Consider the following 68,464-nt stretch of genomic DNA (forward strand, 5'->3'; position numbering starts at 1 on the left):
CAGGTCAGTGGTTCTTATCACTTTATACAGACCATGTCTGTTGCCTGCCCATGCCTGGCAGTGGGGGCTGGCTGCAAACTACAGCCCATGGGTTTCAGCTCAGCCCCTGGGACCCCACAACAGCACAAGAGAATGGCATGAGCACCCCAGAGTCATGTCAAGCACCTGAGTGATGGAAGAATCCCCTCCCTGTCTGCAAGAGATGAATTAAGGTACCGTGGTTTGAACACCACATCTCATTCTCTGCTGCATAAATGAGCCTACAAGGCACATGGCATCCCCTGGGTCCCCATGGCGCAGAGCTGCACACAGCAGGCAGGGGCAGGTGTCACAGCTGCCACCAGTGCAGAGAGGAGGCAATTAGCAAGTAGTGAGAAAGCTCCTGCTCTCCCTGTTCAGCCCCATTGTGCTAATCCCACCCCAATTAAAGCCCCCTTTTCACTTTCAGATATTGTTATGAAAGATTAATCCACCCTAAAACAAGGTATTTCCAGCAGGTCAACAAGACAAAGCCAACTCTCAGTTTGCAAAAGGCTCTGGCACCTGCCTGGGAGCATTTAATTACCCTGACAATGGCATAAAGAGAAGAAGGGCCATGAGACCCCTTCAATCACAAATCCACAGAGGAGGCATCACTTTGCCTGCTGCTCCCACATGCCTGGGGCCAGCACCTGCAGGCTGCAGCCTCTCCCCAAGAGCAGAACCATCATCCAGCCCTCTTAGGGACACCTTTTCTCCCTCAGAGCCTGCAATGCTGCACACGGTACTGGCTTTTTTATGCCGTGCTTTCCCTTTGTCCTTTGCACAGCTCTTACACCAATAAATGCGCATTATAAAAAAACAAAGCAGTGGACAGTTCTAATCTCTAAGTCAACATGTGCCCTTATCACAGAGGGTGGTTCCCACTCAGCAGGCTCAGGCTGTCTTTTATCCAAAAGCAGCAACGTGTGCACACACTGCAGAGCAAATCAGAGGCAAAACTTTCCTGGGCTTTTTGGGAGCAGAGGAGTGAGCAGCCAGGGACTCTTGCAGGACCAGATCCTGCTAGAGAGGTACAGCAGGTACTGCAGGACTCTGCTGGGCAGGCACAAGTCCACTATACCAAGCAGATCACTCCAACCACATCTTCACATCCTTTCACAGCTCTGTCCAAGGCATTGCACAGAGTTGTTTCCAAGCCTGTTAAGTAACAGTACATTTTCTGCTGGCCTTCTTGAGCAAAACTCCAAATTGTGGATGTACATCTGGTTTTCTAGGATTCTAACACAAAGTCTGGAAGGGAAAAAACCTCCATCAGCCAGCCCTCAGCTGTGACAAATGTTGATTTAAGAGAAGTGCTTACAAAATTGCACATGAAGCACTTTGCAAAAGTGACCTGCCTGTAGGCGCACTGAAAAAGCAGAAAGAGGAGCTGTGCCCTACGCTCCAGATACAGATCAGCAAGAGCCAGAACAAAGCAGAGCAAGGGAACTCATGACAGGCCCATGTTTTCAAGGAAGAGATTCACATGACTGTGAATCCCAGCTCCTGTGTTCTCTCCCTGCTGATTTCTTTTCCCTTTCCACTTCCCCTCACTCAAACCCTGCCGGGGCCAGTCCATGGGTAGCCATCGAAGGCACGGCAGTGCAGAGTGACCCGGACCTTTGATGCGCCCCAGGGCGGCCACGCTGAGTCCCCCTGCTTTTCAAAGGCCGGTCCTTGGCTATTGTGTTCACATCCTGAGCTTGTTTGTACACTTGCTGGAGGGCCCGATCCCCGCAGCCCCCCTGCCACGGCCCAGCCGCCCTGACCCAGATAAAAGCGGGGCAGGGCTGCTATCGGGGCACGGACACGCGGCACGGGCCGAGCTGCAGCCGCCGCGATAGCGGGGCTGGGCCGGGCCCGCAGGGACGAGCTGCGGGTCAGCGGCGGCCCCGCAGAGCTGCGCCGGGCCTGGCTGCGGCCGGGCTGCTGCCAGCGGCGCTATCAGCGCCCTGCACGCCGAGGGGGGCCCTGGCACCGCTGCCCTCCCGCTCTGCTGCCCCTGCGGAGGGCCAGCAGCTTGCCAACAGAGCTAACTGCCAGGCGGCAAGCAACACCCAAGCTGCTAAAGCTCTTGGATCATCGCCTCAGCCCTCCTGCCCTCTGGGCAGGCACGGAGCTGGAGAACAGTCCACCCTCCTTCCTATAAGTAAGGTAGGGTTTCCCATGCCTTGGTGGTTAAAATCCCAGTGAAACCCATCTTTGTAAGCAAGGAAGCCCAATTAAAAGAGCCAGTCTGTTTTAGTCCCACTGGGGCAGTGTCCAAGCACGAGCCTCTCAGCTGGGCCTCCATGCCAGCCCCTGGCAAGAAGAGCAGCAGTAAGGAGCGTCACTGCATCCACATCCCTCCTTGTGTGATAGGAGAGATGGGGAGATGAGCCTCCACATTGCAGGAAGGCAAAAAAAAACAAAATCCCAGAGGATTTTGAGGGCATGTTCCATGGGATACCGGAAGAGCACATCTTTATAGGAGCAAGAGCCCACAGTGTCCTCAGCCCCACACCTCTCCTCCAGGTGCTTGGTGCTCTTGTCTCCTCTCAGCTAGCTGGTGGGAGCACCAAACCAGCTCCAGGTGCTTCCCCAGAAAGGATGCAAAGACAAGTGTTCTTTTGAAGGGACAACAATGCAGTGGCCAGTTGTCAGCTCTATCCACGACGTTTTCATTCACCTCCTCCACAGCCTCTTTGCTACAGGACAAGAAGAGGCAGCAGCTCCTCTCCAAGATGCCAACGCCTGTCACAATCCCTCCCCCTCCTCAGCCTGCATGGCAGCACATGTCAGGGTAGTGGCCAAGGAACAACAGCTCCCAAGCATGGCTGTGGGTGCCTGAATTGCTGGGAGAGCAGGATGGAATTACATTCTCCAAGGCAGTATGATGGCTTTCCCTGAGAGGATCATACCCAACTACTTAACCCACTTTTTGCCAGCGCAATTGAGAAATGCCGCAGCAAAAGCCAAAACACGTGGTACTCTGGAGGATGGGAATACTCATGGTGTTGTGAAATTCTTGGCTATTGCACTCTTGGCTTGGTGGGACAGGAGGAGAGAGGACAGGCTCTCCTGGGAGCCCTGCCTGATAGACCTGACCTGGAAGGTTAGGGTACTAGAGGGGTCGCAGTATGATTCTGACATTGAAAAAAAACTAGATTTCTCAGCTTCCTGGGACCTATAATAGCTGACTGCACCCATGAGGTGCAGCCCATGAGGTGACATGAGAGCACAGACAGCGTATCCCTCAAACCCAGGAAGGCTGGAGCTGGCACTGCCACTGTAAATGGCTGGGATCTAGAGGAAGCAGTTGCCATTCAGGAAGATCAAAATCTTTGTTTTGTCCCCAGATGCCTGTTGCCTCTCTGGCCCTGCACCCTGGGGTGCCTGGAGTGACATATAACCCCTGTTCCATGGAGTGCAAAGCCAATGGGAGTCCTATAACCACCTGCCACCCCACAGACCACTGCATGTCCCACAACCCTTGACCTCAGCCCAACAGCAGATCCAATCTAGCACCACACTCCAGCACTAGGTTCTCAGCTTTTCCATCCTTTCCAGACTGAAGAGCCATGTTATTCGCAGTATTTCTTGCCATAGAACTGTTCAAGTCACCTCACAAGATAAGTTGCTGGAAAACCATCTTTTCACAGAATATTCTGAATTGGAAGGGACCAACAAGGATCACCAAATCCTGCTGCAAAACTGAAGTGAAACCATGTTTTGATCTCATGTTCTCAGCATCCCAGTGGAAGGACACTGGCACATCATGAGATATTGTACAAAAGCATGTGGAGTCATTTGAGTCAAGTCAGAGGACACACGGACACCTCCTGAAAATAGCCAAATAGTTTGGCTTGCCAAACCACAATGATGAGGAACACCCTGATGCTGGGAAGACACATCAGAAAGTCAGCAGTAACCAATCCTACATCCTCTTTCCTCTTCATCTATTTCCCAGTTTTTGCTCTCTGTTCCTCGCAAAGATTTTTGGTTGTGCTGGGCAGCCTGAGCATCTGGGCTTGGCACTGCCAGCAGTACAGGCACCGCTGTGTGAACTGCAGCTGTCCCTGAGACAGGTCACCAAGCACCAGAGCCAGCCAAATCCCAGTCACTTCAAGGTGAAGGGTGCTCCACTGCTCACGGGTACACAACACTGCCTTTGAAGAACCCTCATTTTCAGGTATTCTACCGCCAAAACCAGCTGAGGTGCAAAAACCTCTGAGTTTCTAGAATATCAGCTTTCTTCTCTTTTTCCAGGCACGTGTAGAAACGGGAACTGAGTGCCGAGCACGGCGTGCAGCGATTGAGAGCGGAAAACACCTGCAGCGAGTCCCTGCCAGGGCGGGCCGGGGCTGGCACCTCCCCTGCCATAGCCGGAAGGGAGGCACAGCCAGCCGAGGCCACGGGGAGGGATAAATCCGATTGCCGCCTCCCTTGCCTTGCGACATCGCTCCCGGGAACGTCCAGAGCCCGAGCTCTCCTGCAGGTGTCCCTCCTTTGGCGGCACCTCGGTGTGGAAGCGCTGCCGCGCCTGGCACGCTGTGCACAGGTAAAGGAAGCTGAGGGCTTGGTGGGGGGAGCCCAGGAGGAACATAAAAACAGGGCAGAGCTGTGACTGCTTTCCCCGGGTTGTACTTTCCTGAGCAGCAGGCTGCGTCCAGGCTGTTGTGGTGAGAAACGATCAGAGCGTCCAGCCTGCAGGACTGAGCTAAACTCTTTCTGAACCCTCTTACACCTTGGGCTTCCACCAAGGCACCGGCCAGCACCACGTCCCACGGGTCAGTCACATGCCAAATAACAATAGTTTTCCCTCCCATGACTGGCATCACGACAACTGGTGAGGGATGAATCTAGAGAAGAGAGAGCCTGGCTCAGACCTCCTCTGGCAAACAGAGCTGGCAGCACGTCTTGCCTGAGAGACACTTTACAGACTTGTCTCCAGACATCCGCGCCGAATTTCAGGTCTACTTAATCCCCCTTTTATCAGCGCAGGAATGTATTGCTTTTTACCAAACGTAATCCTCTTTGCAATCATGTGTTCTGCCAAACTACACTTTCTGCTCCCATCCTTCTTTCCTGGGAGAGGATTTGAGGCAATAATCCCGGCCTACTGATTTCTTTTTCTAATGAGCAAGGGACAAATGAACACAGTAGTGCAGAACATGCACACACACGAACCTTGAAGCGTTCTGTAGCTGTGATATGTTTTTGAGGGATGCCCTGAGCTAAAGAATGAGGCTGGAAGCAGTGACTTTCTCTCACAGTGGGCCACAGAGAGCCTGTGTCCTGATGTGGGCTGTCCACACTTCTTGTGTTTAGGGGCTGGAAGACATAATACCTGCCACGCTTCCTGTTCTACAAATAAAATAACAATCTGTGCAGCCCAACACAAAGGAAAGGCACCTCGCGTGTCTCTGCTCATTCAGCTCTAAAAAGGCAGCCCTGAGCATGTGAGACTTGCTGGGACCTGAGGATGCTGAGAGCTTCCCAAGCCAGAGTCTTGTTTGCATCACCCAGGAAGGAAAATATTTTTCCTGTCCTCATCCCTCAAAATGCTGAGAGGACGGGAATGCTGAAGCTGTGACCCGCTCTTTCTTCTGCTGTGGTACAAGCATGCCTTCCCACAAAGATTTGTTAACTTCATCTCCCTGCCCCACTTCCAGCCCTCCCTGTGGGGAAGCTGGGATTTGGTATGCAGCCAGTGAAATACATGCCACTTGGAAGTGGCTCTTTCACCAGACCAAGGGCACCTAAAGGCAATTTAAGCAAGTAGCTTCATTCTTTATAAAAGAAGTAGGTCGTAGTGAGGAGGGGACCTGTAGTGGGAGGTGACTAGTCTCTTCTACCATGCCTGTAGTGAGAGGATTAGAGGAAATGGCCTTTAGCTGAGAGATTCAGATTAGGAATTACAAAATTGTTTCTCACTGTTTCAGGCACTGGAATAGGTTTCTAGAGAGGTGATGGAGTTGTGGCCCCTGGAGTGAGTGCTTATTGTTTTTCACAATTACAGGTACTGGGAATAGGTTTTTAGAGAGGTGATGGAGTCGTGACCCCTGGAGTGCTCAAAAGGTGCTGGGTCACGCGGTTTAGTGGTTGCAGAGGTGATGCTGGGTTGATGGTTGGATTGGATGATCTTGGATTCTGTGCTCCCGTGCATTCCCTGTGCGCAGCGAGGCCGCGTGGGGCACGGAGCAGGCACACGCCCGCTGCTTTGGGCGGGCCGTGCGGGACACGCACCGCAGCGGGAGCGGCCGCAGGGGCAGGAGGCGGAGCTCCGCCCGCTGCCGATAGGCGCTCGGAGCGGCGGGGCGGGCCCGGGCGGCTCCGAGCGGCACTAACGCTACGGGCGCCGCAGCGGAGCCCGGCGCGGCGGTGGAGCTGCTGCTGGTGAGCGGGCGCGGGGCCGCGCAGGCCGGGGAGCGGGAGGGAGGCGCGGGCAGCAGCGGGCGCGGGCGGAGGGAGGCGGCGGAGGGCGGGGAGCGGGAGCGGCGGCGCTGGGCCCTGGCGGCGCTGGGCCCTGGCCCGCATGCGGCGGTGCCCGCGACCTTGGTGGGCTCGGCAGGGCGGCTCGGGCGGACGTGCCCGCGGCCCGCCGCCTATCGCCCACCGCTTATCTGCGTCCGCAGCCGGGCCCTGCTGGCGATACCGGAGCCACCCAGCCCCGCGGCGCGGCTGCTGAAGCGGGCTCGCTTTTCTCTCTCTTTTGCTTCTCTTTCTGAAAGATCGCGGCCTGGCGGGAGGGGCGCGGGGAGGCATGGCGCGGCCGGCCAGCATCCCTGCCAGGTGCGATGCCCGCAGGCCCTTTGTGCCTCCCCGCGGTTTCCCGGGTGTCCTTGCAGCAGCCGCCACATGCTCGGTCCGCCCGTGCCCTGGCGGGAGCCTGCGGCCTCAGGAAAGGCTTCTCAGCTCGGGAAAGGCTTCTCAAATCTGTCGTGGTTTCACCTCCATGTGTTCTTGCCCTGAATAAAAGGTGAAATAAACAATGGCCACTGCTAACCTTTGATCTCCAAATAAAACCTCGCAGAGCTCCCCGGTGTAGAGCTAATCCACGTGCACCTGAAGACCAGAGCCATCTATTAGCAGCAGTGCCTGAGGGCATACTCAGGTTGCTTGCTCCCAACCTCAGCACCTGCCTGGTGCTGTGGCGAGTGATCATTGGTCGCTCACTGAATTGCAAATCTTTTTCAGGAAGAAATGGAGAAGCAAATCAGTTTCAATATACCTTTCAGACATGTTTGCTGCTTACAGAGAACTTACACTTTTAAAAGTTGCTGAAATAATTTTGGAAAGATACTTTTAGTGATTTTCAGAGATTTTTCAAGATATTGCCTTCACAAAGTTGCAGAGAACATAGCTCTGTAGGAAGGATGTTCGTATTAAAAGTGTTTTGTTGGGGTTGGAGTTTGTGCTGCTTTGCCTTATGGCCTTGTGTGACTTCTCTCTTCCAGCTGGACTCCTCCTGTCATTGAGACAGAGCCCAGGATCCTTAGATATCTATAGAGTCCGTGGTGGTAGTTGAGTAAATGCCTCTTGCCAGCACTCCCTAAATGGAGATGTCCCCAACATTAATAAGACCCTTGGCTGAACTTAGCCATTGGAGACTGTGTTCCTCGTTCATATGTCTGTCAGTATGCCCAAAGTTCAGCAAAAAGAGTTGATTGGAGCTTATAATTGCCATGGGAACTTCTAGGTTGCATTCAAGGTTCATGTAGGTTCACTAATGTAGTGACTTACATGAAAGTATGCACAGAAAATCCACGGGCAAGCGCAGTTCACTAGTGGCAGTAACTGACCTCAGGTGTAATGTAGTGGCAGGGGAACAGCCTAACCTTATTGTATTCTGAACTTTCAGGGCTTTGGTGAACTTGGTTTGCATTTGTCCAGAAGGCAATGGATCATGCCAGAGCAGCAATCTCGAACTTGGTAAGACATGGTACCCCAATGCTGTTTGTCTCTTGGTGGACTGACAATACTGGCAGAAGAAAGGTTCAACAACATCTGTGTATGAGATTGTATAAATTTTTTTTTTTATTTTTCCATGTAGTTCGTTATCTGTTTGAACATACATAAGCTGCAGAACTGAGTATAGCTATCTTGTGCAACAGGAGGCAGTTGATGGAACTGTATGAAAGATATTTGATGAGTAGTGAACTATATTATTCAAAAAAATATCACTACTTATGAGTATTGGAGAAGTTGTTTTTGGAGAATCCAAAACAGTGTTAGGTGCTGCTGTGTGGGTGGTTAGCCAAATGTCACTGCAAGTAGCTGTCAAGGAAGTGGCTCAAGCAGTTCAGTGCTGGTGGGTTTGTTGTTAGCTGCTATCGTGGTTTGGGTCTCTGAGGGCTGTTAAGAAAGTGGGGGTGGGCCTTGAATAAAGTTGCAGAAGGAAGTGCTGCTGAGGAAGCCATTCAAATGCCTGCTGGGACAATCAACATGTGTTCTATTGTTACTTGGGAGGTGGGAATTCAAGGGTCCAGCTTTTGAAAGCAACTTGTGCTTGAAATAAATGTGCAGGAACTTGTCTGGCCAAGCAGGCTGGTCCTGGAGAGCTTGGATTGTGAAATGACCCAAGGCTAGGACTTAGAGTGTGGTGGTTTGGTCTCAGAACAAGAATGGAGGGTTGGGGCATGTCCTCTGTGTAAGGACATGCCTCAGGTGTGAGGGAAGCCAAGCTGTGGAGCAGCTGAGCAGGGAGAGTGTTAAGACAGACTGCAGTTGCCCTTTCTGAATATCAGCAGGCAGCCATTTCATTTTGGGTCAGAGTGGAACTGCAGGTCCTGAAATGACATTGGTTTCTTTTGCCCAAGCAAGCAGATATGTGGTGTCTTCACTTCCAACTCTGACATATAGTTTGAGGATGAGCTGCTGATGTTGTAACAGGGCTTGGGTGCTTGTTACCAGCTGCTTCTCCTGTACAGAGGAGAGTGCTGCTCCCAAATCTATTCCTTTGGCCTTTTTGCCAGTCTCACTCCACTCCCCAGCACAACCATGGCTGCCGGCAATTTCAGCATCTCTAATGGAAGCAGAGTGGATCTGCCAGTGCCTGGCTATGCCTGGAATTGAGTTAATCTGAGCAGCTGCCTTGTGCATGGGCTGCTGTTCTGTGGGGGGCTGGGCTGTGCCTTGCACCTGTTACAGAAGAGTGAGCTCCAGCTTGGAAGCTCTGCTTGGGCACTGGTGAAAACCTGTCAAACAGTGCCAGTTGTTGGTGGCTGCAAGTGGTGTAGCCTCAGCTTTCATGTCAGCTGAAGTAGCATAATGCCCAAGGGCCATCTCTCTTCAGCTGCTTTGTAATACTACCATATGTGTAATAGTGTAATTTAAGGGTAGCCATAGGGCAGATTATTACAAAATTATCCAGGTGCTGGATGAGAGTATTTACATCAAAGTGAATGTGGCTCAAAGGCCATGGACGGTTGCGTTCCGTTTCCTCTGTGTTCATCAAAGTGTACATTGTACACATTCAAGTCTGATCTGTGCTCTGCTGATTAAAACCAGGAGTTTCTGCCTGAATCAGTCTCAGCCATGGGGGTCATGTGGGAAATGCCACTGGCTGTTTCATATCTGTAAGACTCCAGGCTAGACTCTGATCAGTGTGGCTCCAAACTTGTGCAGGATAAATGGAATCTAAACGGTCTCTGGAGACCCTGAGTGGTTCTGAGTCTTAACTGTATTTAAAGCATCCATCTTGACTTACTGACAGCCCAAACACTCGCTGCTCTGGAGCAGCTGGAGATGGACCAGCAGTGTTTGGGTTGGAGCAGAGGTGCAGCTGACTGCAAGGACTGCAGGCTGGTGTAGCCAATTCTTCCATCTCCTGACTGCCTTTCCACAGTTTAGTGGCGAGCCAACATCATACACACGCTTCAGCATTGCCCGGCAAACGGATGGAGACAACAGCCACGTGGAGATGAACCTGGCTGCTGATGAGGAGGAAGGAGGGGAAATTGGGAGACCAGAGCACCTGCATGCCAGCATGCCTCCTCCACGGAGGAATGGCAAGAACCTCTGCTTCGTAATCATGGCAGCTGTCCTCCTCCTTTTGATTGGTAAGGAAGGGTGGGAGGCAACTGCATGAAGTGGGCTCCAGTATTGAATGTAATTTGAGGTTGTTAAATTTGAATCTCTGTTGTTTTGGGAGATAATTCAACAACTGGGATCTAGGCCACAGCCTCTTGTTGCTAAGTGTGTCTAGATCAGACTTATGGTACAGCACCAGCACAAAGAATTGTGGAGTCTGTGGAGAATTGTGACTTAGCTGAAGGGAAGACTGGTCCATGTCGAAGTTTTGGTTTTCCCTCCATTAACTCTTAATACTTCTGTAGAGATATGGATCAACAGATCAGTAGAGTCTTTGGTATTTGTCTCTTAAGGTTTTAACAATGCCATTGGTCTAAAGTGAGCATTTTCCTTCCTAAGTGGTGCTGGAGGGACACTGCCAAGTGCAAGATCAGATTTACAGTGCCCCTTAAAACATGCCAACTCAGGCAAAATGTCAGGCTGTGTATTTGTCTGTCCTTGAGTAAGCCAGCTCATCAAAAATGGTGAGAGCAGAGATGTATCTCAACTCTGAAGCTGTGTGGTGGGGTTCAGTCATCTTTCTGCAGCACAAAGAAATACCTTTTCTGTCCACAGGGTTTCTGATTGGCTATTTGAGTTATCGTGGACGAATGCAGAGGGTTAATAGGTGTCTGGATGGAAGTGGCAACTGCGAGATGACTCCTACTGCATCCTACTACTCAGATGATGGAACGGAGGAAGAAGAGGCTTCCGAACCACGGATCTTATACTGGCCTGATTACAGAAAAATGTTGTCATCTAAACTGTCAGTTTCAAGTCTTGAGGCCAACCTGAGGTAACCGTTCCAGAAAGTTTATCTAGAGCTTTGGGAGAGGCACAGCCTGTGAGCGGACCTTGGACTCACTTGGAAAATAAGGGCTTATGTAAGGTGGTGTGTTTTAAACTCTGGCTTAAATGGCTTTGCGGGCTGCAGAGCAGCCTGGTGCTGTAGCCTAAGCTATATGTATATCTGTTACCTCCAGGCAAAGAGAAGGTAAGAATTCTTTTGAAGCTGGCAAGGTTGAAGATGAGAGTACTGCCAGCCACATTCATGAGCAGTTCACCAGCTTCCGCTTGGATGACGTGTGGAACGATGAGCACTACGTTAGGCTGCAGGATAAAGGCAGGTACGTTAAAGAAGAGATGCACATCTCGTCCATATAGCATGGATATCTGTAGTCTTGAGCAAATGTGTGATTTCTGCTTAAAATGATGTGAAAATTGTGAGCCATTTACCACTCTGCAAACAAACTTCAGTCTAGCCAAGCAATAACTGCTCTTGCCTCCTCTCAGGCTTTCTAAATCCAGACAGTCTGGAAGCAGCACTCTGGATGTTTTCCTGAGGCAGCTGTTTCCTCCAAGTATGCTTAGGAAGTGGAGAGAAAACAAACTTGAGTGAAAACTCAGCTGAAAGGCAGATTCCCTGTGTCTAAAACTGCTGGCACAGGTGACTCTGTCTTGTCACCCAGAAAGGGCTGTGCACCTGGCAGTGGCTCCTCCAGTAGCTCAGGACGGTGTCAACAGGCGTTGTGTTGTCTTGACAGCTCACTCCCTCATCTTTTACTTGCCCCTTTTTGTCAGGGGAAATGAGTTTGCCTAGCTTCTTTTAGGAGGCAACTGAGACTGGGAAGCAGATATTATTTCTGCTACTTCTCTTAGAAATCAGCCTTCATTAATGTCTTTGACCAGCTCCAGAGATTTTTGCATGGAATACTGGGATGAGGTTGCCTGTTTGCAGCTCCATTGACATGATCAGAATTGTTAGAGCACAGACTGAATACAGGCACAATACTGACTGAAATACTGAGCTAATTAAATTCTTGTGTGAAAGAGTATAACACTGTCTCTACATTTAACAGTAGCCAGAACCAAGTGTTCATTGTAGAAGATGCTCAAAAAGAGTTGGAGAGTCCTGATGCATATGTGGCATACAGCAAGAGCGGCACAGTTACTGTAAGTGACGCCAGAAGAATCCTGGGAATGTGTCTGTACACTTAAAAAATAAGTCCCTTTAAGATAGGGAGTGTATAAAGCCCTCCCCAGTTAAGAGAGCTGGGTGGGGTGGTCAGAGTCAGGAGAGAGGAATGGGCCCACATAGTATTCTTACTGCAGCAAGATGCAGGAATAACTTTAAACTTCCCTGCTGGAATCCAGACGGGAACCTTGGCAGAAGTGCTGCTCCAGCAGGTGTCTTGCACTGGATCAGTTTACATTGCTGAGCTGAAGCTCCCTACTGTTAAGAGGAGTCAGTGTTCCAGTGACTCTAGGCTATTTCAGGTCTTTTACTGACTTAAGACTGCTGCATTCATAACCAGCGTTTCTATTGCAGGGCAAACCCATCTATGTGAACTATGGACGGAAAGAAGATTTTCAGAAGATACGAAATATGCATGTTTCAATGAATGGAGCTATAATCATCTTCAGAGCTGGAAAAATAACCCTTGCTGAGAAGGTAGGCAGTGTCTGCCCCAAAGCCTGGCTAGACTTGGCAACAGGAAGCCATGCTTCCTTCTCATTGAGGTGCAGAGGTATGTCTCTTTTAGGTCTGTAGAACTCATGTATGTAGGATTGTTCTGCAGGCCTGGTCTTGCTTGTTTGCACTAAAGCTCCACGTGCAGGTCTGGACACTGAGGCTGAGCAGGGCTTGTTACTGTTCATGGTGCAATTCTTCTTGGCCTCAGGCAGTTCACTGGAACAACCAGGCCTCTGGAGTGGTGGGGCTGGGAGGCAGCCTGGGAGCAGAGCTGGGTAATATCACTAGAAACAGCCATAAGGCTGCTAGAAGCACGACGGCCTTGCCTTCAGAACACCTCTTGCTGCTGTAGCCAGATAATTTAAAAGCTTGGCTGCAGTGTGTCACTTGAGCCCTTGCTGACTGTTCCTTGGACCATGTAGCAGTGCTGGAACTGTGTCCAGCTGGTGGCCATGCTGCTGTAGTGTTCCCTCTGTAGAGAACAGAACCAAATAGCTAAGCAGGCTAAAGGATCCAAGTGTTTCTGTGTGCAAGCCTGTTCCATATCTGACCCAGAGCTGCCCATCAGATGGGTGTTCCTGGGAGGGCTGGGGCACAGGACCCTTTGCAGTTGGATTCAGCCTTGTCTGGAGGCATCTGAGACAGGCAAGGCTAGAAAGTGCTTCCAAAAAATGTGGTCACTGGTTCTGTAATCCCACTTTCCAAACTGGTGTCTAGTTATAAAAGAGTGTTTGTACTAGTGCTGGGTTGTAGGTGTGTTAAAATGCTGACTAGTCCACTCTGCCACCATTTTCCGTTTGAAGATGAGCCCCTAGTGGCTGCTTGTTTTGAGACTAACCTCATCTTGGGAAAACAGATGGAGCATAATCAAAATTAAATAATACTAAATTATAAGCTGCTCCAAGGAGCAAATATGAGCTGAAAGAATCATAGACTGAGACACTGCGGTGTGTCCTAACTGTTCCAAAGGATGTTAGACACAGCTTGCCTGCAGCAGGGCTGAGCTGCTAGGATTCAGCTGCCTTGTGGATCTGTCAGGTAGCTGTTAAAAGACTTGGGCACTGAGAGGCACAGCCCTTCACACCATTGCTCCGTGTTCTTGCCTGGACTGCCCTTGCTTGCAGTGCAGATGTGCACTTAATGTTTCTCTTTGCTGCAGGTTGCAAATGCCAGAAAGGAAGGAGCAGTTGGTGCCCTGATGTACCTGGGCCCCTCAAAAGGCAAGAAGGCAGATTCATCTGCCCCCTTTGGACATGTGAGTGTGCAAGTGGTTCCCCTGTTTCTTCTTGAGAACCTTTCTGGCTGGCGGCTGCAGCCTGGGGCAGTCCAGCAGTGCCCTTGTGTAGATGAAAACTGCTGGACTCTGATGAGACTTGAGGACTCTTCTTGCTTTTCACAGGCCCACCTTGGAACTGGAGACCCTTTCACACCAGGCTTCCCTTCTTTCAACCATACCCAGTTCCCACCAGTGGAATCTTCTGGACTACCTCAAATTCCTGTTCAAACTATCTCTAGAGAAGCAGCAACCAGACTGTTTGGGTAAGTGTTTCTGCTGTATTGCAGGCTGAGGTTCTGTGGCCTCTTGCCAGGAGTGAGGATGGTGTGAGGTGCTGTGAGAAGGAGCTCTCTGCTCTGTGTGGCACGGACTATGTTCTGGAACTGGCTGGCGAAGAGTCATTTGTGCCCATGTCTCATGTCTTAAAGATTGAACTTAATCTAGTGTTGGGATTCCTCTTGGTCTCTGTATTCTACCCCTCCTTGCATAATTAGTGGTACAGAACTGCAAAGTCTCTCCGAGACAGGCTCTGAACAAGGTTGCACCTGCAGTTGCAGGTGTGCATTTTTCACACAATAGCTTAAAGAGGTCAGAGCTGAATAATGAGTTCAAATGATCTTCCTTTTTCTCTCAGAAAAATGGATGGAGAAAAATGCCTTGAGGATTGGACAGCTGATATCATGGGATGTAAGGTGACAGTGAGCAACAACAGCAACATGACAGTGAAACTGACTGTGAACAACGTTATGGTGGATAGGAAGATTCTGAACATCTTCGGTGTTATCAAGGGCTTTGAAGAACCAGGTAACAGCAGCTGCATTGTAGCTTAGTCTTGAGGGGAACCCTTCCTCTTCTGTGATCACTGGAATGGGACAGCTGCTCCCAGACAGATGACAGATTTTTCTCAGCAGAACCAAGGCCCTCCCCTGAGCATCAAAGAGAAATCTGAACTGTGCTGCCAGGGAAAGGCTAATGAAAGCACTCAGTGAGCCAGATTCAGGGATCAGACTGCAGACTCTCTTCCTAGTACAGAAGCTGAAAGCTGCTCTTCTCATAAGTGGTATTTGCAATCTGAAGCTTGCAGCTCAGGTCTTGATCTTGTCTCCTTTACAGATCGGTACGTTGTGCTCGGAGCCCAGAGAGATTCCTGGGGGCCAGGAGCAGCCAAGGCTGGAGTTGGCACTGCCATCTTGTTGGAACTTGCCCGTGTGATCTCAGACATGGTGAAAAATGGTAAATATTTGTGAACAAAAGCACGAGGGTGGGAGGTGATGCAGGTCTAGCTCTCTTTGTGTTAACACTGGAGAGCCCAGTTGCAAAGCAGACCTTTAGAAGGTGTAGGGAATTTGACAACGCTCCCTGAGAAGCTGTTACTTCTCCAATACAACTTGTCTGCAATGAACATTCACTTCCAAGGGACTGCCTGCCTGGATCTGGTATGGCTCAATTACCAGTGTGTCCTTGGATAACACAGGACACAAACCTTAAACTGGAGCTGTCTGCTGGACAGCCAGGCCCAAAGTGGGAAAACTCTGAAGTGTGGGAGCAGTGGGGACTGCATGGTGGCAGATAGTGTGAGCACACTTGTCTCCAGGGTTAATTTTGGGCTCAGGCAGCTAAACAAAACAGAGTGGAAATGCAGACAGCATTGTTCTGCTGCGCAGTTCTGCAGGGTGTGGGGGCAGGGTACAGTGTCCATGCAGTGTGCACATTGCTCTGCAGCAGCGCTGTCTGAGGAGCAGGCAATTCATCATCCCAGGCCCGCAGTGCTCATCTGCATCTCCATGGGGAAAGGGCAGACCTCTCAGCCTCTCTCTCTTTACAGAAGACTACAAACCACGGCGCAGCATTATCTTCGCTAGCTGGAGTGCGGGAGAGTACGGAGCTGTGGGTGCTACCGAGTGGCTGGAGGTATTGATGATTTAATAGAGTTCTGCAGGACGGCTCTGCAGTTGTTCTGTGGATTAAACATCCTGGTGTTGGACTGCTACTGCTCATTATTAAAATACTTGTTTTGTTCTAGGGGTACTCCACCACACTGCATGCCAAAGCCTTCACTTACATCAACTTGGACACTGCAGTCCTGGGTAACCTGCTACTCTTTCAAGTACTTCTTTAAATTGGGTGGGACCAGAATAGCTTGAACAGACATCCTTTAACCTCTAGGAATGGGGGCTGTGCCAAGAGGTGTCTGGTGGGTGTTTGGCTGAAGATTGACATGACTCCATTTATACTCCTGCTGTCAATTGAAGCTGGGAGGCTGGTACAGCCTAAGCCATGAGGAGTCAACCCTGCTAAATCCCAGTTGACTGTCCTGTGTCTGTCGAAGGTCCTTTGGCAACTGTAGCTATAGATCAGGGGTGAGCTGCTCTAGCAGTAGTGGTTGATTGTGCCAGTATGTTGAGTACCCTTTCATTTTCTGCAGGCTCCAGAGACGTGAAGATTTCTGCTAGCCCATTGCTGTACTCATTGCTAGAGGCAACCATGAAGAGGGTGAGTTAAAGGGTATTGATCTGATCAAGGTGACTGTGGTTTTAAGGAGGAACTGAAAGCAGACAGAGCTGTGCTGGGTCACTTTGCCCACTTGACAGGAGAAAGACCCACTTAGAAGGAAAACCTGGGATTCTGAAGGGGCCCTGTCTGGCATCAGCTGGGCTCTGGGAATTGCAGTTCACGCATACAGAATCTAAAATCAGTAAATGCAACAGTTCATTGGCAAATGTGTGGAGAAAGGTCAGGGGAGCACACCTGACTCTGGCATCTGCACAGCAGTGTAAGCTCCAGGATGGAGCTGGAAGCCCAAGCAGAGGTGAGAATAAGTGCAGTGACTGTCATCTCTGTGCAGGTAAAGGACCCCACAAATAATTCAGGATACCTGTATGACAAAGCTGGCTCTGACTGGATAAAGAAAGTGTAAGTATTGTCATCTATCTTTTTGGGAGAGCAGATCTCCATAAAGGAGCAAACAATATGGATTCTGCTGGAGTGTCATACTGCTGTCTGGGGTGGGCTCTACCTTCTGACGTGGGGTCAGGCAAGTGTGAACAGTACAGCACTAACTGTGCTGCCCCAAGCTGGCTGAGGCAGCCCAGACACCTTCCTGCAGGACAGGAACAGCCTCATACCAAGTCCAGTGGCAGGGAATGGACAAGTAGGACCAGGGATTTGCTTGGGACTCCTTCAGTCTTGTCCAGAGTTCTGTTGGTTCAGAGCTTCAATTGTAGAGCTTGTAGCTTTTCTCCTGGGGTGCCCAAGCCAGTTGGTAACTACTCAGTGCTTATTTTCTGCAGCGTTCCCCTTGATCTGGATAATGCAGCATTCCCTTTTCTGGCCTACTCAGGAATCCCAGTGGTTTCCTTTGGTTTCTACAATGTAAGTAATGTGTGCTTGCCTAGTGTGCTCATTCCATGCAGAGTGCTGTAAGGATATCTGCTCTCCAGGATGGGCAAAAGGTGCTGTCCAAGTTCAATGTCCTTGCAAGAGCCTCTCAGAGGGAGGAGGTGCAGCCTCTGAACCTGGTGGCTGTGGCAGCACTTGATGTCAAGACTGATCCTGGGATAAGGCTGGCTTACATCTCTGTTCCAAAGTACTGAATACTTGCAGGTTTTTGGGGAGAGGGGTCACTTGCTTTTCTGGAGGCTCAGATGTCAATGAATCAGAAGCTAAAAGCAATAGAAAGATGTCAGGCTGTGGCTGGACAGTGACAGACTGTTCTACAGCCTGCTGGCCAGCAAGCAGAGTGTGTTGTGGGAGCAATATTACTGCCCTGAGCAAGTACTTAACTCAGACTGTTCTCCAGTCTGCTGGTACAGCCCAGCACCCTGCCCTCTTACTGCAGGTGTGCAGCTGGGAGCCTTAGTGGTAGCAGCTCCCTCTCTTAGGAATGCTTGGGATTTGTTAGTGTCAGACTTGTTTCACAAAAAACCCTGAGTTACCCTAGCAGGAAGGGTTGGAGGGTGCTGCAAGCACATAGCAGACTGGGTGGTGAGATTTGTCCACCTGCACTTCTGCAATGAACTCTGAGGGATAAAGGTCTGTATGTCTTCAGGTTTAAATAACAAGCAGAACATCCTGCTGGTAACTGGAAGCTGTCAGGGATGAGATAAGATCTCCATTCCCTTCCCAGTCCTTTGGAGTTTTGCCACTTGAGTCTTTGCTCCTTAGCAGCACAGGGAGATGGGATGTGGTGGAGGTAACAAGTAACTTTTGGTGGGGGATGAGAAAAGTCTAACTGGAAAAAGTTTCTTGGCTAGCTTCAGTACCTTTTTTCTTGCAGGAAGGTGATGAGTATGCCTTTTTGGGCACTACTGAGGACACTTTGGCTAACCTGAAAGAGAAGACTGACAAGTTGTACCCTCTCATGTATGCTGCTGCAGAAGTTGCTGGACAAATAGCTCTCAGGCTGACCCATGACCATGAGCTCTTCCTGGATTTTGATAGATACAGTGATGAATTGCTGTCATTCCAGGAGAAGCTTTGGCACTTCAATGCCAATGTGAAGGTTAGAAGGACTCAGAGTTCACCAAATCCCTGATGATTATGGGGCCATGTGCTAATAAGGCCCTGCTGGATACAGCAGGATGGACACCTTTCCCCTTTAGACAGAAAAGGGTAGCAAAGTGTGACCAGAATCCATGCTCCTTATGGAGCAGTGCAGGCAGAGTAGCTGTGGCAGACAGATTTAGCTAATCTAGATGTCATGAGCTCTTGAGGAAATGGATGTGAACAGTTTCTTCTCTGGTTATCATTCACAGCATAGTGTAGCTTTCCATCTCATTTGCACCTTTGCTGAAAATCTAGAAGTGTGGTTAGGGAGTGACCTCAGAAGAGCCTGCCAGGAACTTGTTCTGCTACTTGGCTAAACTGCCAGAAAAAAAAAACCCCAACACTTTCTTTTGGTAAGAGAGCAGCAAAAGAAGAAAATCAGGTTTGCTAACAGCTCCTCCCTTGCAGGAACTGGGCCTGACCTTGAACTGGCTGTATTTTGCCCGTGGAGACTTCCAGCGAGCTGCAGATACACTGAGAAGAGACATCGAAAACAGTGACAGGGAAAACAGGATTGTCCGCAGAGCCCTGAATGACAGGATGATGAAGGTGGGTATCCTCAACTGGTTTTTCTTCCTTCACAAAGGAAGAGAGTCTTGGCTGGGATGGGCCTTTCCCTAAGGGGCCATGGGCACTGTGCAGAATGATGTCTCTTCCACTTGCTTAGTGGCAACATAATGGCTTACTCATGAGAGAGGGTCTGGCCCTTGCAGAGCTGCTGTGGGAAAGGGCTGGGGATCAGGGGTTGGCAGCTTGTGTTGGGGCAGATCAGGAAAGAAAAACTTGGGAGGTGAAAGTATAACCCTGTATTTGCATCTCTACTCAGGTGGAATACGACTTCCTCTCTCCATACCTCTCACCAAAAGATGCTCCTTTCCGCCACATCTTCTTCGGCAGAGGCAGCCACACCCTGCAGAGTCTGCTGGAGAACCTGGAGCAGCTGACAGTCAACAAGACCAGCGTGGATGTGAATGAGCTGAAAGAGCAGCTGGCCCTGGCCACCTGGACCATTAAAGGGGCTGCCAATGCTTTAGTGGGCGATATCTGGAATACAGACAACGAAATCTAGACACTGCAAACACCTGGACTGTCCGTCTAAGGTACAGGAGAGCTCTGTGCTCTCTCAGGGAGCACAGCTTCCTTCCTGGCCCCAGTCCCAGCAAAGGGCCTTGCTGTGTAGATCTAGTTCCACCTGTAGCAACACACACAAACTCCCTGTACCTCAGATTAGGCATTGGCATGATTTTTAAATGGCAGCTTCTTGCAGATTTCCAGTACCTTATTTATCATAAAACCTAACCAAACCCCCTGAAACTTAAGTGAAACCCACTCCCTAACATGGTATTACTTTCCTGTAGATATTCTGGCAACAAAATGTTTTTGACCAAAGTTGAGCATAAAATTTATATCTTATCTTGGAGGCAGTTTTAAAGCAATACTAAGATTACCATGAAGTCTCCTCTGACCAGGCTCCCACCTAACCACAGTCCAAACCAGTCATGTACAGCTGCTCCAGTGTACTTCAAAACTAAGAGCTCAGGTGTTTCCTGAACTGGTACCTTGAGTGGGGAGGTACCTCATCTATTCAAGCTTTTAATTGTTGGCCACCTAAACCTAGTGACAAAACAGAATGGATTCATCTGAACATTTGTAACAAGGATCCCTTCTCTGGCAGGAAGCTGCAGAAAGCTGCAGTTCAAAAATTAAACAATGTAGTAATAGCCCACAAGTGCTGGATTATCAGCAAGCTCTCAAGTGCCCGCCTGCCTTTACTCAGTAGCAGGGCTCCAGTGACATCTTGGAGGCTTGCTTCTGCCAAGGCAGGTATCAATTCCCAGGGAAAATGACCCAAAGATTATCCAATGTCCCCTTGATATCCTCAGCTGGCACCTCAGCAAGTCCTGCAGCATTGAGAAATTACTTTAGGCTGGCACTTCAGACCTTGCTGCTCAGGGGCCTTGTGTGAAATCAAGTCTCTTGGCCAAACTCTGTTTGACTGATGTCATTTTGCAGGTTGGCTCTTGTTTGGCACTGAGATATTTATTTCTTTATTTATTTATCAGTGACAGTGTTCACTATAAATGGTGTGTTTTTTTTATAGAAGATAATTATCGGAAGCAGTGCCTTCCATAATTATGACAGTTATACTGTCGTTTTTGAATAAAGCAGCATCTGCTATTACAATCAAACATGATACTGGAACTTTGCATTTAAAATAATCAAAACAAGACCCTCAAAAAGTTTTGGAAAACTAGCAATTAAGCTTTCTGTGGCAAAAACACCCCTCTAGAAGAAACTTGAAGGTGCAAACCTGGTAGTGAGTCTCCAGGTTGTGCTCCAAAGTAATTCTTGAAATGCTGAAAACCTGGGTGGAAATTCCAATACTAGAAATGTGTCTTCCTTGCAGGGTCTGTGCCCCTCTGTGGGTTTCAGACTTCTTCCTGCTCCCCTTTCTGGATGCTGTGTGCTCTCACAGGGAGCACAGCTTCCTTCCTGGCCCTGGCCCAGCAGAGAGCCTTGCCACAGATGGAACTAAGGCCAGCCCTAGTTCCACCTGTGGCAACACACAGAAACTCCTTCTACATCAGATTAGACATTGGCACGATTTTTAAATGGCAGCTTCCTGCAAACTTCCAGTACCTTATGTATCATGAAACCTAACTGACATTATCGGGGGCAGTGTCTCCCATAATGTGTAAAGAACAAGGTAGTTTTTGCCTACCACAGTGTTATATCGGAGGCAGTGACCTCCATATGTTGCACTATGGGTGTACGTAATTATCGGGGACAGTGTTTCCCATAATTGTTCTATGCTTATCACGCAATGTCATCTGCGAAGCTTGATGGTTAGTATCTAACATGGATTAATTTCCTGCAGTCCTATTTTTTCACTCTCCTGTGGTGATGCAGATACAATCTTCAGTCTGTTATGTACATCCTTAGACACTTCCTTCTCCATAGGCTGAACTGTTTGATAGAGCTGTGCTGTCTTGAACTGGCTTCCTGCCTTCAGTCACGAGAGTAGTGCTTGAGTGTTTAGTGGAAACTAGGCTAGTTAGACTGTGTGCTCTGTGGTGTTGTAAACTTACTTCAAATCAGTTACAAAGACCTGAGGAATTAAAGGTGAATGTAGGGCTTGGGGCTGACAGCTGTCTGCAGGGCTCTGGTCACTGCTCTGGATGGGTGCATGTAACACCTTGAGAGGCTGGCCTGCCGTGACACCAGGAGGGTGCTGGTGTGTATGCATGGGCTGCTCACTCTCCAGTTCTGGCTGGAAATTCCAGTCTTGCCCCCTTGGGTGTTGAATGGAGGGAGGAAAGTCAGTGTCAGCTTTCTAATGGTGCCACTCTGCTGTGTGACCTGAAGCTGAGCACTGCTGCTGTGTGACACCTGCTGAACTGTGCTGCCTGTTCCCAGGGGCTGTTGGCAGTTTGATCTGGCATTTAAACCTAACCTGCAGCTTAGTTTTAACCTAAACTCTGCAGTTTGATCTGGCATTTAAACCTAACCTGAGCGAGTGACCTGAGCCCCAGCAATAGTCCTTGAGGGAAAGAACACTGTTCCAGCTGGAGCTCTGCAAGGAAAGGGCAGGGACTGGCCCCCAGCCTGGTTACTGAGCTCAGTGCTCACCAGCTTGGAGGGCTGGATTTTCATCGGTCTCTAGAAACCTGATGCCCAGGCTTGTGCAACTTGTTCTTCCTTAACTTCTCTTGACTCTCTAACTTCCTACAGCCCTCTCTGTGTTAGTGTTTTCTCTCACATTCTAGTTTCTAGTGACATTTCTCTGGATGGCATCTAAGAACTGCTGTCTGGGAGTTCTCACTGTTGTTTGCATGCATCTTGATGTCAAACTTAATCTTGTGCTTTATAGCCAGCAGAGAGAGACAAAAGACAAAGCTTATCTCCTGGCTAGGCAGCACAGCCGTAACTACTGGGATGTTGGGATGCCTTGCTCAGTGCTGGCATCTGACTGCTGTGGGGTGCTGAACTGTTTCTGGATTTACTTGCTGTTTGTTTGAATAAAGTATTTTTGAAGCTTGAACACTCAGCTTCTTTTGTGGGGTTCTGGATTACCTGCTGTCTGCTTTAATAAAGATGTTGAAGCTTGAATGCTCACCTTCTCTTGTGACTTCTTGCAAAGCCATGATGCTGTTGTGGCATTGTGGCCATGAGTGAGCTTGGGCAGCTGGAGGGAGGCTGTCATCCTGTTCCATCAGGGCTGCGATGTGGCAGCTCCAGTATCACTCAGTTGATGTGCAGCAGCAAATCTGAACTTCACAGTGCTGCTCAGCTGAGTCCTGTCTTATCACAAACTGCAGTAAGGACTCTGGTAATGAGGTGGAGGAGCACAACTGTATGTAAGCCCCCAGACCTCCTCCCCTCCTTTCATGTCCTACTTCTTGCCTCTCCATGACAGCATTGACTCTGAAAAGCCTGAGATGTATGGGTGAATGACGGGAGAAGGATGAAATGTCAGGTTTCCCCCTGGCTGTGGCCTTGCAGGTCTCTGCTGTTGAGAAGGTGGCTGGAGGGGCCTGTGGGTGGCTGTGTTCCAGCAAGCCAGTGCTTGCTTCTACCTTGTCCCTGCCCCTCGTCATCCTGGAGGTCCCGTGGGCCAAGGTAGAGATGCATGTGTGGATACTGCTTAGAGCCCGGGACAGCTCTGGGAGGGCAGGAGCTGCCCCCTCAGCTCCGGAGGACTGCTCAGGTGAGACCGTACAGGTTTGGGGCTCTGCATTTAAATAAGTTCAATTTCTCTGTGCTGTCCTCCCGCTTCCCTCATGCCGGTCTCACCTTCTGCTTCACAAGCACCACATCCCTAGACGTTGCGCTATTTGGATGAGCGGCAGCTTCTCCAGGATCCCAGCTCGCGCTCTATGGGCTGTCCCGGCATAGCTCTGGTCCCTCCTCTTCCCCCGGGGATGATTTACTTGTTGGAAGGACGTCGTTTCCCGCAGCTCCTGCCTGCGCCTGGCAGAGCTCTCTCGCTGCGGTAACTCTGCAAAGTGTCCTGAGAGGCCGGGCCGGGGCTGCGGAAGCGCTGCTGCGGCCGGGCAGCGCCAGCCCCGCCGGGGCAGAGGGAAGGGGGAACAGCCCCTTCCGACTCACCTGGGAGCAGGGATTTTGGCAGCGCAGGGCAGCTCGCGTCCCCGGTGCAGCGGATCGGTCCCGGGGCCTGGCGCTGCTCCGCGGTGAGTCTGTCCGGGCGCCCATGCCCGTGCTCACCCATCCATCCATCCGCTTGTCCGTCTGTCCGTCCTCACCCCCGCCGTTACGTAAAGCGGCGGGGCGGCGCCTTTAAGAGCGGGGCCGGGGGCGGGTCGGGGGCCGTCCGGGCTCGCGGCGGCGGCGGCGGGAGCCGGCGGGGGCGCAGGAGGGGAGGAAGGGGTGGCGGAGCCGGAGCTCCGGGGGTGCGGCGCGGGGGGGCTTCCCCAGCGTGCGGGGCCGGGGTGGGGCCCGCACCGCGTGCACCATCCGGGGGCAGGGGGCGAGCGGGGCGCCGGGGGTGCCGGAGGGCGGGGGGCTGAGCCCGGCGGTGCCGGAGGGCGGCGGGGTGGCCCCGGGGGTGCAGGAGCAGGGCGGCTTCACTCGCAGCGTGCAGGAGGCGGGGCTGGGGGCGCTGCCCCGCGGCCAGGAGCTGGTGGCCGGCGGCAGGGAAGCGAGGGGCGGCGGGGGGCCGGACCGCTGGCACTGGGTGCCGCTGGGCGAGAAGACGAGCCTGCAGGAGTGGGGCGAGCGGCCCGGGCCCGTCACCGCCCTCGGCAGCCCCAAGGCGGGCGCGGAGCCGCGGCGGCCCCGGGAGCGGGGGGCGGCGCGGGCGCGGCGGCGGGCGCGGGGCGCGGAGGAGGCGGCGGCGGGCGGCAGCCCCGGGGCGCGGCGGGCGCGGGGCGCGGTGCGAGGGGTGCAGGAGCTCGGCCCCAAGGTCCGGCAGGAGCAGGGCCTGGCCCGGCGGGCGCAGCAGGAGCGCGGCGGGGGCCGGCGGGACGCGGCGAGCCCCCCGGCCCGCAACCGCTGGTGGGTGCGGCGGGGCCGGCAGGAGGAGGGAGAGGCCCGGGGCGGAGTGCAGGAGGAGGGCGAGCTCTACCCGGGGGAGCAGGAGCACCCCGGCGGCAACCCCGGCACGCGGACCCCGGCGCGCCGCCTGAGCCGCCGGAGGTCCGCCCGGGTGTGAGGCCGCACCCCGTGCCCGGTGCCCGCCGCCCCGGGGGTGATCCCGGCCGCGTCCCGGACGTCTCCGGCGTCGATCGTCGCACCCCGCCCCGGCAGGTGTGCGGGCTCGTCTCTCCTGGCATGCCGGCTGTCTGGAGTGCCGCCGTGCCCGTCCTCGCCCGTCGGTGACGCTGCAGACTCGGCGCAGGATGCGGTGGCGGTGAGCGTAGAGGTAAGGAGCGAGGCGCGACCCCGTGGCTGTGGGTGCTCGAGGGGCAGGGGGTTCAGGGCCGGGCACTGTGCTGCTGCCCGGCTGACAGCTGAGTGTGCCGGTGTGTTGGCAGCGTGCCCCGCAGCACGGCGAGCTGCGGTGCTTCCCTCGCGCCCAAGCACTGCGGGACTGCCAGTCCGGCCGGCAGCAGGCCCGACCTCCTGCTCCAGCTGCCAGGGCAGAGCAGGCAGCAGGGTCTGGTGTGAGTGGGTGCCTGGTGCCCTTGAACTCTCCTAAACCACAGCGGAAGCTGGGGGAAAGTTTTGTTGGTTTTTTTTTTTTTTCCTGGAGAAAAGGCAGCTTTGCTTTTCCTCTTCCCTGGGCTCGTGGGAGCTGTGGCACTGAACAGAGGATCCTTGTCCTCCGGGACCAGCCCCGCGCCTCGGGGTGTTGTACTGTGGCTGAAACCCCGAGCAGCAGTGAGGTGTGGGGAGCCTCTGACCACCGGCTCAGCATGCAGCATCGTGGCTGTGTCCAGCCGTGTTGTGGCAATTTTTCTCTGAACAGTCCAGGACTGTTTGGTACACTTTTGGTCTTTGTTGGTTTTGCTTTTTTAAATAAAAGTTTCAAGTTAAACTTGGTAAGGTGGTGCTGACACTCCGGACAAGGATCATACCGTGCCAGGAAAATCCTGCTCGGCTTCTCACAGCAAGATTAGATTCCTTGCCCATTCTGAAGCAGCAGCTGGGAAGGAGGTTTGGAGGTGGCCAGAGGAGCCCAGGCAGAGACAGTGTCTCGGCAGCAGTGCTGGGGCTGGACTGTCTGGGCAGGACAGGCTGAGGCAGAGCCTGGCCCTGGTACTTCCCCACACCCTCAGCTCCCTGGGGCCACTTGGTGCAGCAAGTACACCGGGATGTCCTGGTGCTGCTGGGGTCCAGCACCGGCTCCACACCTTGCAAAGAGTGTCCCTCTTGCCAGGTGCTGTGGGCTCTGGAGGTTGTGCATTCCCCCCTCTTACTCAGCCATTCATTAAGCTGGCTCAGGGCAAAGCTTTCAACAAAATTTTTGGGCTATGGGCTTTGCAAAAGTCTCCTAAAAACAGGACCTGTCTCGTGCTGTGTCTTTAAGCAGGTCTGTGCTACCAGGCACCTCTTTAGGGAGAGGGTCCAGGACAGCCCTTGGGTGCTGCACACCCATCCTGAGCTGTGGCCCTGCTCCCACTGCCAGCCCTGAGCCCACAGGTCCCTGCAGGAAGTGGGGGGGTAGAAGCAGCTTCCGTATTCCCTGTCGGGCTGCGCCGAGGCCTGGGGTGCAGGGTGGGAGCTGTGCAACCTGTTACCAACCCCTGGAGCTACCGGAGCCTCCTCAGCCAGGTATTTGTTAGTGCAGGGTGGGGTGTAGTGGGTATGGCTGGGGGGGCTGGCGATGCCTTCCTCCTCCTCAGGCAGCTGCCAGCCTGCTGTCCCTCTGTGACTCAGCCTCCCCCGGGGCAAAGGGGGGCCTTATAAGTAGATGAGCAGCCACCACAGGACCATGAAAAACTGTGGGTTTGTAGCTGAGCCCTGTCCTAACCAACTGCAGGTTGGACTTGACACTGTGCCTCAGTTTCCCCCCAAGCCCATCCTGCCCATGGAGCCACCTGGGTTTTGACCTCAGTTGTGTCTATGAATGATGATAACTGTCAGGGCAAAAGCATCCGGGGGGTCATTGCCCACTTGTGTGGGTTTTGGGAGACAGGAGGAGGCTCTGCTTCATGCACAGACCCTGCCAGGATAGGAAGGACTTAGGAGAAAGTCTTGTTCCATCCATTTATTGAGCAGCCCTGGGGGAGGGCCAGTATTCCCACTGCAGCCTGGCTAATTAGGGTGCTGTCAGTTCATGCTAGTGACTGGCATATACTGAACGGCCTGGCTAGGATTTTGTGCTGCTCTGATGCTGGGGAACTGTGGGGATTGAGCCTTAATCCCCTCCTTCCAGCTCTAGGGGTCCCAGTTCCCCTGCTCCCAGCTCAAAGGGGAGAGAGATGCTGCTGTGTGGGTGTAGCTTTGTGCCAGCCTGGCCCGAGACCTGACAAACTCATTTTGTGCCAGCTGCAGCCCAAGGACACATCCTGTACTGGGGTGAATATGGGGGTACTGCTGGCAGCACCCTGGGATGGAGGGGCAGGTTGGACCAGGGGTCCTGGTGCCCCCCTTCCCAGGAGCAAAGCTTTCCTGGGGTGCGAGTCCACAAAGGGTCTTCCAACTGCCTTGTCAGAGTGGGTCGTGACTCTGGATGCAGAGACACTTCCTATACTTTAACCTCCAGGAAGTCTGGGGTGGACAGATGGGGGTGCCAGGCAGGGATGCCCATTCTGAGTTCTCCCCCTTTGCCCCAGAGGGACCCCGTCACCGGTGTCACCCGAGCCCAGACGTTTTGCCGCCTCCCTCACTGCGCGGTTCCGTGACACGGGCTGGCACTGCTAAGGGATCCCACAGTGCTGTCCCTGTGGCCCAGGTGAGGTCAGTGTGGGGAGCTGGCAGGAACAAACCAGCCTTGCATTGGGGCAAGGTGACAGGGTCCCTACAGTGGCAGTGACACTGGGGCTCAGTGATGCCCAGCCTGCTGCCCTCTCCACCTCCCCAGCAATGAGGGTGCCAGGGACTATTGCTGTGCATTTGTCCCCCAAAACACTGCACTGTGACCCCGTCTTGGTGAGAGAGCTTGGGACTGAGGTGAGGATCAGTTATGGGGTCAGCAATTGCTGCCCATGCCACTGAGCTGGGAGGCGCAAGACAAGCTAAGCCCGCCCCAGCTCGACCTGTGGAGCGGATTTAGCAGAGGAAAGAGGCTTAGGGAGGGGATTGGGGCTGTGCCGGGATGAGGGGGCCCCCCCATGTGCCTGTGTCTTTCCTTCCCACACATCCACTGCTGCAGGCAGGCACTCAGAGCAGGGGATGCTCTGTGCTGGGGGACAGGATCAGGCCATGGGGCCAGACTCTGGGAACCCAGAGATGGCAGCGAGGAGGAACCTGGCACCTCGGCCTCCCCGACCACCCCTGCCACGGGGGTCACCAGCCCTCCGTGCTGGCCCCCTGAGACCTCCTGCTTGCTCCATCCAGCCAACCAAGCAGCATCAGGTGCCAGCACCGAGAGAGGTAAAGCACCCACTGGTACGGGGGTATGTGGGGTGGCACAGTCCAGCGACGGGCTGGGGATGGTTTGCAGAGAGCTGGGTGGCAGCAGCATCCCACAGGTGGGCAGGATGCAGGCAGCAGCCCTGCCTCTGGTGGGAGCAGGGTGTGTTTGTACGTGTGTTTGTACGGAGTGGCAGCCAGGCTGGGGAGTGTGTCACCACAGTTTGGGGCCGCCCTCGGGGCCCTGCCAGGGCTGAACAAGCCAGCCCGGGGTGACGGTGCGGCTGCCCTGCTGCCGCCGCAGCCAGTGAGATCACTTCCAGGCGACACAGCTGCCAGGAAGGTGGCAGGAAGGTGGCAGGCGGGCTGTAACACTGAGCAGGGTGATGTGATGGAGGTGAGTGGGGGACCCTGTCCCCCTCTGGGAACTTGTTTTGGGACTCACCACTTTCTGGGGCCCTCGGTGTGGGGTCGTGGGCATAGGGGATGCTGTGGCACTGGTCCCAGGGATGTGGGGCCAAGTGTGGTGTCCCATAGGGCTGAGGAGCGCCAGTATCCCCACAGAGGGGAGGGACACCTTGTGTTCAGTGTTACTGTCAAACCCTGGAGGGTGGAAGACAGTGCACCCCATCCAGTGGTTATTGTGGTGGGACCCCCTTCAGGGTGGAAATTGCAGGCAGGTGAGTCAGGGCTGGCAGGGCACAATGCCATTTGTCCCCTTGTACGGTACCTAATCATTTTGCTGTCAGTTAAACTTGGGCAGTCCAGGATGCCGACGTGTGGGGGTGTGTGACCCGAATCCATGCCCAGGGCTGTGGGGACAGGGGCTGTCTCCACTCATCCCCACAGCATCGCCTTGCCTGGGCAGGTTGGTGAGGGTTTAGGGGTGGCACAGGGCGGCTGGGTCCGGAGGGAAGGTGGCATAGCACGTGCATCAGTCACCGTCCGAGGCGTGCCAGCGCGGTGACGCCGGCGGGCCGCGCGCGGGGGCGGCTCGCTGCTCCCACGCCGCGGGCCCGGCCCGCCTCGGCTCCGCGGCTGAGCTCACCTCCGTGGTATGGCAGGAGGAGTCGCCGAGGGGCTGTTCCCGCCCGGCCCCTCAGCCACGGCAGATGCCCCCCGGGACTGGGGGTGTGTGTGTCTCTGTAGCAGAGGGAGGGGAAGGGGGGGCGGGACACGCTCCTGCCCCTGCCTTGGCACGTTGACAGCCCGGTGTCGCTCCTTTGGCTAGACTGGGTTCTTAGGGCTCCGTGGGAGGAACAGTGATGGGTTGCGTGGTGCTTCTGGGGGGTCAGAATGGGGCATCTCATGCCTGTGGTGTTGCCATGAGGAGCACATTGGTCCCTGGGGACTCTGCTGTGCCCCAAAGGACAGGCAGGTCACAGGGGTCTTTGAGGGGGCTGCAGCCCCACAGCCCCCACCCCCGGATTTCAGCCTGCTTGCGGCTGTGGTCCGGAGGCTGCGGGAGGGACTCGGGCTGGGCAGCGCTGGGGTACAGGCCAGTCCCCGTGTGCAGGTGTGGGGGCTCCCCATCCAGGGTGGTGGCTTCCTGCTGGGAGCTGTGCCAGCTGCGGCAGCGCCTGGCAGAGGTCTAGGAGACCCCAGCCCCCTCCGAGGGGGTGAGGGGAGAGGATTGATCCTGGCGTAGCCTTCGGACTCCCATTCTCGCGGCACCCCCCGGGGCCTGGCTGCTGTGCCAGCCCTGCCGTGCTTGCGCCAACGCTGCCGGTCGCTGCGGAGCAGCCATCTTCCCGGTGCATCCCATCCCCCTCTGCCTGCGCAGGGAAGCGGGCGGGATGCTGGGGATACTGCCAGCGCCAGAGCCCCCCCATCCCTCTGCAGGTGCCTCCCTACCCATCCTGCCTGCTGTAGAGCCCCGGCTGCTTGACGATGGTCCCCCCTCATCCTCCTCCTCCGCCTGGCTGCCTGGTGCACCGCGCCGGGGTGCGGGGAGAAGGGGGCTGCGGGCGCGGCGCTGGCGGCGATGCCACCACCTCTCCACTCAGGAGCCGGAGCAGGGACCGAAGGTGGGCGGTAGGGCTGCCGCGCCGGGAGGAAGACAGTGGTGCCAGGCTGGGATTGGGGTGAGGACAAGCGCTCAAGGGGCTGCCCCCCTTCTCCTTTCCCTTTTCGCCTGCATCCCTCCATCCATCCTCCACCCCCCAACCCCCACCATTACCGTTGCGGTCACCTTCACCCTCTCGCTGTTTTCCGGAACTGCAGCAACTTTCTGCCATGTGATCCCAAACCCGGCTCCAGCCCTCGCCGCCCCCAAGCAGACGCGGGCGTCTCCGCAGAGCCCCCCACTCGCCGCTGCGCCGCAGCCGCCGCCTCAGCCATGGGCGAGAGATGCGACTACCAGCGCTTGAGCAGCGCCGAGGAGGAGGAGGAAATGCACGGCCCCCTGCCCCACAGCTTCTCGGACAGCACCGGGCAGCGGGCCCTGCGGCTGGGCAGCAGGCGCCCCACGCCACCCCCCCGGCAGGACACCGCCCCGGGCATGCCGTGCCGGCGGGTCAGTGGGGGGAATCGGTATAGGGGAGCAGCGGGGGCACCTGGCTGAGCGTGGTGCCCCCGGGATGGGCATGGGTTGGCAGCTGATATGGAACACAGGGGGTCCCTGCATGGCATGTCCCCTCTGGAATGTGCTGTACCCTGCAGCATCCGGGGCAGCATGACACCCGCCCCTTGCTAGGCTATGCCCGCATCCTGACCCACGGGAGGGGGGCTGCCTGCTGCTTCTTGTTGGGGAAACTGAGGCATGGGGGAATGGTGTGAGGCAGCGAGGCTCAGCTAAGCCTGGCATAGCTCGTGGAGGAGGGGCACGGTGCCCAGCACAGGATGCCATCCCCTAGCTGCAGCACTGCGACCAGACCTGCAGGGCGGCCCTGCAGGCTGCCATCCCCACAATGGAGTGTCCCTGGGGGATGTCAAGCTTTGCATGGATGTGGGGAATGTGTAGGTGCCGGGGGCTTGAGGTGTAGGACAGGTATGGTGGTGTCATTAGCGATAGATGTAATGGGGTGGAGGGAAGGGGGAAAGGTGGGAGGACTGACCCCCCCCCCCATGTGCCAGCTCGGCCGGGTGTGTGCGCTGCCAGGCACGCGCGGAGGCGACGAATATGCCCCAGCGCGGGTGGGCAGCCGTGGGCGCGCAGGGGGCAGGCGGCTCCAGGTGCGCGGCGGGCGGAGGCGGGAGCGGGACGGTGCCGGCGGCGGTGTTTGCGCACGTGCGGCCGGGCAGGGCGGCAGCCGGCGGTGCGCGGAGGGGACGCGCGTGGGGGGCGGCTGCGGTCGTGCAGGTGCGGGAGGCACGCGGGGGGATTGCTCCTGTGTGGTCCTGGGCTGCACGTGAGCATCCTCACCGCGCACCCTGCATGAGCCTGGGTGCACGTAGGGTGCACCCCTGGCGCTGCAGGGATGGGTGTGCGTGGCAGGGGCCGAGCAGCACCTGTGCGGCGGGTCTAGGGGGGGATTTGTGACTTCCCCACCTCAGGATGGGAGTTTGCTGGCAGGACGCCTTGCCCCACTCAGAGTCGAGGTTGCAGGGTCACTCCCTGTGCGTGCGGGTCTACCGCAGAGAGGGAAACCGAGGCACGGAACCTCCCCTGGGGTGGTGGGCAAAGCCGGGTTCCCCACTCCCTTTTGGAAACCTGTACTCCTGATGTGAGCGCTGAACTGGCCAGCCTCACCTGGGATTTGGGGTTGCAGGAGGCAGTGCACTGGGTGCCAGTCCCGGTGGGTGCCATTTCTGTGTGATGAGGGTGATGCTCTGTCAAGGCAGGGCACCCCCCATCCCCGGTCTCCCCTGAGCTGGGACGGGGGAAGCTGGCGCGTGGCAGAGGTTGGTGCCGAGGGCACTGTGCCCAGTTGTCCCCAGTCAATGGGCTTGTTGTGCCCGGTGCTTCTGCTGCTGGATGCCAGCTGGGATCCCAGCAGCAGTGGAAGCCCCAGTGGAGACTCCTCCTGGGGATGCATTTAATTCCCTCTCAGCTGCCCCCGTGGCACAGCACTGGCCATGGTTTGGGGGGGCCAGGCAGGTGGGGGCTGTGGCAAGAGGTTGCTGTGGGTCTTTCCTCTCTCACGCTGTGGCTGCCGGCGTGGCCAGCTGTTCTCCCTAGGGAGCCCGCGGGAGGACAGCACTGCTGGGGTTGGGTGCCAGCCCCACCAGGGAAGGGGAGCGAGCCCCAGGGTGCTGGTGGCGCCCCACAGCAGAGCCCTGTGGGGGCTGGCAGCTGGGCAGCGGATATGTTTGCCGAGCCAGAAACTCCCCCCGCAGTGCCCATCGCCCTGGCATGATGCCTGTGGCCTCGGTTGGGGAGCAGAGAGCCGGATGTCTCTTCTACCTCCCTCCCTCTCTGCTTCCTAGGGGGGGAAACTGAGGCCTGGGAGCGTTTCCCAAGGCCGGGGCGAGTTTCCATGGCAATGGGAGCGGGGGTCCGGGCTCCCAGCTGCCGGCAACAGCCGAACAAGGGAGAAAGCGGGACATTGATGGGAGCCCGGCCCCTTGGGCGCGCGTCCCAGCCCGGCTGAAAATAACCCTCCTGGGCAGCGCTGCGGGCAGGCGGCTGGGACCGAACCCCGCTACCAGCGAGGGGTCCCCAGGAAGCGGCTCCAGCCAGGGGAGTGACCCCAGCCCTGCCCGCCGCCACCCCCCGCCCCGGCCCCGTTGCGTTGGGGAAGGGGTGGGCCGGCCGGCCAGAGGATCGAGAGCCGGATGGAAGGAGGGGCAGAGCCACAGCCCGCGTCCGGCCGGCGGACCCGAACCCCCTGCCCGCTCCAGGGAGGGTCTGTGGGGCGGTGGAGCCCAGGGGACATCTCTGTAGCGCCGATGAAGGGACCGCGGGTGCCCCGGCTGCAGTGAGCGGGCTCCGCCGTGGGACGCCGGCACCGGGGAAGGGACATCAGCGGTGCCAGGGGCTGGCAGCCAGGCAGGATGCGACGCTTCCAGGCTTTGCACCGATCCTTCCCCTTCCTCACCCGCTTCCGCCTCTACCGAGTAAGTGCCGACCCTCGCCCGGTGCAGACCCCACGCTGGCCCTGTCCCCGTCGCCCGCGGGCAGGGGAGCCGCAGCGCCCTTCGCCCCGAGTGGCCCTGCATGCCCCGTGCGCCCCCGTGCCCAGCTGCTCGCCGCGCCCGCCGTATTTTTAGCCCAGTGCCGAGGATCGTAATTGCGGTGACGCGGCCGAGGAGCCGAGCACGGCGGGTGAAGACGCCGGGGGCCATGTCGGCTCCCAGGGTAGAGGAGAGGATGGAGGGGGCTGCCGCGCTGTGGAACTGGGATGGTGGGTCCCAGCCTCCCACCCACTCTTATCAGGAGGAGGCACAGTCATATCTCTTTCCAGAAAGGTGGTGGTTAAAGTGGGGAAGAGCCAGGACAGCAGGCAGGGATGGGGAGTCATGGCGGAAAGATGGGGCTCCAGTCCTTCCTCTCTGTCCTGCCACAGCTGGGGACTGATGCCAGCAGCACTGGGGTGTCCTGTACCTCAGCGCCAGAGTAACAGGACCCTCCAGAAACCCAAATGTTCCTGTCTTCCCCCTCCCTATGTCTGCCCAGTGAGGTGGCACCACCCATGGCAGAGGAGACCCTCTGTGAGTCTGTACTACAGCTCAGCCAAGTGTGCAGGCATGCCAGGGAGCCAAGGTGGCTGTCCCTGGTGGGGACAGCTGTCATCTTTCTGCTCAGCCCGTCCAGCTGAGCAGAGAGAATTGGGCAGACACATCTGTCCTGAGCTTCTACCTCCTTCTGTGTCCTTGGCACTGCTGACCAGAGCATAGTCTGTGCTGGAATGGAGGGGTGGACTGGTATTTCTGTGGGCAGGACAGGGCAGACTGGGAGGTCCTTCCTATCTCTGGGGGTCCTGCTGATTGGGATGCCTCTCCTGGCCTCCCTGAGAGAGGTGGTGACAGGCTCAGGAGATGACTCTACTAGTATCCGTCACAGAAGCACCCGAGCCTTGGTTCTGATCTCCTCTGGGTGACTCCCCAGTGGGGATAGGGCAGAGGGGAGCAGAGCAGGGTTGCCCCTAACCCGATATTTTGTCCCAGCAGAGGCTGAGCTGTAGCATGCAGGCGGAGGAGGGCACGGACTGGCTGCTGGAGCTGCTGACCGAGCTGCAGCTGCAGCAGTACTTCCTGCGCATCCGAGACGAGCTCAACGTCACACGCCTCTCCCACTTTGAGTACGTCAAAAATGAGGATCTGGAGAAGATTGGCATGGGACGCCCCGGTGTGTACATCCTCCCCAAACCGCTCCCTTTACCCCTGGCTGGGAATTCTACAGGAGCATATGGGGCTGGAGGGGACCCCTACCCAAACTTGTGACAGTCACTGTGTCCTTGTGTCCTGCAGGCCAGCGGCGGCTGTGGGAGGCAGTGAAGCGGAGGAAAGCCATGTGCAAGCGGAAATCCTGGATGAGCAAGGTAGGGATGGGAGAGGGACAGGTGTGGCAGAGAAACTGAGGCAGACAGGAAGATCTGGATCCCTCTCTGTACCCTTTCAGGATGCCTGTCTCCCCCACATCCCTGGAGGCTGACAGGGAAATGGGCAGAAGCCCTTTGCCGTCCATGTCCCGCCTGTGGTGTGACCCTGCCAGTGTGCACCCCAGTTCCCCTCAGGCTCCTGGGTCACCTCCCATCAAAGGATAGCCCTGCTACCCCAGCACTTGGAAAATTCATTTGTCTTATGTTATTTGCCTCTTTGTCAGGAAACTTATTTGCAGTGAGTGAACCAGAGAGCCTTGCTCCAGACAGCTCTGTGGACAGCAGTGGTGCCCAGGACACTGCTTACCCTGCTGCCTCACAGCATGGGGGCAAAGCCTTGTACCTGCAGGCTGGACACACTGTGGTAGGGGGCCTCGGGATAGCATCCCATATGAATATCACATATGCCCTGATACTATCCCATCCAAAGCTGGTACTGCTGGCACCCTATGGCACCTGGCACCCCAGAAGCTCAGACTTTGGCAGAGCCCAGTTTGCCAGCTGGGCACTGGGCCATGGCCTCTCCTCTGTGTGACTTGTCTGTGCTGGGACATGATGAGGATGGGCTTTTAATAGAAGTCTACTTCTAATAAAGAACAAATAGCAGAAATGCCACCTCCCACCCCAGACACATGCTGGGCCCAGCCCCCGCGCACCCTGCATCAAGACTGGAATGGACCCTGTTCCATGGGGCACATCATCCATCCTAGCTGAGGGAGGTGGAAGGAGAGCCCATCCCTTCTGGGTGGTGGTAGCCAGCACACATTGCAAAGCCCACGTTGCTGCAGGGATGTGTCACCAGGCTCAGCCCAAGCTGGTGGTTTCCCTTGGCTTTGTGCCCAGGCACATTGTGTGGCCTCAGCCTGGCCAAGGAGTGCCCAGGGCTCTCTGGCTACTGGCCTGGTTTGCTGTGGCTGCTCTGGAACTGCTGTAGAGCTGCTGCAAGAGAAACAAGCTCTTCCCTCCACAGGAATCACAGCTCAGTGTGCCAGCAGCAGGAGGAACGGAGCCCTCTCCCACAACCAACCTTCTTTAGGTTATGGGTCCAGTTATGGGTCATCACTAGGTTCCAGTATGTACAGCTGAGGCAAGGGGTTGTGCCAGAACTTCTCACTTACAGACCCAAGGGCTTGGGGTGTTTTCATGCCCACATTTCACGTTCCTCCATGTCCCACAGGTGTTCAGTGGGAAGCGCCCAGAGTCGGATCTGCCGCCCCAGCCCCAGAGCACCTTCCGCAAGCCTCCCACACCACCACCCCCTGAAGCTGGGGGCCAGCACTCCCTCACGTGCCTCGTGCGGGAGCGGGACCTCTCAATCTTTGAGAAGCTGGGTGACGGCTCCTTCGGTGTCGTGCGTCGCGGCGAGTGGTGCACGCCTGCTGGCAAGACGGTGAGGGGCTGCTCTGGGGGGTGGGGAGCCAGGCAGTGGCACCACACACAGGGGAAGACACTTCGGAACTCATCCCTGCTTTGGCCATAGCTGAATGTGGCAGTGAAGTGCCTCAAGACAGATGTGCTGAGCCAGCCAGAGGCACTGGACGACTTCATCCGGGAGGTGAATGCCATGCACTCCCTGGACCACAGGAACCTCATCCGCCTCTATGGTGTGGTGCTCTCCCACCCCATGAAGATGGTGAGTGGAGGGGGCATGGGACCCACCCCAGTGACACCTCCATGTGGGGGTCCACATGATGGCATGAGCCAAGCCAGGCTTGGTCTGTACCCCAGGCCCTCTGCTGGCATCCCCAGTGGGGCGTAAGAAGGCTGGAAACCAGCCCAACCAGGGTGGCTGTAGACTGACCCACTTGCTGTCCTCATCCCATGGCCCAGGTGACAGAGCTGGCCCCACTGGGCTCTCTCCTGGACCGCCTGCGGAAGAACCAGGGCCATTTCCTCATCTCCACCCTGTGCCAGTATGCCATCCAAGTGGCCAAGGGCATGGCCTACCTGGAGTCCAAGCGCTTCATCCACCGCGACCTGGCTGCCCGCAACATCCTGCTGGCCTCCAATGAGCTCGTCAAGATTGGGGACTTCGGACTGATGCGGGCATTGCCCAAAAATGATGATCACTACGTGATGCAGGAGCACCGCAAGGTCCCCTTTGCCTGGTGAGCCTTGGGGAGGGGGAGACCTGGAGGTGCAGCACCCATGGCCTTCTGATGCTCATGTCTTTCACCCTGTAGGTGTGCTCCTGAGAGCCTGAAGACACGCACCTTCTCCCACGCCAGTGACACCTGGATGTTCGGAGTGACCCTCTGGGAGATGTTCACCTATGGTCAGGAGCCTTGGATTGGCCTCAATGGCAGCCAGGTAGGTGTACAGCAGAGACCTGCCCCCTCACCTCATCCTGCTGGTGCTGAAGGGGATCCGGGACACCCTGACAGCACACCCTGTCCAACAGATCCTGCACAAGATAGACAAGGAGGGTGAGCGGCTGCCACGGCCTGAGGACTGTCCCCAGGACATCTACAACGTCATGCTGCAGTGCTGGGCACACAAGCCCGAGGACCGACCCACATTCGTGGCCTTGAGAGACTTCTTGGTGGAGGTGGGTGAGCAGGCAGGGGGACCAGGAGCCCCAGCACCTTATCCTGCCAGCTCTGCTCAAGCATGGGTAGAGCTAAGAATATTGCCAGGGTGGGAGGTGACATGGGGAGCTCAGGCGAGGCAGCCCTGCAGGCTGGGAGGTGCAGGGTGGTGACATGGTCACAGCAGGAAGCACCTGGTTGCTGCCTTGCCATCACACACCCAGGGATGTGGCAGCTGAGGAGAGGCTAGTGGTGATGCTGTCTGTTGTTCATTTTTGGGGCCTCCTTGCCCTCCTTGGGGCTGGGCCTGACCTCAGAAGAGGATGGACATGGGGTCCTGCATCCCCTATCCTTATCCACTTCTCCCCCAGGCACAGCCCACTGACATGAGAGCACTGCAGGACTTTGAGGAACCGGACAAGCTGCACATCCAGATGAACGACATCATCACGGTCATTGAGGGCAGGTACTGCATGGGAGGGTGGCAGGTGTTGTAGAGTGGGATGCACTGTGATGTGCCAGCCTGCATGGGATAGGGAATGGGGAGACTGTGGGCACTGGCAGAGCTGTGGGAAGCAGGGAGGGGAAGGGGTGGCTCTGTCCCCAGCACACCTGGTTGTGTACCCCGTGGGTGGGCAGAGCTGGTAGGTTTGTGGTCCCCCAGGCAGCATTGTGGGGCCACCCCGGTGTGTGGGGCACTGCCCTGCCCACACTGCCCAGAGTCCTGTCCACACCATCCCTGCTGACTCACCCCACTGTGTCTGTGGGTTTGCCCAGGGAAACGGCACGCCACAGGGCCACTCCCTGCTGATAGTGGTGGGGACGAACTGCCAGCACCTGGAGACGTGCTGCTGTCATCGGGCTGGGAGCGGCACCGTGGGACTTGGTACCGTGCTGGCAGAGCCCACTGTGCTGTGGATTCCTTGGTCCCCGCTGCCCATGCCAGGGCACAGCCACCCCTCCACTGCCCCAGGGACCTGGGACTGGAGTAGGGGACCCTTTTGTCCCTGCATCCCTATCCCAGGATGTGCCTGTCACTTTCCAGCTGGGGAAGAGTGGAGACCTCCCGAAGGAGTTCGGGGTGCCAGCCCTAGAGCGGGCCTCCCAAGCCCGAGGGGAGGAGGAGGAGGGCTCTGTCCCGTCCCTCCCTGTCCCCCGCCCCGGGCCGGCTCTCCGCGGTTAGTCACAAGCCGGGGTGAATCAGGCCGGGTTTGTGTGTCTGCAGGGACTGGCTGCTCCCGGTCCGCCGCCGCGGGGATGACTCTTGCCCAGGGTCTGGCGGTTTAATTGCAGGGAGGGGAGGGGAGGGGAAGCAGCGTCGGCGGAGGGAGGGAAGGAGCGGCGGAGGGCGGTGCGGCCGTGCCAGAGCGCCTACATCGTCCGTGCCGCCGCATCGCGGCTGGGCTGCGGGTCCGCGCCCCCCGCCCCGCCGCCGGCCCCAGGTGAGCCGCGGAGGGAAGGGCAGAGCGGGAAGAGGGGCTGGGGGTTGCCCGTCGGTCGGGAATTGCCGGGAGTGGAGTACAGCCGGGGCGCAGCTTCCTCTGCCTCTGTTTCCCCGAGGGACGCCGGTCCGTGGTGACCCCCGGTGGGTAGGTTTTGGGGGTGCGGGCTCAGGGCACACGCGGTAGGTTCAGCGGCCGGGGGCTGGCAGAAGCCCCACCGGCTGCCGGTACTCCGGGAGGGGAGCCCCCTCCTCGTGCCTCAGTTTCCCCGGCACTAGCTGCCCCCCCCCCACTGCGCTGCTTGTGGGGATGCCCGGGCAGAGCTGGCGGGGGGAAGGGGGGTGGCCTCCTGCCGGGGGCTGCATCCGGCCCTGCCGAAGCCGCCCGGGGCACCGTAAACACCCCCCACCCCTTTTCAAGCCCCTGCCTGTCGTTCGGCGGGCGCCGGGTGTGCGTACGTGTGTGTGGGCAGGGGCAGGGACCTCCCTGAAAGCCCCCCGGGGACCCAGCCGCTCGTGGGAGGGGGCTGTCGCGGGGAGAGGAGCCAGGGCAGCACCGGAGCGGGTTTGTGCCGGGGGTCCGAGCTCGGGTTCAGCGGGACCGGGGCTGGGAGCAGGGAGAGTGGTGGGATGACCCGGGTGCAGCATCCTTTTGGGATGCGGCAATGAGGGGCACAGGGAGGGCGAGTGGAGGGGACTTCCCCGGGGAGAGGAGCTGTTCCCCCGCCTCCCCCAGCCTGCCGCGGTCAGGGAGGATGCCCGGTGCCGGCTGGGCTCTGCCGGAGCTCTGCTGAGGGGTCCCGACGCTGAGTAAGGCGGCTGGCTGGCGGCAGCGGGAAGGTAAACAGGAAAAGGGCTGAGCTGGTGGCCAGGGGTGACTCACAGGTGACTCCAGGAAACTGTGGGGCCCATGCCAGCCTCGCCAGGCTGGCACCCACACTGCCACTGCCACTGCCCCCTGCCCACAGCACACCCTGCCCATGGGGAGTGCAGAGCCCTGACAGGCAGGGGGGTAGCAGGGTCATAGCCCCCCCCACACTATTTATTTGGCATGGTGCTGGGTGGGGTAGACCACTTGGGATGCCTTTCTCTGCCCCATCCCTGTTTCCTCCACTAGTCCCTCTGGGTTAGATGACCATCTCATCCCCCCGAGAAGTGGCTGTGTCCTGGGCAACTTCTTGGGGACACACTGGGAACCAGTACCCCAGGGTGACCTGGGCCACTCAGGTGGCTCCAGGAAGACTGATAGCCTAAGCCTGTCTTTTGCCCATCTCCCCCTGCCTGCAGGAGCCTGCACAGGGCTCATTGATAATGCAGGAAGGGAGCAAGGAAGACCTCACAGTCCCCCATATGGGCGCCCCATCAGATGCCAATCATGTTCCCTTTGCCATCCTTTAGTACATGGGGCACAGAGGGATTGGTGACAAGGAGCTTGGTGCAGGCATCACCCCAAGGCTCCCACGTAATTTGAGGCAGCAAGGAGGAGGAAGGGGCATATCTTTTGGGACACAAACACGGAGCTTTGTTCCCCACTACTCGCATTCCCAGCACCACCAGGTGCAGGGACTGTGTGAGGTGGGAGCCAAAGCATGTGGCTGGTGTAGGGTTGGGATCCTGGACACCCAGAGTCCCTTCCTGGTGTCACCTCATGCCTTTGTGCACTTGGACAAGTCATCTTCCCTTCTCCCCATCACTGGGGCAGGCGCGTGTCAACTTCCCATCCCCTCATCAGTAACGAGGTCCTTTTTATTCCTTAGGGCCGAGAATTACTGGTGGCGGGGTCAGAATAAACGGACCCTAAAAGTGGGCCAATTTCCCCGAAACACGGTGACCTCGGTGGCAGGGCTGTCAGCCCACGACATCAGCCAGCCACTTAAAAACAGCTTCATCCACACAGGCCATGGAGACACCAACCCGCAGCACTGCTGGGGGTTTCCCGATAAAATTGATGAGTAAGAAACTTTTTGTCTTCTCTGCATCCTCTGCCTGCTCCCTGCTTTCCCCGCTGCCCACTGGGCTCGGGAGCAAGACGCCGCTTGGCTACTGACCCCCTTTCCTCCATGAAGCATCTCTTTCCACCCCTGCTGTATTGGGAATGGTGGCTCTGGGTAGGGTCCCTGCAGCTGCACTAACTTCCTTGCCTCTTCCTACTAATGGGCTTAGGGACGTGGGGGATGCTGTGCTTGTGGCTGTCCCAGGGGGATGACCTTTGTGGCTGTCCTGGGGCAGGGAGACATCAGTAAGCACCACCCCAGAGGTGGCCACATTACTCCAAAACACTTTCGGGGTGTCCCAGGGCTGCTAAATGTGTGTGGCTTGCAGCCTGTCCCCACGCTTCTAACAGCATGATTCTTTTTGAAAATCAAAACATGAAAAAAATCCACCAGAATGATTTTTTTTCTCCACCCTGCTCTATTCTGAAGACACCTGGCTGGACTGTGATGGGGAGAAGGGGGGCTGGGTGCTTGTGCTCCAGGGTCCCACATATTCTCTGCCGGTGGGATTGGTTTTGTGATAGTGAGCAGGAGCACCTTGGCAGAGAGCATGTGGGGGTCTCTCCCAGCACTGGCTTGGAGAGATGTGGGAGGTCAGTGTGGTGGGGACAGGGTAGGATTTCAAAAACTGGAAAGCTCCTGGTGGGTAGGGCCAGCCCCTGTGCTAGGCTCACTCCACATCCCCTGGGATCACGATCCCAACTGTTGTTTGTTATCCCAGGCCTGGGACAGCTCTGCCGGTTCCCTCAGTCCCAGCCTGACCCCTGCACAGCACCCTGTGTCACGGGCTGTTCCGGCGGCCCTCGGAGGGCTGAACCGAGGCGCCGTGCACGCGGATCTGGCTCGTGCCCCGGCAGGCCTCCCCGCGCCCCACTGCGTGGGCACGGGCGCTGGGTACGTGCTGCCCGGGCTGCCGAGAACGCACCGAGCTCGGCACACGCCCAAGCCTTCGGGCTGCGCCGGCTCCCGCCGGCTCCCTGGCTTGCGACGGCTCGCCCAGGCCTCCCAGCACCCACCGGCACGCGGCACCGGGCATCTGCCTTGGGCACAGCATCGGCCTGCTGCTGGAGGGGTGTCCTGGCACCACACGCTGCACAAGGACCCTGCACACGGTGCTCTGCTTGCAGTCCCCTGGGCACAGCGCAGGCAGCCACGGATGCACGCAGAGCCGGAGATGGGCGGGATGGTACTGGGATGGTACCAGGATGGCACCAGGCTCTGTGCCATAGCACTGGAAGACTCTGGGGTGTGTTGCCCCAGCATTCACAGGAACTCTCCAGGCATGGTTGTATGGTGCAGGAGCTTTGGGGTGTCCCTTGGCACCAGCCTGGTGAGCAAGGGGTCCCATGTAGCCCCTCCTGACTCCCAGGCACTTTCCTCTCTCCCCACAGGCTGTACCTGGGAAATCCCATGGACCCTCCTGATATTTTAGGTGTGGACCCGAGTGCTGCCAGACCTACACAGCTTCCAGGGAGGGCTAAAAGTGAGTGGCTTTTCTCCTTCCTCCTGCCCATCAGCTGTGCAAAACCTCCATCACTGTACCCTGCTGCCGGGGCGATGGGCTGGACCCTCTCCTTTCTGTCTTTCTGCTGGCACTTGCTTTTTGCAGAGCAGGGGGAACCTGGGTGATGGGGCATGTTGTCACCTGGCCATGTACCACTGCCATCAGCAATGGGTGGCTGGTGGCTCTGCCTGGCTAGACTCTGCCCTGCTGCCCTTCATCTGAGTCCCTTGTCCCCTCCTGGCCTCCCACAGCTGGGCTCCCCATGTGGGGGATCTCAGCGGAGCTGCCATGGGTAGGGAACTGGGATGCTGTGCGTAAGCCCCAGTCCCCATAAACCTACAGGTCTTCCTTGGGGGGGCTTCCCACCAGCATCCTCCCCATGCCACACCAGTGTAAGGGGACACAACAAAGCATGCACTCTATTAAGAAGCACCCTGGCTACCGCTTCTGTGTTCACCCTATGCTTCCACTTCTCTTGGGTTCTGTCTTCTGCAGGGCAGCCTCCTCCACGCCCACCTCAGCCTACCGTCCTGCTCACCAGTAAGTTTGGCTTCTTTGGGTGCTGCTCTCCCTTCTTCACACCCTCATTCTTTTCTCTCTTACCTGGGTGGCCTGGGGCAGGTGCCCCTGGTATGCCTTGGGAGCAAAGAGGGCTGAAATTATCAGGTGGTATGGGGGCTTCAAGATGTAGATGCTCCTTCGTGCAGCCTAGGGATGGGTGCTGGGACCCTCACCATCCCTGCTGGGACCCTCACCATCCCTCTTTGTCCCCTTCTAGAGCCTTGCTACGACCCAGTTAGTGAGGAGGAGGAGGGTCTGCCAGGGGGCCTCCGGAAGCTCTGCCTGAAGAAGCCAGGCACAGGGAAGGGTCTGCGACCGGTCAAGCCATCAGCACGAGTACCTGGCACCAAGGTGGGCGAGCGGCAACCCGGACGCCTGGCAAGCGAGGGGCTAGCAAGCAACGAGGTGACACTCATTGACTTTGGAGAGGAAGTTCCTCAGGGTAGCCCCTCTCCAGTGGGAGAGCTGACAGCCCCATCATTAGCCAAGCTGGCCATGGAGGCCTGCTCCTTGCTGGACAAGACCCCACCACAGAGCCCCACGCGGGCTCTGCCTCGGCCTCTCCACCCCACGCCGGTAGTGGACTGGGATGCCCGGCCCTTGCCCCCACCGCCTGCCTATGATGACGTGGCACAGGATGAGGATGATATTGAGGTCTGCTCTATCACCAGCCCCCCGAGCCGGCGGGGAAAGACCAACTATGGCTTTGTGGATGAGGGTGAGCGGGGACCGGTACTGGAGGACAACCTTTTCCTGCCCCCGAAGGAGACCAAACAGCCCAGCATGACGCAGACCACCGAGCTCTTCGAGGAGCTGCAGCAGGAGTGCTTGAGGAGGCTCAACGTCCCTCTGGGACCGGCTTCACCAGTTGACGACAAGCCCCAGATCCCCCCTCGTGTCCCAATCCCGCCCCGGCCCCTTCGCCGCAATGAGCCTGGGCGCTGGTCAGGGGACCTTTCCCCAGCTTCGGGGGGTGAGGAAGACCGGCCACCCCAGATCCCCCCACGGGACCCACTGTCCCAGCCCACTTCCCGGACACCCAGCCCCATGGCTCTGCAGGTGGGCTCCCCACAGCAACGTGCCGCCCTCTGCTCCTGCCTCTCCACCTCACCAGGGAAGCCCATGCCCACCACACAGAGCTTCGCCCTCGACCCTAAGTACGCCACCCCCAAGGTCATCCAGGCACAGGGCAAGGACTGCTCCAAGGGGCCTTGCATCCTGCCCATCGTGAAGGATGGGCAGAAGGTCAGCAGCACCCACTACTACCTGCTGCCCGAGCGCCCTGCCTACCTGGACAAGTATGAGAAGTTTTTCAAGGAGGCTAAAAGCCCTGAGGAGGTGGCAGCGTCCCGCCAGGTCACCACGGCCACCGTCCGTCCCATGGTGCAGCAGCCACTGTCAGACTGCAAGGCCAACTTTTCCTCCAACAACAGCAACCCTGGGCCCAAGTACCTGGTGAAAGCCTCCTGCAGCCTCCAGAAGATCGTTTATGATGGGCCAGATGTTTGCAGCCCTGCTGACAAGATCCGGCTGGTAAGTATCATCCCGCAGCATCCATGAGAAGTGGGCTCACGTGGGCAAGAGCTTTCCCCACCCTGTGCCTCAGGGGTTGGCTGCAAGAAATGTTCAGATGTTCAGGGGGACATAAATATCACTGCAATGGCAAAATGGGAATTGAATGCCCTGGGGAGGAGGACAGTGGTTGTGCTGCTATGGTCCCCCTGCTGCTATGGTCCCCTTGGTATCTTTAGGCTGGGGATATTGTGGCCCACCCAGGCCGAGGGGAGATTTAAGATCCCAGGGATGAGAATGATCCCAGCTCCAGGCTGATAGTACTCCCTGAAGACAGAACCAGGGATGGGTGCAGCCCCAGTGGTCCCCTGCTTCAGTCACGGGCTTCTTGCCGCCCAGGGGCGGCAGCAGACAGTGACCACAAGCTCCTCCTCAGGTGCAGGACGCGGTGCATGGTGTGACCACTGAGGAGTGCCAGACAGCCCTGCAGAACCATGGCTGGAACGTCCAACGGGCTATCCAGTACCTGAAGGTACAGCACACCCCTGTTCCCTCATCCCAGCTCCATCAAGAGTGGTGGCACCCCTGTCACCCCTCTGGCCACGCCCTGTCCCCTTGCAGGTGGAGCAGCTCTTCTGCCTGGGGCTGAAGTCCCGTGGTGAGTGCCAGCGGGTGCTGGAGAGGTTCGACTGGAACCTGGCACAGGCCAGCTCCCACCTCCTCGATCCCTACAGCGCCACCCGCCAGAAGTAGGGACATCGCTGGTTTTGGGGGGGGCAGTTCTCTATGCCACACTGCTCTGGGCAGACTGGCACCAACACCCCTCCTGAGTTCATGTCCTCTCCTCTTCTTACAGGTGGTGACAGCGGGGATGGGCGAGCTGTGTTGGATCCAAAGCAGGCATCTCGCCATGGGGCCAGTCCCGCCGCCTCCACCCATGCAACCTGCTGCAGGACTCAGGACTGAGCCCCAACTTGAGGGTGGAGACACCCCAAAAGGGACCCTGCCTAGTGCCACAGACTTTCCAGGGTGCTTGTGCCCTGGCCTTGGCAATGGGCTCCATCCCCTGGCCCCTTGTTGAATTGTTTTTGTAAAGAGAAATGTAATTTTAATATATATATTATGTATATATATAAAAAATATTCTATGGAGAGGCTGAGGGTACCTATGGCTGTTTCCCAGGTTTATCCCTACCAACACACATGGACAAGCCACACATCCATGGGTACTGGTTCCTCCCTGCAGGCAGCTGGGCCTGTGACCCTTGGGATCTGCTGTGGGATGAAGCTCAGGAGAGGACTCTGGGGATCCCCAGAAAGCTGTGTGATATACGCACCTATAAAACTTCCTGCTGAGTCCTCCCAGGCTGCTTTAGGGTGCAAGGTTCTCCCCATCCAGGGCTGCTGGAGTTAGTCACAGTACATCCCACCCCCAGGCCCAACGCTTGAAGGCTGGGCATGGTTTTGCCTGCTCTGAGCAGGCAGTGCTTGCCTGCAGGGGAGCCCCCGCAGCCGGCCCCCAGTGCCCCAGGGCTCCTGGCTGCCACCTGAGGCATGCCCAGGCAGGGAGTGGCAGGACCAGCATCGCCCCCACCCACGTGCAGGGTATTGTGCAACCGGGTGCCTCTGCTGCAGACGGAGCCGGGAGCAGGTGCAGTAGTGGAGGGGTGGCTCCTATGGGGTCCCAGAGCCCGTGTCAGGGTTCACTCCCCCCTCCAAGTGGGTACCAGAGCCCCTTAGCTGGGTTTCCTGCCTTCTAGCAGTATCAGGAAGGGATCTTGGGATCAGGTGGAGGAGGATCTTGGTGCCCAAACCCACCAGGTGCATTGACAGTGGTGGTACGTGCTCCCCATGATACTCTGCTCCAGAGCTGGTGGCTTCAGAGGAGAGACCCTGCTGTACACGGTGAGGAAGGGCTGCCTTGGCATGACCATGGATCCATCCCTGTGGCAGATGGTACCTGGCCACATCCTGTGCACCCACAGCTCCCTCTGTTCTGGTCCCCAGCCCTCCCTGAGCATGAGGACAGGGAGCTGGTGCTGCTGTGAGCACAGTCACGCATTGCTGCTTGGGACTCTGTGCTTCTGTGTTCCTGTGTGAGGTGCAGCCACTACAGCAGGGCTGTCAGTGAAGCGAGGAAGGCACAACACCATCACTGACTTCCTTCCCTCTCCTTAAGTGATCCTGGAGCTGGTTGAAACCTTGTGAAGAAGCAAACACGTTTGCTGCAGTGGCCTCACTGGATCTGTTCACGCAGCAGGGTCCATCCGGCCTCTGTCGCTGCTGGAAGGTGACCTGTGACCCAGGGCAATCCTGGCCCTGCCACCGATGCGGTACAGCCCACCCCCTCCATCTGTGGTTGTGTGGGCGTTTGCCGCGATGTGCAGATAACGCTCGGGACCGGCAGTGCCCCAGGGGGGACAGGGCAGGGTCAATACGTGGGACCCCAAGGCACCAGCGGTAGCCTGCTCCTTCCTTCTTCCTCCTTGGTGACAAGCCAACCCCTGCCAGGGGTTATCGGCCATGCAGCCAAGTGTGGAGGGACCTGACAGCAACCAGGAGGGTGGATGGGGGTGCAGAGCCCAGGACTGACCCACACCCAGAGATGTTTGGGACCCCCGTCCCTACCTGCCCTCCCAGTGCCTTTAGGCCAAGTGACTTTAACCCCTCCGGGGTGGCTTCCCAGGGGTTGGGGACCCCAGCCGCGGGCTGTCAACAGTGGGGTCGGCCTGGGAAGGACCTTAAATGGGTGTGGCCCCCGGCATGAGTGTGTCCCCAGAATTGGGACGCTGCCACCTCGGCGCACGCTGCGAGGACACGGAGACTCAGTGCCGCAGGCAGGGCACGTGGTGTCCCTGTGCCCCCGGCCGGAGGAGCGCTCACCGGCGGAGTCACCCTTGCACGCTCCCTTGAGAGCGAGCGAGAGCTGCAGCCCTGCCGCCTTCCGCCCTGGCACCGAAGCAGCGCTATGGGGTGCCGGGGCCCGTGGCCGCTCTGGAGCTGGGTGCTGTGGGGGCTCTGGGTGCTGCCAGGTAAGTGCCAGGGTCCCTCGCAGCGCTGCCCAGGGGGCTGGTGGCAGGTGGGGGACGGGCTGCAATCAAACCTCGGCGGCTACAACGCTGCAAGGTCGAGCCCGAGCGCCCGGCCGGGGTTTGCCCTCTCTGTCCGCGGGTGCCAAAGCTTTGTCACGGTCCCCAGCTGCAGCAGGGGAAGGTGGCGGGCATTGTGGATCAGATTGAGAGACTCACCCTGGGGGGAGGTGCCTGTCCTGTTCTTGGTGTTGGTCCTCCCGCAGAAGGGAGGAGGGCTGGGGGTGATGGCGACTCTGGGCTGTTTTTTTCTTCATCCTGCCCTCACCCGCCTTCTGCACAAGCCGGGGAGATGAAGGGGCAGCCCCTTGTCCCCACGCTGGACTCATCCGAGTCGGGCAGCATCTCCCATGTGGCCGACAGCAGCAGCGCCGAGCTGCCTTCAGCCCCGGCCATGTGCCGGGAGCTCCCCTCGGCCGCCGGCCCGACCACCGCCCCCGCGGGCAGCCCGAGCTCAGGTAAGGCGGGCGGGCAGCTCCTGCCTGCCGGGGCCGGGGGCAGCTCCTGCCTGCCGGGGCCGGGGGGGTTGATCCAGCTGGAGCCGCCTTGTCTCGCTCCACAGGCATCCTGGTGCCACGGGCAACAGAGAGAGTCCCAGCTGGAAGCAGTGGTGAGCAGGAGGGGCCCCCCAGCCCAGCAGCTCTCCCTGGGGGTGCCGCAATGCAAGGCAGCCCCCAGGCAGGGTCCGGGGCTGGGTTCTCCTCTGCAGGTGCTGCCGGCCACCCGACCAGCATCCCTCCAGCTCCCACCACCACTTGGCACACTCAGCCTCTGTCCTTCAAGCCAACGGAGCACACAGTGGGTCTTGCCCTGGGTGCTGTCAGCGTGGAGCAGATGCCAGTGACAGCGTGGAGCACAGAGCCATTGCTCCCCCAGGATGAGCACAGCACAGCGACACCATCCCCCAGCATAAGCAGGAGCTCTGCTGAGCTGCGTAGTACTGCCATGCTCCTGCCCCAGGAGGTCATACTGGGGCTGGATGAGGCCACCTCACCTTTGGCCACAGCTGCCAGCATCTCTCAGGACAGGGCCAGCCCTGTGAAGATGACAGCAGCCTCAGCCAGTCCCCCCAACACGGCCACAGAGGGAGCCTTTTCTTCTACCACCATTGGCACCAGCAAGACTGCAGAGCCAGGGACATGTACCTTACCCAACGCTGGCCACAGTGCCTCACAGGACCCTCCTGGGGCTCCCACTCAGCTGCCTCCAGCTCTTTTGCCCCAGCTTCCTGATGAGGCTGTGCTGGGCACAGAGGAGATGCTTTCCCCCAGCCACAGCGCAGTCCTGGGCAGTGCTGGACATGGGCTACCCACGGACAGCTCCGTCACCCAGCCCCAGGCCACCACACAAGCTGCAGGCACACTGGCTACAGTGATGGATGTCATAGCTGGAGAGCACATCCCACCTCTGGGAAGCACCACTGCGGAGCTGGCGTCCATCAGGAATGAGGCCAGTACCAAAGCCACAGCAGGCACTGCCATCCCAGAGACCAAGGACACACCACGGGGGCTCAGCATGAGTCTGTCCCCCCATGCAGCCCTCAATGACCCTGATGGTCCCTCTCCAAGGCCCTCTCCAAGCTCCATGGGCTCTCTGCTCCCTCAGTCCCTCTCAACAGGCCTTGGGATCACCACAGCAGAGGCAGCTGCCAGCGGTTCTCCTTCAGCCACTCCCAGCATGGCCAGGCCTTTGTCCCTCACGGGCACCAGTGGAGCAAAGCCAGACAGGGCCCCTCAGGCTGTTGGTGCTGCACCACCACCTTCCATCACTGCGTTTGGCATCGGGACCGTGCCAGCTACCCATCCATCCTCCTTTGTTAGCAGCACTCCAATTAGTGAAGTGGGGATGGGATCAGCATCACTGGTCAGTGGCAGTGCCACCACAATGCCAGGGGACACCAAAGCCACCCTGCCTGTGCCTGATGCACAGCCCAGCCACAGCCAGCCAGGTCCCACAGAAGGCTCAACAACCCCAGGAATTGGTGTCACACCCAGATCTGCACTAACCCCAGTGCTCTGGGCTGGACCCCAAATTGTGGAAGCTCCAGGGACAGAGATGCCATCACCCAACACTGCAGCAGGCACTGGCAGAGCTGTATCAGATACCCCTGGGGGACCCAGAGCAGTCACTGTCCCCATGGCATCACAAGCAGACATCCCTCCTCTCCTGGAAGGCAGAGCCAATGCAGGGATATCTCTGGAGGTGTCCCCATCCAGCATCCCCCAAGACATGGCAGCAGTCACGTCCCCACTGTCCCTGGCTGCCCCACTGCAAGCAACGGGGGCTTCAGGTGACCCCCAGCCCAATGGCAGCCCCACAGGGCGAGCAATGGGGATGGGGTTCCTGGAGGTGAGCACGGAGGAGAACCCAGGTGCCAGTGCAGCAGGGTCAGCTCCCAGCCACGCATTTGTCACTGCCAAGCCATCACCAGAGCCACCTGGCACCGAGGACAAGCCCACTGCTGGGATCACCCTGCTGGCTGTTGGCCACACAAATGTGCAGGAGGCTACAGCTGCATCCTGGACAGGTGCCACAGGCACCACTGCCCATGTGGACACCAGCAGCTCTGAGAGCAGCACCAAGGGTGCAGCACCCTCAGCCAGCACCAGCAGCACCCGTGTCCCTGATTCCAACACCAGTGGCACATACCTGGCCACCATGCCGGCCACCACACCATCCACCAGCGCATTCCCCAGAAACACTGACCTGCCAACCACCTCCACAGGCTGGGAGACCTTTGTGACCAGGGTCACCACAGCCATGCCACCTGTCACGGCATGGACCACCAGCACCAGCAGTGCCCCATCCCCTGCTGCAACACACAGCGAGACAAGCAGAGGTGGGCAGCCTGTCCCATCCCCAGCAGCACGTACCCCCTTGGTGGAGACAGCTCCTGGACCCTGGCTCCCTGGTCCCAGCACTGCTGTTGCAGTGTCTGGTTCTCCCCTCCCCAGCCTGCACAGCCCAACAGAGGAGCCCACAACAGCCCCCTTGTCCCTGCTTGGTGTTGGTGCAACTGGGGTGGCAGCAACTGGACAGACTCCCACTGAGTCAGCAGCAGGCACCACTTCTCCTACATCCATTGGCTACCACGACATGGGGCAAGCAGCGAGCACGTCACCTCCTGCCTTCCAGACACCTCCAGGGGCACCTGCCTGGAAGGAGAAAACAGCCATCAGCACAGGCAGCACCACTGCCACCACTGCAGGGAGCACCATGGCCACCACTGCAGGGAGCACCATGGCCATCACTGCAGGGAGCACCACTGCCACCACTGCAGGGAGCACCATGGCCAGCACTGCAGGGAGCACCACTGCCATCACTGCAGAGAACACCACTGCCACCACTACGACCAGTGCAGGGAACACCAGCACCACAGGCAGCACCACTGCCACCACTACCACCACTGCAGAGAGCACTATTGCCACCACTGCAGAGAGCACCACTGCCACCAGTGCAGACAGCACCACTGCCACCACTGCAGGGAACAGCACTACCACCACTGCAGGAAGCACCATGGCTATTGCATCCACAGCCCCAGTGAGCCCAGCCAAGGAGGTGGGAAGTCTCCCAGCACCAGGTACCATGGCACCAGTGACGCCACCAGCCACCACCAGCCCTGCCACCACCCTGTCTCATGGCTTTGGGACACAGAGAGGACCATCCACCAAGCTGATTGCATCTGCCTTCACCACCACTGGGCACAGAACTCCTGCACCTGAGCCCCAGCCCACCCATGAGCTTATCAGTAAGTAGATTTTCTTCTTCCCAAAGACAAGAGTAGGAAAGGGGTTTTCAGCCAGTCAAGTATTGTGATGGATGAGGGTACGGCCTGGTCCAGGGTATCTCATCTGCATTGCACATTGGGCTGCCAGATTAATGGGAAAAGGCAAAACAGGACATTTGAGAGCATCCCAAAAGTAGGTTGAAAATTGGGTTACAATCCATCAGAGCACAGGCACAGCATCCTGGCTGCAGGATGGGTAAAGCAGACATTAATGATTTCACACCCTTTTCATTGATCTCCTGTCCATGGCAGAGCCAGCAACTTCACTCTACCCCTTTGGCGTGGAACGAGGGGACCAAGAGTACGTCCAGAGGATGGTGGATTTTAACTCACCCCTGTTCAAGCCAGAAATTGGATTTCCCTTTGGGAAGTCACTGCAAAATGCTCTCTATGTAAGTGCCCTCTTTGGTGAGCACATAATGGATGTGCTGTCTTTTTGGTAAAAAAACCCAAACATTGAAATGGAGCAGAAACAAAACTTCAGCTGAATATCTCTTTTTTTACATTTAAAATGGTTGGTTTCTGCACACCCATGGAGGCTAAAAGCTTTCCCAGTCAGCAAATAACAAGTTCTTTTGCTTAGTTTACAGATAACGGACAGATCATTTTTCCACCCACGGACAACCATGTCCCGTCCAACCCCAACCCTCCTCCCAAGGGCTTCACTGGCCAGGAGAGCTTGCCAATGGTGGCTGCCTTTTGGGATGATGCAGACTTTTCCAAGGGTGTTGGCACCACCTGGTACCAGGTGAGGGCCACCAGAGGTGTTCTCCTGGGAGAATCCAGTTCCCAGTCCACTCATTTAATTCTCTCTCTTGCCATCTGGTAGGAGTACTCTACACTCAGCTCTACCCAAGACTCTGTTGTCCAAGATGTGGAAGCAAAGATTGAGAAATACCTAAAAATCCCCTATGTAGCAAAATGGACCTTGAAGGTGACATGGGAGAAAGCTCCAGCATACCCATCCCAGAGGGATGACACTCAGGTGAGCAGTGTGGGACCCAGGTGACAGGAAGCACTGTTGATGGCTGTTTAAGGACTCACTGCCTCAGTCTGCTCTGCAGGGAGAGCAGGGGAGGCTTTGGGAGCACTGAGGGGATGCTTTGGGTTTCTCCAGACGAGCACCTACCAGGCCGTGCTCACCACTGATGGGAACTGCTCCTTTGCCCTGCTGCTCTACCAGGACGGTGGGATGCGCTGGGACTACACCAGGCTGGCTGCAGCCAACGTGCTGATCGGCTTCTCCAGGTGCTGCACGTGTGTCACTGGGCTTTGGAACAGCAGAAATTTGTTCCAGCACTGCGTTGAGACTGTTGGAGGCATTACCCCCAGGAGAGCCCAGCTCCCACTCCTGGAGCAATCCTGCCCTATTTAAACCCTTTCTCTTGCAAACAGCAGCAGTTCCCACCCCAGCTGCTCTATGGGGGGAGGAGGAGGGTTGTGTTGGAAGGATGACCTCAAACCTCCTCTCTCCACGCAGTGGCAGTGGCTATGCCCAAAACAACGAGCTGACTCAGAAGCCACCAGCTGTCAAGTACCGACCAGACCAGCACAGCAGCACCGGCTCCGGTATGGCACCGGGGGGTCCCTGGGGCGGGTGGGGATGGAAGGAGCTGTGTGCTCTGTGCCAGGAGCGTGTCACCAGCACCCATCCCTGGGAGGTGATGGGCTAGTGAAGCCACTGGGCATGAGCTGGCCAGCAAGAGCAGACTGTGGGTGTCCCATATCCTCTTGTGGCTTGCCACAGCCCCGCTGGCTCTAGAGGGAGCCTGGAGACCTCGTGTGAGGTCAGTGGCCAGGGACAGCTGTCCCACGGCATCCTTCAGCACAAGGCGAGATCCTGGCTGAGCAGTGCTGTTCTCTGGCTGCTCCCCCAGATGTGCGTGGGCTGTGGATTTACAGGCTGGACAGTCGCTCCCGGGTGAATTACAGGCTGCAGTGCCTGGCGTGGCTGGACACAGAGCCAGCACCAGCCACCTGGAACAGCCAGCTGCCACCATGCCCCTGCTCCCGGCCCCAGGCAGAGCTGGATCCCCGCTACCACTGGAGCAGAGGTGCCAAGGACAGCCCCCCAGACCAGCTGCAGGGAGAGGGGATGGTCCCCTCCTGCTCTGAGGGTGGCCATGATCCCCCCACTATTTCAGGCCCAGCAGACACCTCCGTGAGGATGCTGCGCAGCGCGTCCCCCAGCCCAGCTGGAGCTGGGGTACGATGCCTGTACCAAGGTGGGAGCTTGCTCGAAGGCTGGCAGGAGAGAACATGGAGCCTCCCCTTCCACACTGCCACTGGTAAGTGGGAACTGGCATTGCCTCACCCTGCAATCAATACCCCAAGCATCGAGCACGGGCAGAGCAAGGGCCCTGACACGCCCCATCACGTTCCTCCACAGACAGGGAGCTGGAAGCGTTCGACTGGTGCTGCCGGCGTGTGAGGAAGCCCCTGTTCTGTGCCAAGTTTGCTGAGAAGAGACCAAGGGTTGGCTGTGAAGGATATGTGCCACCCACCCCCGGTGAGTCCCCAGGCTCTGCCTCTGCTGTGCCAGGCCACTGAGCTGGGCATGGACTCGGTGCTTTAGCCACACTTTGCAATATGCCACTGGGGACTGCTGAGCCACCACTGAGCAGCTCTGGGGCTGCTCTTCTCCCTGAAATGACACCAGCATTTGCTCTTCTTCTTTTGCCCTAAACATCTCCATCTCCTTCGGACCCCAGCTGGTGCCTTCGGTGACCCTCACCTCACCACCCTGGATGGACTCACCTACACCTTCAATGGGCTCGGGGACTTTGTCCTGCTGCAGGCCAGTGATGCCCAGACCAGCTTCATTTTGCACGGGCGCACAGCACAGACTGGCATGGCCCAGGCCACCAACTTTGTGGCCTTTGCTGCCCAGTACATCTCCAACACCACCACAACAGTGAGTAGGATGCCCTGTGTATGAGTTTGAGCCTCTAATGGGAAGACCTCTCTGGCAAGTTGGGCATCACCTCTGCATCACCTACAAGTGGGTGGGACCCAAGAGGCATCCCCTGTCCTTTTTCTGCCACCTCCCACCACTCCAACAAAGTACTCTTAGTGGGGAAATGGACTAATATTCACCAGGCATAGGTCTAATGCCTCCTGCAAACAGGCCAGCAAGGGCTGGAGACTCTGGAGGAACATGCTTTTTTCATTGCACCTTCTTTGTCCTGACACTTTAGCACAAGTGACTGCTCTTCCTGACTTTGCAGAATTGCTTCCCACACCCATTTAGCTTCATTAAGCAGAATGTCCTGCTGTCACCAGGAGCAGGCATTGAATAGCATGAGGAGGGGGCTCAGAGCTGGGAGCCCCCCAGCACAGCTCTCCATCCTGTCAAGGTCAGCTGAGCAGTGGTGGTGGCCTTGTCCCTTGCCAGCAGTGACAGGCAGCTCTCTGTCCTCTTCTGTGCAAACATCAAAGCTGCTGTCTTGTGTGTCTGCTGGGGTGAAGCACACACCAACACAGGCCCCAGGGCTGAGCTCTCTTCCTGGGCTGGAGGAGGACACAGTTAATAATTGTTCCCAGCATGGAGGGACAGCAGGAATGGACAAGCAGAGGGGCTGATGGGGACATCCACCACCATTTTCAGGTTGAGTGGACCTTGGGGAGCCAGGATGACATCCAAGTGCTCCTGAACAACAAAACCATCCAGTTTTCCTATTCCCAAGGTGAGCAGGATCTGCTGTTAAATGCTAAATGTATGTGGGTGGGACCAGACATGTTCCAATCCCTTGGGACCAGCCCTGCCCAGTGCGAGGGCAGCCATCCTGAGATCCATTAAATGTCTCTCACCTGCACCTGTCTCTGATCTGTGTGGGGTGGATGGGGAGCACTCCCCTCCAGGAATCCCTGGTTGCCTTTTCAGGTCCCAGCCTTGCATGGACTCTCCCTCTGTGCTTTCCTTCTCTTGCAGACCTGGATGATGGCATCTACTACAGCCCTGGTGTCCTGCTAGTCAATACCTCCTCTGTCACGGCTGTCTTCGATGGGACCATCGCTGTCTCTGTCTCGGCCACCTCTGGGATCCTCAGCGTGGTCTGCAGCCTGCCCAACTGGTACTGCAACAGCACCAGGGGCCTCCTGGGTGAGGGCTTCTGGCACCGCCGCAGAGCCGGGGTGAAAATTCCCTTCCCACTCTAAATTAAAATGGAAAACTGGGGAATTGTGCTTGTGAGGGCAGGGTATAAACTAAACACCGGCCAGCACCAGACAGGAGGTCAACCCTGGCATGGGGGATTCCAGCACTCTGGTGATGCTCCACCAGGTGTGTGGGATCATGACCCCGCAGATGACTTCCAGATGCCAAATGGTACCAGCATCCCTGTCAACAGCAGTGAGGAGGAGATCTACAGCTATGGGATGACCTGTAAGTCCAGGCTTAGGATCCCTCTTGATGATCCTCTCCTTCCTGCACCTTCTGGCCATGCTTTGGCTTGAGATATTTAAACATTTGCTTGAGCAAAAGCAATGCCAAGGGAAGGTGTTTGGTGTCTTCATTGCTCCATGAAAAGGAGCCCTAAAATACAACAAACCTTAAAATGGCCTGTACCCATGGTGTGCTCTCTTGCAGGGGCTGTCGGGGAGCACAACCTGTTCGCTCAGCCTCTGGGCTCACCAGCACTGAACTTCACACCCTTCTTCTTGTCTCGGCTGCGGCAGGAGAATGAAGGCCAGTATGAGCTGGCAGCCTTGCAGTGTCACGGCAGCAAGGAGTGCATCTATGATTCACTGAGCACAGGGAACTTGGCCCTGGGCCTGGCCACCCAGAGCCTTGCAGCAGACTTCCAGCAGAGGAAGACAGCACTCAGTAAGTGGAGCACATCCCCACCTCTGAGCGGGCATGGCTTGGATGTAACTGGGCAGTGCCCTGCTCCTTCCCTGGGCTCTCTTGCTTCATATGAGACAGAAGAGAAGTCACAAAGGTCTTGGATTTGCACTGCTCAGCTGGCTTGTCTCCAGTCCTGGGAGATGCCACCAGTAGGACAGTTGCCATCAAGGTTTTGGAATTGCATTTCCTGGAACTGCATTTCTGGCTTCTCTCCAAACCTGGGAGATGCCACCATGCTGTGCAACATGAGGGCTTTGTTGGTGGGCAGCTGTAACAGCATCTGCGAGGGTCCCATCCTCACCAGGAGGGAGTCGGAGCCAAGGGGTGACAAGGCCACATTTGTGCTGGGCTGCTCTTTCCTCAGATGCCTTCCCTCCTGTCATCACTGGTGACGCATCAATCACAGCCTTCAGGACAGAGAAGGTCAGAAGGCAGTACCATGCCTTGGGGGCGGGTGCACGCTTCATTCCCCATCTCTCACCAGAGCTCAACATATCTGGTAAGGAAGGAGAGATGGAGCAGCTGGGATGGGAAGGAATGGGATGGAATTCCTCTGCCACCTCTTAACTCCTACCTCTCCTCCCGGCAGAGAACGGCACCCTCATATGGGAGCCCCGTGGGACAGCCCCATTCACCATCAGCCTGGAGGCTGTTGGCTCCAACAACATCTCTGCGCTCCTCCAGCTCCGCTTCACCCTCTGCAGGTGCAGCAGGAGCCAGGACTGTGACTACAGCAACACTGTCATTCTCAGGGAATCTTCCCTGCAGGTAGTGCACCAGAAAGCTCCTCTGGTGACACACTGTGCCTGTCCCCATGCCACCTGTGCTCTGTGCACCCATCCTCCTCACGTTCCCTAAGCCGGTGTCACTATCCCCTTCCCAGCTGGCAGCCTGCAGATGCGAGAGCGGCTACTCAGGTGCCTTCTGCCAGGACCCCCCGGACCCCTGCTCCCAGGGATGCTTCCCTGGGGTGGGATGTGACCCTTTCAGTGGCTGTGGCCCCTGCCCAGCTGGCCTGACAGGGGATGGAGAGCACTGCTCAGGTGACAAGGGCTCACACCATGGCCACGGGGACCCCAGCCGAGGTGTTTGTCCCGGTGCCATGGTGCATTGCCTCAGCAGATATCGATGAGTGCACGCAGGGGACGGAGTGCCCGGGGAACAGCACCTGCACCAACACCGTGGGCAGCTACATCTGCTCCTGCCTGGCCAGTGAGCAGGGTGAGTTTGGGGTCCCTGGCAGGCATGCTCCTTGTCCTCATCACCCCCAGGCTCTGTGGAAAAGAATTTCTGAGGGTCCCAGGCTGGCTGGAGAGAAGGGGTAGCTGCTTGAGCTCTGTGCCCAAGCTCTTGCTGTTATTAGCAGAAGGGACCAGAGTCCAGCCACCACTCGTTTTCCCAGGCTGTCGATCTCACTAATCCACTGGGAAGAGAAATTTTTCCCATGCAATTTTTCTCCTTGAGAAAAAAATTCTCATCCCAGCAAAGTTCAAATGCACATGCGAAAGTTGGGGGCTAAATCAAGCCCTGTTTTCAGATTGCTTTGGTGGGGTTGAGTTGATGGCTTTTGCTCTTGTTGTAATGCTGGGATTTAAGAAGGGCAAATGGCTCCAGCTGGAAGGAGGGGGAGTGGGGCTTTTCCTTGAATTTATACTAAAATTCCTAACACATAAAAGAAAAACACAAAACTTGGAAGAAAGGTCTTATGGAGCAGCTGAGGATGGTTCAGAGACTGGGGTTCTGCTCTGCAGCCAGGTTCACGTCTCGACCACACTCACCATCCCACAGGTGAGAGTCCAGGCTGTGGCTCAGCCTGTGGCTACCACTCCTGCCCTGAGGGCTACTGCAGCAACGGGGGACACTGCCACCTTCACCCCATCACTTGTGCCCCCACCTGCACCTGCCCCCCGGCTTTCACCGACCAGCACTGCCTGGTGGCAGGGGGGGATTTTCAGCCACTGCCCAGCTCAGGTGGGTACCTGTGCCCAGCTTGGGGTGAAACCCAACCCCACTCACCCTGGTCCTGGGATGCCAGAGACACCACTGTGACTTTCCCCCAGCAGGTCTCCCTCGGAGAAGCATCCAGATGAGAATCAAGACACTGCAAAACACCACTGCTGAGGAAGTCAACAGCACCGTATGTCACTGGAGAGGGTGGGCTCAGAGCAGGGGACACACTGGCATACTGGGCAGCATGGTAGCTGGGGGTGGGCATGCCTCTGTATGCCCTCCCATGGGATCTCTGGGGCTCCAGCAGATCCACAAGCCCAGAGGGAGGAAGCACCAATTTCATGATGCTGGCCACAACCATGGCTCTGTGCCAAATCCCCAGCAAATGAGCCAAAAGCCAGAGCAACCCTTGGGACTTGGCCTCAATGCCTGCATCACTCTTCAACCTTTCCCCACGCTGGTGTCATTCTGCCTTCCCCTAATGCCTTCCTGCTCCCCCCACAGGTCTCGGCCATCCTGGACTCCCTGGAGGTAAAAGCTTTCCAGAGCAACACCAACATCACCCAGATGTGAGTCAGATGTGAAGCAGCCTGTGACTACTCCAAGGATCAGATGGGGCAGGGCTGAGCATGGGGCCTTTGCTGCACAAAGGGCATTTTCCCCCAGCCCAATTTTCCAGCCCTGATGCTGGTAGCCCTTGGAGACACAAGCCTGCTGACACCTTCCACCCCTGCCTCACCCCTTCCTTACCATCACCCAAATGGGAATACTGAGGCACGGTGGGGCTCAGTCACCCTGAGAGGCAGCAGCAGCTCCACCAGCAGCCCCCTCTCTTTTCCCTGCAGGACAGACAGCGATGGCTTCACCTTCGTGGTGGTTTCTGAGTTTGCCTATGACAGCCGTGGGAGCATCATCCGCTTCCTGAACGAGGAGCTGCCCGCAGCCATCACCGGCGCCTTCAACGCGCGGCGCGGGCGGCGGGCGGCGGGCACGGGGCTGCGCTTCCAGCGCCTGCACCGGGACAACATCACTGACCTGGTGAAGCGTGAGTTGCTCCTGGCACTGAGCTGGGGAGTGTGGGATGAGTACCCCCCTGTCCCCATTGTCCCCATGACCCTGCGTGCCCCAGGGGTTGGCTCGCACCCATGGGGAAGGCGGGTGGGCAGCCTCCCAACCCCAGGCATAGATCCAGCTTGGGGAGGCTTGGGGAAGCATCAAGGGGTGCTGCTGCAAGGCCGAATCCATGTGCTTTCCCTTCCCAGTGACAGTGGATGAGCTGAGGGACTATTTCCCCTGCACTCTGTATGGCTACAAAGGCTACCGGCTCCACTATGTGGGGATCATCGGCTTCGTCTGCATCTCCCCCTGCAAGATGGGCTACTGCCAGCACGGTGGCCAATGCCAGCACCTGCCCCAGGGGCCCACGTGCAGGTAACAGCAGCCCTGGGGTGGACAAGGCCACCCTGCACAGCTGCTTCTCCCACAGCATCACAACTCCTCCCTCCCCATCCACAGCTGCCTGCCCTTCTCCATCTACTCTCCAGCTGGCCTCCAGTGTCAGTGGCTGGCCATCAGCCTGGCTGCCTTCCTCGGCATCCTGCTGGGAGCCCTGGCTCTGCTCTGCCTCCTGTTTGCCATGGCCTGCCTGGCCCTGCACCTCTGCCGCCAGCACCGCCGCCAGCACCAGGGGTGAGCCGTGGGCTGGTCCTGCACAGGGGTGGGTGCTGGGCATGTGGCAGGCCGGGTGTCGGGGAGAAAACTGATCAAAAATCCACATTTGAAAGATCCACCACTGGTAGAACTCATCTGGTTTGGGCAGGGGGACCCTGGCCTGGGAGAAGGGTTGGGTGACCTTTTAATATCTTCCAGCCCCTTTTCTAGGTATCTGTTGCTCAGGGGTACAATAGCATCAGTGGGTTGAATGTTAGCTCTCCTTTTTCCCCCATGTTAGGGAGTGTTTACATTTCTTCCTCATCCCACCCAGTACTTGGTTACAGATGGGCTTTCTATTTAATTTTAATTTGCATACCACCCGGATAATTTCCACTTCAATTCACATGGGCCTGCAAAGAGCTGGCCTGGAGCAAGGAAAAGTGGTTTAAGAATTGGACCTTGCTCTTCTGCAGAGCAGGGAGTTAACAGAACAAAGGTAAAGTGCAAGGCTGGGGTGGAAGAACCAGCATCTCCTTCCCTCCATCCCCTGCCCTTGGTCCTGCAGTGGCATCCACACTCAGGGGACCTCCCAGGCCCCTGGCTCTGATCCGAGCTGCGTCCTGCCCCTGCTCCCAGCTCCCTGCCAGCCCTGAAGCCAGGGATCTCTGGGAAGTTCCTCTGTTCATTTGCATTTGTGGCAAGGCAAGAAATTGTGTGTGCACAGCTGGGGCTTTTCCTCCTCTCACAGCCCCATCTCACCCCTACAGTCAGTCCCTGCTCCCCTTTTCCATCTGACCCAGACACCAGCATCAGGCAGGGGTTCTCCCAGCCTCTGCTGACATGTGCTCCCTATTCTGTTCCCCCCTCTCAGGGCCAAGGAGACCTTGTGGAGGACACGACCCTTCTCCTGTGAGTAGATGCCTGTAAAACTCCCCCAACTAAGGCTCTGCTTCACCCCAGTCCTCAAGCTCTGCTCATCTTCCCTGCTCCAGCTTTAACAATGGCAGGAGAGCAAGCAGATCCCACCGTCTCCCACTCCCTGGAAAGGCATTGGAAACTGCAGCTCCAGGCCATTGACCCCTCAGCCCAGGTCTGTCCTAGGTTACTGTTTCCATGGGTGTTGGGGTGGGGAACTTTGGGCTGGGTCTGAATCTTGGCCCTGTGCCTCAAAGGAGCTCAGGAGCTGTGCTTCATCCAGAAGCATCACTGGTGCTTTGGCTGGCGCTGGGATCCTCACCACTGTCACCAGAGCCAATGCCACACTGACAGCATGGCCTGCTCCTCCTTTACAGATAAGAATCCAGAGACCCCATGTTATGCCACCAAGCCAGTCCCCCCAGCAGCCCTAACCTGCCACCAGTCCTTTTCTGGCACCTCCAGGCTCACAGAGGAGCCAGACACTGCTGCCTGCTCCACTGCTCGCTCTCGAGGTCTCCAGCAGCAGCAACACATGGACGCAGGGGACAGGCAGCTGCCTTCTGGGTTCTGGGAGGATTCTGGAGGAGGTGGTTTTTTGAATGTGTGTTTATGTTGGGTGACCAAAGCAGGAGGATTTCACCTTCCCCTGAGGACCTGCAGAGACACCTGGGATCATCCTGGAATGTGTCTGCACCAGGGGTACGTGCTAGTGCAATATAATCAGACCCTGCAGATCCCCGGAGAGCAGGGTCATGTGGGGCAATGCAGTGATTGTAATCCCTTAGGAACCAAATAGAATAAACCAAAAATGTTGGCTTGCTGTTAAATTGTCTGTATCTCAAGGGTCCCTGCGCTAGCTTGTTTCACTGTCATTGAGCCCTCAAGTCCCTTCTTTCTCCTGGACCCATCCACAGAGCCAAAGTGAAAATGGATGTAAATTTTTTTGTGGCTTCAATCCCTCATTTTCCCTACACACCTGCAAGTCTCCACACTGCTTTCATGGACACTGCTTACAGTGGCTCAGATCATGCAGGTTGGGCTTTGGCCCCCACAAACATCCCACAGCCCTTCAACCCTGGTGACTGGGAGGTGCTGATCCAAGGAGGGTATATCAGACCCCATCAGACCCCCAATTCCCACCCCATTTACTGCCCTAGACCCTGGCTTAGCTGTATCTCCAGTACTAAAGCCAGGAACAGAAATATCCTGTAATCCTGCTGCTCCAGGCCTGCCCTGTCATTGCTTCCCACCCTATTTCTGCTGCTGCAGGATCAGTGATGTTCAAATCCCTCCAAGGTCTTATTGAACAAACAAGATTTGACAATGATTTATTTTTTTTTAAGAAAGGAAGATGCTCTCTTACGCACAAAAAAAATTATTTTTCTTCCAACATTTCTAATCATGGGGTTGCATTTTGCCCTCACACACCCAGCAGACATATTGATCTGATTCTGGCTTGATCTGGAGAATTGTCCCTTCTCCTGAGCACAGGATCCAGGCACCACTCAGGGAGGGATGGCTGGGAAACAGAAGTGGGGGACAAGACAGGACAGGCTCACAGGACAAGCCTGGTGCACCCTGGTATTTAAGGGCTTGGCCACAGTCAACCCATGGGGGTGTTTATCCCTTTCCCTGGGTGCCAGGGGTCCAGCCTCACCCTGCAGCATGGAGCACAGTGGGAAGTGGGAAGGGCAAGGATGGTGTGTGCAGTAGGGAGTACCTGCCCACCTCCCCACCAGTTCTGCCCCCCAGCTGCATCTGGGAAAGGGCAATTGAATCCTTGGGACAAGTCTAGGTTAGAAATGTGAACTTGTGCCAGGGCAGGCAACTGCAGGCACTGGCCAGGTGAGCTGCCCTGCGTGGTGGGCAGGGGTGATGGGCTCTGTGGGGGGACATGGGGGAAGAGCAGATCAAAGGGCTTGGAGGATCATTCATGGCCCAAAACGTGCTGCAGGTGTGAAACCTCCCAGTTACTTGTCCTCTCCATCTGCAAAGAAGAAATGAGATTTGCTCAGTCACCTTCTCCCTGAGGGGCAAGCTAGGAGCCCTGGGGCATTTTCTTGCAGGGGCACAGGAATAGAGGGAAAGGAGACCCCACAATCCTGCTCACCTCTCTGCTCATCTGAGTCATTCTCTGCCTCCTCTGAGGAATCTGTTGAGGGTTGTAAGAAAGCCCCACATCAGCTTACACCATAACCACATTTGCTGTGGTCCTCTTCACCTCCCAGTGCCATTACCTCCAGACTATGCTGGTGGTAATGTGCTGAAGGAGATGCCTCCACACAGCTCCACACACCCCAGGGCATGGCACAACCTGCACATGAGCACCCCAAAACCCTTCCCCCATCTGCTCAGGGTTCTTGCTGCCTTAACCACAGGGAGGCTGGGACATTCCCACTCCCCTCCCAGCTCTGGGCACCAAGACAGCATCACCCCAGTGCACATGAGCTGCAGACCCACCCATGCTGGGTGACTGGTAACCATCACAGCCAATCTTCGGCCTCTTCTCACTGTAGCGGGCGCAGAGGTGGGCACTGCCTGCCCGATTGCAGCACCAGTCATACAGCTTCAGCTCCTGGTCTGGGGGCAAAAAGGAGAGTAAGGGGCTGAAGGGAAGGGGAGGGAGATGGGCCAGTTCCAGACGAGGCTTTCCTCGGCTTTTGGCAGCCCCACACTCCCTCCAAGGGAAACAGCGTGTCAGGAAACAGATTGGCACAGAGATTAAAATTATTTACAGGCTACAACAATGCCAGCCTCAGCCAGGGGATGCCGAGGCTGGCTGTGCTTACCACGGGAGGGTGACGCCTGCCTGGAGGGCCTCCAGTACCTCTCCTGCCGGCCCTCGAGCAGCTGGCTCTGGCTGTCATACAGGCAGCGGACGCCGGCGCCGTGCTGGTTGGGGGAGGCCGAGTGCAGCATGGAGACACGGGCACCCCACCTGCCTGGAATGGGCACCAGAGAGCCTCAGACAGCTCTGCCCGGCCAGCACTCCTGCCTCGGGGCAAGGACTGGGCCAGAGCTGGCTCCTGGTTATCCAGCCCTCCCACCACATCACCCACGGTGCCATAGGGGTTTGGAGGAACTGATGGAGACCATCCAAGCAGTCCCCCAGAGGGAGACCCTGGTCCCCAGCATCCACATGCAGGTCAAACCAATTCTAGCCAGTCTAACAAGACAAGAAAAGGTCAACCCTCAATCTTCCTTGCTTTTCCTGTCTCTGAAGGGTAGGCCAGTCCCCCTCTCCTTTTCCTTAGGGTCACCTCCCCACCCTGCCACATGGGACCCCAGCCACCCTTGCAGGAAAGGTGGGGAAGGACACCTTGGGGATGGGGACGGTGAGGTAGTAACATGTCCACTTGCCTACACGGCTGCTCTTGAAGCGTGGGTCCTGCTGCCCTTGCTGCAGGGAGCAGGGGCAGGTGGGCAGGCCCTGGCTCCATGCCCGGGGCTCCTGCTGCTGCCCCGTCCACGCCAGGCACTTCAGCCGGTAGTTGTTGCCCACGCGGCTCTCCAGCTTGTAAATCCACAACCCACGGAGGTCTGAGCAGGGAGAGAAACCATGAGCTGTCACCTTTGGCCAAGGGGACCACAGGGGCTGTTTTGTCTCAAGGGGAGAGTTATGTGGTGCTGATGATGGAAGCTAAGCCCACTTTGACCTCCAACCATAGGACCAACAGCCACTCAACAGAGGGGAAACAGGAGGAGAGGCTCTTGTCAAAGAAGAAAGCCTTGGGACAGAGCCATGGGTAGAAAAAGTGACCATGGGCAGAGCAGGGATGTTTCAGCTTTAGGGCATAGCAGGTACCCAGAGGAAATGTGCTTGAGGGGGAAAGCTTGGCCTTGAGAACCCACTGAGAGCCTTGCCACAGTGGCAGGCTGGATTTCATTCCCTGAGAATATTCCCCTCCTTGTGAGCCCACCCCAGCTGTGTGGCACTACCTGTGTTGTAGCCCCTGAACTGGTCAGGGCGATATTTAGCAGCTGGAGGTCTCTTAATCAGGTCATCATTGTGGTAAAAGCCATCTCCACTGAGTGAGGAGAAAAGAGGGAAAATCAGGGGTTGCTCTTCCTGGGTGGGATTATCCCAGCCCCAGCCTGCCCTTCAACCATCCTGACCCCATGCCAGTGGAATTGCAGCACCCGTGTGACAGCTCTTGGGACAGGAGGGCAAAGGCATGAGCTGCCCCAGCCTGCTTCCTCCTCTACATAGGGTACTGTTCTTTTTGGGTGCTACAAACACTCCTGCTGCATCAGAGCCTGAGCCCACAGGCATCTGGAGACCCCCACGAGCAGCTTCCATGGTTTCCAGTGTTTTGCCAGGTGATTTGGAACAGAAACCCACAAGTGGTCCCACACAGACACACACACACACATGCACACACACGCCTGTGCCGCCCACACTTCCCATCCGGGCCACCTTTTCCTTACCCAGCTGCAGCAAGCAGCTAATGACAAAACCCTGGAGACAGCATGTACAGGGCAAGACGTAATGCGAGGAGGCAGGAAGCAACTGCTCCAGCCAAGCACGGAAATCCCTTCCCTCGGCTGGTGCAAAGTTCAGCAAACATCCCCTATTTCCCACTCCTTCCACCCAAACTGCCAGGATGCTGGGGGCCCAGGACTCCAGAGGGATTTGTGGATCTTACGACAAGCACAGCCCAGCAAGACAGCATGCTGCAGCATGATCCAGTCCCTAACGGGACAAATTTGTTTGTGAGGCCCCTATATGTTAGGGTATATGGGCATGCAGACCTCATCTGGGCTGTCCTCATCCCTGTAGGGCACTCCCTGGCACACGGGGGAAGGATTCAACCAGTGGGAGCTGTGGGTGGGATGCATCCCAGTGCTCAGAGGAGGCAGGGATGGGGTGCTGAGCTGCTGTACCTGGTGTAGCCGATGAGCACATTGGTGGAAGTGAGCCTGGTGTAATCCCACTGCATGCCTCCATCCTGGTACAGCATCAGGATGTAGGACCTGAAGCCATCAGTGGTCAAGACAGCCTGGTACGTGATAGTCTGAGGAGAAGTGTTGCAGACAAGTAAGAAAGTGAGTGAAGATGTGGGGTTTAAAATTCAGGGTGTGGGGCAGTTCTTGCTGGGGAATGGCCAGACTGACATCTGGAGGGAAACAAGGCAAACATAGCTAGGCCTGGTTCACATTTCACATGGAAAATGTGATGGTTTTACTTTGAAACTGTTCCATGACAAGTTTCAAATTCACCCAATTTTATGCCTCTGAAAAACAGCATGTCTGGTGAGCAATAAAATCCCACCACCTCAAAGAGAATGGTTTTATGGAATGGGGAAAGTTCAACTAAAGGTGTCCCTCAAAAACCTGAAAAACACCAAAACATGAGCCCAGTCCTTTTTGGCAAAATTCTTCAAGACTTGTCTTTGTCACAAAACTGGTTCTTATTTTCAGGCACAGAGGAGGTCATTGCCTGCGGGTCTTAGTGTTTTTTGACAATTCAAGAGCACCTGTGTTCCATCAGTCCCTTACCTTCTGGGTATCAGTCCGTGCTGCGTGGACAGGAGCCTTCTCCCAGGTGATTTTCAGGGTCCAGGCTGCAGAGTAGGAGGACCTCAGGTACCGCCGGACCTTCGCTTCCACGTCACGGACGAAGGGAGGCTTGGCCGTGTTGAGGGTGGAGAATTCCTGTGGGTTGGGAACACACACGTGTGCGTTAGCTCCCAGTGGGACAAAACAGGCCAGGACTGGAGTCACGCACAGACCCCTGTAACCAAAGTGTTGGATGGGGTTTGGATGGCTCAAGAGGTAACATAGCACCACAGCTCTTATATTTGGCTCAGAAAAGGGAAAAGCCATTCATGGGCTCCATTAATTACACATCTCAAGAGGCACCCCCAGAATAGATGATGAGCTTATAATCAAAAGGTGTTTCGTGCAATCATGCTCCCAGGTGGCTTCACTCACCTGGTAAAAGGTGGTGCCAACACCTCTGGAGAAGTCAGCGTTGTCCCAAAATACAGCAATCATGGGCACCTCTTCGTGGCCATTGAAGCCACGGGGAGGAGGGCTGGGGTACGTGAGGATGTTGTTGTCCGAGGCTGGGAAAATGATCTGTCCGTTGTCTGTGAACTGAGCAGAGGGATCCCTCCATCAGGTGAGATCAGCAGATCCATCAGGACCAGCAGCACTCCCTGGCATGGGGGTGGCAGCCCTCCCATTTCCAAACCCATTTTGAGCAATGCCCAAGGAAAGCCACCACCTGCCACTGCTGAAATGCCACAAAGTCACCTCCTGCTGCAAATAGACCATGGCAGCATCCCAATAGCTCAGCCCCACAAGAGTCCCATCCCAGGCACCTGGTCCCTGGTGCCTCTCCCAGGGTTTTAGGTGATGGCCAACTGCCCAACGAGTCAAGCCCAAGTAGACTCACGTAGAGAGAGGTGCGCAGGGTTTTCCCAAATGGGAATCCAGTTTCAGGCTTGAAAAGTGGAGAATTGAAATCTACTCTCCTTTCCACATACTCCTGATCATTTTCCCTTGCTCCATACCCATAGAGGGGTACGGCTGGAACTGGAAAAGAAAACAAACAAACAAACAATAAAACCAAACTATATTTACAGCAAAGCTTTTGGTCTGTATCAAAAATTTAAAAGGGCTGAAATTATCTTGCTTCTACTGGGACAGAACCTGGGCAGCAGAAGGATGGGGGCACACTGCTTAAAGCCTCCAGGGACACTCTGCATGTCACCTTCCCTTGCAAGAGCTTGTTCTCCCCCTTTTCACTGCCTTACACAAACACAGCTGCCCTAAACCTCCTATGATGGCCTTTATGGTCACTGCCCCCTGCTTCAACCAGCCCTGTTGGGACATTGCATTGAATGACTGCCATTAGGAGGGGAATAACATTGTACAAGGACTGTGGAGTGGACAGCACAGAATTAAACACCCACAGCCCTTTCTAGAGGCTTTTACAGCCTCCAGCTCCCTATTTATGTCTGTCAAAACAAAACATTTGGAGGGGATGGGTTCTCCAGCTGATGGGACTGTATTGAAAGCAGGCTCAGCCTGCCAACAGTGCAAGCTCATGTGCAGGGGCTCCTCGTGCCATGTCTCCCCCAGGATCCTGCCTTCAAAGAGATCCCTTCTTTTCTGGGCACTGAATGTTCCTGAGGATGGTCCACCAGGAAACTGGATATGTTAGCCCCATCCAGGCTGCTCTGTGAGCATCACGTACCTGCGGGACTGGGCAGCAAGGCTGGGGGAGCTGCTGGCACTCCTGGTGGAGCTGGAACCACGGGGGATGGAGTGTGGGAGGTGACAGGGGCTGCTCCTGGCCTGGGAAGCGCCTCCCTGCCTCGGGGCAGGGGGGCTGGTGGGGCTGGGCCGGCCAGGGCCAGGCTGCAGGATGTGGCTGGGCAGGCAGTGGCTGGGGACCCGCCCTGGGATCCCCCCCGGCCTGGGAAGGCTCCAGAAAAGCTTGACCCAGAGGTGGCAGGGGCTCTGTTTGCCACGCTGGTGATCAGCTCCCTGCCCAGGAACGGCTGCAGGGCAGCGGGTGAGGAGCCACCAGCAGGTCCTAGCCCCAGGGTATTTGCTCCAGGACTGCCAGCAGTGATCCCAGAGGGAGGAAGGCCAGGGAGTCCTGGGTTCCCCCCAGCTGGGGAGTGAGTCTCCATATGTGCCCCAGATGCAGAGGCACTGGGAAGGAGATGGGTTACGTTCCCTTGCCCTGTCATGGTTCCGTGGAGCACTGTACTCCCTTCTCCAGGAGCAGGGCTTCCTGGCTGGCAGAGAGGCAGGAACAAGGCAGGGCCCCCTGGCACAGCAGCCCCCAGCTCTCCCTTTCCCCCTGCAGAGGACCCCACTATCAACTCACGTGCTGAAAGCCCAGGGCTGGCAGACACCCCCTCTGCAGAATTTCCTCTCTGTGGAGCAGAAGGTGGCACAGGGGCAGCGTTGGGGGATATGGGAGCAGGAGGGGACACTTCTCCCACAGGTGCCGGCATGCCTGAGGCCACCTCATCTTCAAGAGACCATGACTGAGCACCTCCAGCTTCTTCTGATGGCCCACTTGGTGACCCTGGCAGCCGGGGGCTGCTCCCAGTCTGGGTGCTTGGTGCAGAGTTGGGGACCCCACTGGGTGCCAGCCCCGAGCTCAGCCCATGTCCAGGGAGAAGCAGAGAGCCAGCCACCAAGGTGGTCATGCCATTGGAAACACCGCTGCTGTCTGGAGCCACTGGGACCAGGCTGGCACCAGGGAAAGGTCCCCTATTCACTGAGGCTCCTCCAGGCACCTCCACCACATTGACTTCGCTCGGTTTTCCATCAGAAAGTTCAGTATTGGCACCACTTTGGGTGCCAGGGGCAGACACAGAGGCTTCTTGA

At 56.9% G+C, this 68,464-nt stretch overlaps 2 protein-coding genes across 9 annotated transcripts; both read left to right on the forward strand.

Moving 5' to 3' along the window:
* Positions 1-4,360: 4,360 nt before the first annotated feature.
* On the forward strand, positions 4,361-22,478 carry TFRC (transferrin receptor). 4 transcript variants are annotated; one of them, XM_021536829.2, is made up of 19 exons: positions 4,361-4,561; positions 7,865-7,935; positions 9,851-10,064; positions 10,651-10,870; positions 11,058-11,201; positions 11,934-12,027; positions 12,404-12,526; positions 13,707-13,802; positions 13,947-14,086; positions 14,458-14,627; positions 14,937-15,056; positions 15,649-15,734; positions 15,847-15,910; positions 16,249-16,316; positions 16,669-16,736; positions 17,114-17,195; positions 18,100-18,324; positions 18,777-18,917; positions 19,195-22,478. In XM_021536829.2, the coding sequence occupies exons 2-19, from the start codon at positions 7,903-7,905 to the stop codon at positions 19,435-19,437; spliced, it is 2,331 nt and encodes a 776-aa protein (XP_021392504.1). In that variant the 5' UTR covers positions 4,361-4,561; positions 7,865-7,902; the 3' UTR covers positions 19,438-22,478. The 4 variants fall into 4 exon arrangements, with proteins under 4 accessions (XP_021392504.1, XP_021392503.1, XP_021392505.1 ...); XM_021536828.2 differs by lacking the exon at positions 4,361-4,561 and adding an exon at positions 6,295-6,399; XM_021536830.2 differs by lacking the exon at positions 4,361-4,561 and adding an exon at positions 6,295-6,399 and having other exon boundaries at positions 15,652-15,734.
* Positions 22,479-24,570: 2,092 nt separating this feature from the next.
* On the forward strand, positions 24,571-45,018 carry TNK2 (tyrosine kinase non receptor 2). Of its 5 annotated transcripts, XM_021536820.3 has the most exons (17): positions 29,625-29,929; positions 30,069-30,360; positions 33,897-34,074; positions 34,197-34,267; positions 35,505-35,717; positions 35,808-35,960; positions 36,158-36,435; positions 36,511-36,637; positions 36,729-36,875; positions 37,227-37,321; positions 40,054-40,248; positions 41,682-41,773; positions 42,290-42,334; positions 42,573-43,888; positions 44,304-44,399; positions 44,489-44,616; positions 44,724-45,018. In XM_021536820.3, exons 1-17 carry the CDS (start codon positions 29,736-29,738, stop codon positions 44,728-44,730), a joined length of 3,627 nt encoding a protein of 1,208 aa, XP_021392495.2. In that variant the 5' UTR covers positions 29,625-29,735; the 3' UTR covers positions 44,731-45,018. The 5 variants fall into 5 exon arrangements, with proteins under 5 accessions (XP_077641819.1, XP_021392495.2, XP_077641815.1 ...); XM_077785693.1 differs by lacking the exons at positions 29,625-29,929; positions 30,069-30,360 and adding an exon at positions 24,571-24,750; XM_077785689.1 differs by lacking the exon at positions 42,290-42,334.
* The last annotated feature ends 23,446 nt before the right edge of the window (positions 45,019-68,464 follow it).

Source organism: Lonchura striata, chromosome 10, assembly GCF_046129695.1.
Source record: "Lonchura striata isolate bLonStr1 chromosome 10, bLonStr1.mat, whole genome shotgun sequence".
NCBI classification, from domain to species: domain Eukaryota; kingdom Metazoa; phylum Chordata; class Aves; order Passeriformes; family Estrildidae; genus Lonchura; species Lonchura striata.

What these genes read in the sequence shown, in the direction of transcription:
- TFRC (XM_021536829.2), top strand. Translation starts at nt 7,903, where the DNA reads ATGGATCATGCCAGAGCAGCAATCTCGAACTTG. An exon ending in TGTCCTCCTCCTTTTGATTG is followed by an intron (nt 10,065 to 10,650) that starts GTAAGGAAGGGT and finishes TTCTGTCCACAG; the next exon opens with GGTTTCTGATTGGCTATTTG. An exon ending in AGGCTGCAGGATAAAGGCAG is followed by an intron (nt 11,202 to 11,933) that starts GTACGTTAAAGA and finishes TACATTTAACAG; the next exon opens with TAGCCAGAACCAAGTGTTCA.
- TNK2 (XM_021536820.3), top strand. Translation starts at nt 29,736, where the DNA reads ATGGTCCCCCCTCATCCTCCTCCTCCGCCTGGCTGCCTGGTGCACCGC. An exon ending in CGCAAGGTCCCCTTTGCCTG is followed by an intron (nt 36,436 to 36,510) that starts GTGAGCCTTGGG and finishes TTCACCCTGTAG; the next exon opens with GTGTGCTCCTGAGAGCCTGA. An exon ending in CTGCTGACAAGATCCGGCTG is followed by an intron (nt 43,889 to 44,303) that starts GTAAGTATCATC and finishes GCTCCTCCTCAG; the next exon opens with GTGCAGGACGCGGTGCATGG.